Genomic DNA, 60,948 nt, shown 5'->3' with positions numbered 1-60,948 from the left:
TACAATTCGCATTGAGTAATTCTCTCTCTGCTATAACTGAACCTTAGAGATAAGGCTGCTAACGCAGTTCCATATTCAGTCCATGATACATGCAGGTATTTCCATTTGTTTTTTCCATTCATACAAGAGCAGAATTTGAGTGCAGTTGGGCAAACACGGAGCCCCAATTTTGCAGCCATAGATCTTAATTGGGAGCTCTTTCGGGACCATTGGGCCCATAGTTTATTTCAGAATCTAAATCCTAATCTCCCTTTGTATTTGCCTTTATGGGTTATGCATCCATAAAGTTCAGAAATATGTAAGTCTCCTTGGGAGACTGCTGTTGAGGGAAGCTCTTGAGTCCCTCAATGAATGACACTTGTACAGTAATTTGAAACAAATGCTCAGTTTCTGAAGGACAAAATAGTACAGATCAGTGATTTCCAAGCTTTTCAGGCAACAGAATCCATTATATTACAGCTCTCACTGTGCCAGTGCATTGTTATCTGACAGGTTTAGAGAGACATTAATTGTCTAACAGTTTTTGTTTGAAGTGTAATCTTATAACCAGGTTCTCCCAACCATACTACAAACAACACCGTCCCCGTGCCAATTAGAGTTGGAGTCCAATCCTGCCCCCATTGGAGCTGGTGAAAATCTGGTGTTGATTTTAATGGGAGCAGGAACAGGCTTGGCTTATTAAGTTGTGCATGCTCTTACTTAGCCCGCTCCAAACCTCTATCCTATCAGCTCCAGAATTTGGAGGGCCCCAAGCTCCACTGTGGGTTAGAGTGCGTACAGCTGAATGGGAAACAAGCACTAACAGTGCAGTACGGCCCAGCATTCAAACAGGAAAAGGAGAGCCTAGAGAACCAGAGACAAAAGCCTGAAGCACCCATGTTTGTATGTTTATAAGTGACTGGGATAGACCAAGTGAAGCGGGTCTGTATGTAAAGCCTTGTGTAGTCTGAGGCTTTCTGGATCCAGTCTGTAGTGATTATTGCAGGTTCCCTACTGATTTTTGTACACCCCTACCCCGATACAACGCGACCCGATATAACACGAATTCGGATATAACATGGTAAAACAGTGCTCCAGGGGAGTTGCACACTCCGGCAGATCAAAGCAAGTTCTATATAATGCAATTTCACTATAACACGGTAAGATTTTTTGGCTCCCAAGGACAGCATAATATTGGGGTAGAGGTGTATTTGTGAGCTGCCTCAGATAATAAAAACCCCCTTAGTGGTGGAGAAATGGTGATTTAATTTTCATCAAACAACTCCTATCAACTTTATATATATTTTTTTCTGATATTGAAAAAACATTTCTGGCTTGTTCACATTCCACCAAAGCCCATGAGGTTCTTTGCAAACATCATGAATTCCTGAGCTTTGGTTTTCCTTGACAGTGAACCGATGCTTGTTAGCAACCCAAGCATCCCCTCGTCATGGGCTGCAGGAGGAGGAGGAGTGTTTATTTTGCTTTACAGAGAAGTCACTTAAATGTCCACTGTTGCAATCAAAACTGGGAGTTGCACTGTTGCATTACCCATAGGAAGAATTCCCAGATGTAAGTCCCAGCTCACATTTGTGTGTCAAATGTCTTTCACTTTGGAAAACTGATGCACTCCTCAAGACAGGCAGATCAATGGAATTCATGTAACTGGTGGGATGCGAGTTTCGTATTTTCATATATTCTGCTCCAAGATTCCAGTGCTTCATTATGAGCTTTTTGTTGTTTTTTCTCATTTGAAAGAACATGTTTCAGATACTTTGACAGCATGCGCTATATATCTCTTATGTCTATACAGGTAATATAGGTATAGTACATGTTCATAATATATAAAAGGAGGACTTTCATATTGGTTCACACAAGTCCGTATATCATCTTGCATTGAATCCAGTGCGTAAGACACATGCTATTTGCATCACCTGTTGCCTGTTTAGATGGCATATTAAACACATATGGCCAAGAGATGAATGAGGTAGACAAAAAGGCTGTGTCTACACTTGCATGCTTCCCTGGGTATTGTCCATGTACTCCAGTGCATGAACTCTGTACCCATACTAAATATCCTCATATGCTGAGTTGGGCACAGGCACATACTGTCCACGCAACCCCTTTTTAGTATGTGACAATAGTTCTACCTTTTCAGGGGCAGTATCCCAGAGTCCTATGTGTTACAGGAGACACAATGGGAACCACCTTGTTGCATGTTGCTGGTACTGTACATCGCCTTCATACATTTGGTGTTAGCAGGTTCTGGTCATCTCTCCCTTCTACCAAACAGCGCTGGAGATGTGGAGCAAGTGTATGATGATGTGGTTCTGCTACTGCTCACTGGACAAATGTTCATGCGATATAGTATCGGATCCAGGATGGAACTGGTCCAGAAAAATTTGAGATAGCGAAGATGGTTGATCCAGAGGGGGAATGAAAATCCATGGTGGTCCCAAGGAACGGGTGTGTTGAGTTATGTCCATAGATGGACTGCCTAGTTCTGGTCCCAGAGAACCAACTTGGTGTGGTGGAACTACAACTTGGAAACATGGGCTGATGACTAGTGGCTGCGGAACTTCAAAATGAGGAAGCAGACCTTCATCGAGTTGTGTGAGGAGTTTGCACCAACCCTCCAGCACAGGCAACTCGATATCTGAAATCCATACCAGTGGCTATTGTTCTTTGGAAGCTGGCAATACTTAACAGCTATTGGTCACTTGCAAAGCTGTTTGGAGTTGTGAAGTCAACTGTTGGAGCAGTGGCTGCACAGGTTTGCCAGGCTATTAATACTGTGATCTATCCATGCATGCTTGCCATAACCAAAATCCCTGAAATTATTGTGGGGTTTCAGAGGATGGGTTTCTGCATTTTGTGGGGCCATTTACAGAACACACATCCCTATACTTTGCCCACAGAAAGGGGCCAGGGAATACGTGAACTGAAAGTTACTATTCACAGGTTCTCCAAGGCATAGGAAACAACAGGAGTTGGTTGATGAACATGAATGTTGGGGACACCGGAAAGGTCCATGATGCCATGGTGTTCAGGAGGTTGGAGTTGTACTGCTGGGGAGAACAAGGACTTTATTCCCCCAAAGGGGTGTGGTTATGTACAATGTTTCTGTGCTGACATATATTTTTGGGGACCTCACATACCTGCTCTTACTGTAGCTCATGAAGCTGTACCCTGACATCGCTGACTCAAGAAAAGGGGAAGTTAACGACAGATTTAGCTGCTCCAGAAAGGTGGCTAAGTGTGTGCCTTTGGGTGGCTGAAATGGTAATGCCTCTGGACTAGTCTGGATGCCAATGTAGCCAATAAGGTTTGGATTATTTTGACATGCTGTGCCTTGCAGAATATATGTGAAGCTAAAGAAGAATACTCCCACTCTGAGTAGTCACAGGACAGATCTGTTTCTCAAAACATGTACAGGCAGCCAGATCCGACCCATGTGCATGCAGTGCAGGGAAATATGTGATGCTGTGTGTTAGTACATCATCGAACAGGAGAGATCTGGAAGAAGATTGGGGGCTGTGCTGAAGGACGCTACTGTGATGTGATGGTGCCCTTGGAAAAGTTCAATAGAGCATTGCCACATACTTTTGTTGTGAGACACCTTGGTGGGTTTCAATCTCCTGTAGCTAACATTAACATACTGATTGAAAAGCAGACAACTGGGGAGGGCCCTCAAGGTTAACACCTTTGGCTGGGGTGTTGTGCTGAGGAAAGTTTTAATGCACTTTGAGGGCATCCTTGTGCAATGTTTTTTGTTTATATGTTAACTACTGTATTTCGAGTTGTTTTATGGAGTGCTGTGATGGGGCAGCTGCCTATCACTGGCAGAAAAGGGGTTAAAAGCAGCCCTATGGGAGCTGTGACAGAGGCAGTCAATTAGAAAGTAGCGGAGAGGCGCAGCCAATCGTAGTCTAACAGGCTCATATAAGAAGGGCTGAAGGGCAGAGCAGAGTTCAGTAGCTGACTGGAGATCCGAGTGAGAAGACCAGGCTCCTAGCAGGAGGAAGGAGTGCCAGCACCTAAGACAGAGCAGTGTTGCAAGCAGGGACCGGGGGAGCTAGAGAGAGCTCCTGGATGACTGCTAGGCCCTGCAGGCTGAGGCAAGGGCAGAAGAGGGTGCTGGAGCTGCATATGGTGACCAGACACAAATGTGAAAAATCGGGACGGGGTAGGGGGTAATAGGAGCTCATATAAGAAAAAGACCCAAAAATCAGGACTGTCCCTATAAAACTGGGACATCTGGTAACCCTCGAGCCACATGGGAAGCAGCCCCAGGACAATGGACTGCAGTTGTCACTGAGGGAGTGGCTGGACAGAGATTGCAGGTCCCCCGGAAGGGGGAACACAGAGTGTGGCACTGCCGGAGGGCAGTATCAGTGAAGAGTCCTGGAAGTGGGGCAGGTCCTGGAACAAATGTGATGGCAGCAGGGCATCACCAGAGGAGGGTGCCCTGGTGAGCAGTGTTAATTCCCATGACAGCTGGCAGGAGGTGCCAGAGTGGTAAGTGAGCCCCGTTACAGGTTTTAACATTGTTTGAAGTAATTTTGTAAAAGTTCTGTAAAGTTTGGGGAAGAATTCCTTCCTCAATGTTTCTGACTCTCTTGCTGTCAGCATTTATAAGGTGCTATGCATCATTTCTCTGGAGGAATGAATACTCTCGTGTTTTCCAGTGGTGGCTGTTTGCTGGGGATAGGGGAGGAGGGGTAGTGAAAGCACTGCACTAATCTTCAGTGTCAATTTAGTTTTGTTTCCCTTGTCTGTAGTGACACTTAAATTGTTAAAGCCATAAAGAAGTTTCAGTTAACTTATCTTCCATTTTTCATTCTGGCGCTTTGGACAGTGACAGTTATTTCACAGCTTACTTCATTGTCAGGAATGCTTGCTTTATTTATTTTTAAGACATATTAGGAAATGCATTGACTGTGGGTGGAGAAAGGGGTTGTGGGAGAGAGGAAATTGATTACATTTCCTTGGCTCCAGCCTTTTAAGAAGTCAGCCATGCACTGAGAATTCTGATACCCCCATCCCAAGCCTATGGGATGTATCATGTTGATCATATTCAGAAAACAGGGCACACACACAAGTGAAGTGAACAGTAACTTTTATTTACATACCTACATCAAACATAGAGCTAAAATGGTTTGTAACAGGAACAAGTGAACAAACAAAAGTCAATTTCCTGGGAAATAGGCAAATATTAATGTCTTGACCCAATTTCTCTTGTCTATGCCAGAGCCCTCCATCCTTTCCATTTACTCTGTACATGACCCACCTCCAGCCTGTTGCAGGTTCTCAACCTGTCCCTGAGACAAGGAACATTAAAAGTCAGGCCAGGGTAAAACTAGCAACCAGGCTGCGACAGAGGCAGCCAATTAGAAAGGGGCTGAGAGGAGCAGCCAGTTGTAGCCTGGCAGTCTCATATAAGAAAAACTGCAGGACAGAGCAGGACTGTTAGGTTGCTGTGATACCACAGAGTGGATGTGGAAGGTTAAAGGCTTGTTCTTTTAGGGGGTGGGTACAACTAGGAGTGAGAAAGGCAGGTACTAAGGAGATGGAAGTTTTGTGAAGTAGACCCACCAGTTCCCTAGTAAGTTGACACCAGCAGACTGATTTTGTGTAGGCCATTGAACAGCCATTGGATGATAACTCTGTCACTACCAACCTGGGCTGGATTTGAATCCATAATTTAGAGGCAAAAGGTCGGTTAGCTCATTATCTAATCCCCTGAGCCATCATTCCCTCCCTTGCTTGATGGTCCACCTCTTATTGTTACTTGAGGATTCTGGCTGTAGGAAGCTTCAACTTTTTTATTTGTTCTCTTTGAAATTGGGCTGTGAGAAGCTATTTTATGTTGGACTCTTACCACACAAGGAGTTATTTTAGAAAGCAGCTGGATTGTAACCATTGGCCAATCTGTTTCTACCCTGGGCAGAAAGTAGACTAGCCATGTTGTAAACATTGCTATAGCTAGACCAGCAAAACTCACAGCTATAGTCTCTAATCCTCCAAAGCCCTTCCTGTTGATTCATAGAATTAAATATGTTGAGAATCAAAATAGTCAGAGAAAGTAGGTGGATGCATATGAGGATTCATCTTAAAGTGTTCTGTAGAATGCAGGAGCAGAAGAATCCCTGAACTGGACAGTTATAATTTTGCCCATGTAAAGGGGACACTGCCGGTTCAAGTTTGACCCAAAGTTTGGTTTAAAGAAAAATGCTTTTAAAACATCTAAAATCAGTGAACATATTTTCAGGATTTAAAAAAAAATCCACTGGAAACTATTGTTTATAAAAAAAAAAAAAAAAAAAAAATTTCATTACTCCCATTCTCCCACCAGCTGGAGCTGGCCAATTTTTTTTCAAACACAAAATGTTTTCATTTGAAAAATGGCCTTTTTTTTTCCTCAATCAGAAATGTTCATGAACATTTTTTATTTTCTTGGGTTGGTATTCACCCCCCACCCATCCACTTTTTTTCCAATCAAATTTGAAAACAAAAAATTGCAGTGGGTTGGTTTTTTTGGTTTGTTCTGTTTTTTCTCCTTTCCCTTTTTAAAGGGAGGAAAGAAAAAAAGGAGGATGGATGTGGTTGGAAAATAAAATGAAAAATGTAAAAATTGAAAATTTTAGAATAAATTATTCCTTTTTGAAAACTGCAGAAATTACTTGAAAATTTCACCCTATTTCCTTCCCCCATATTTCATTCAGTTCTATTTGCAATCCTATGTTCAACTCTAAGTTCTATTAGCTGCTAGTGCAAGAGAATCCAGAAATGAAACTAACTAGAGTTTTGTCCTTGTTGTTTGCCCTGTTGTTATAGCCCTGTTGGTCCCAGGATATTACAGAGCCAAGGGTGGTGGGTGAGGTAATATCCTTTATTGGACCAACTTCTGTTAATGAGAGAAACAAACTTTCAAGCTTCACAGAGCTCTTCTTCAGGTCTCCTTTTCACTGTCCAAGCTGAGAAAAAGGCAAAGAGTAAACAAATGTGTAAAAATAAATCAGATCAATTGTTTAAAAGCTAATTTTAAATAGTCTAAAGTGTCTAATGCAGCTGACAAATTTCTTTTCAAAAAGTGATTGTTAGAGAGGATGTGTCCCTTTAAAATTGTTTGTCACCGTTTGAGAGCCCGTAGCAGCACTGAGGTTTCATTGGTCACAGTACACTGCAAATAAAAATCTGGATTCGGTAGCATAATAATAGCGAGGCAGAGCAACAAAGCAGTCATTTAAATGGAATCCTTGTTTCTGGAGCCTTCATTAGTTATTCATACAACAGCCGTTGGAAAGAGGCTATTATTTTCAGTCTGCCTAGAAATTACATATGAAAAATTAAAGGTGGCTGCTGGTAAAGAGCACTATTTCTCATTTCTTTTGAACATACTTTTGTATGAAGCAATAAGATTAACACTTAATCCTGAGGCCTTCCAGCAATTCGCTTTAACGTCATTCTCTTTTTATGAGGCTGGAGGGAGAGGGATGGATGGATTTATTAGGACAGATTAAAAAAAGTTATACATGTATCATTTGATTTGGAGGGAACATAACCATATAAAATATTTGAAGTATTTTAAATATTTGTTTTAAACGGAAGAAGAGGAATTAGTTACTGAAATAAAAGTGGCCTATCTAAACCCAGGAGCCATGGGATGAAATAGAAGGTGCGAAAATTAAGTCTACCAAGAAAAGTTACCAGATGCTAGATTTATTTAGCTGTGGAATACTCTCCCAAGAGCAGTTCTCTGTTCTCCCAACTTCATAATGTAAGTAGAAGGCCACGTTCAATTAAATTAAAAAGTGGCAAATTCAAAACCGATACAAGGAAAGTATCCCACAGCATGTAACTAAATGGTGGAACTCTTTGTACCAATATCTCATCTAGGCCAAAACCTTAGCAAGATTCAAAAAGAACCTGGACCCCTAGGTAGAGAATAGCCAAAGTTATGCTAATTAATACTAAAACATTTTGAAAGAGATACTAACCCTTATGCTTCAGTCATTAAACCATTCTCAAATTATTAGGATTTCTGAGTTGTAATGTGGAGGATAGATTATCCCAGTTCTGCCTAATGGGAGGTTACCTGCATCTTCCTCTGAAGCATTTAGTACTGGCCACTGTCAGAGACAGGAAACTGGACTAGATGGACCTCAGGTTGGGAAATTCCTGTGTGTCATAAGTGATTTGACTGGCACATTGAAAACTAGACTGGAGAAAATTTGCATAAACTATCCAATAGGAACAATCCTGTATTGTGCATTTGGATTATGTGACTCAGTAGGTCATTTGCACATCTTTTTTGTTTTGTTGTTGTTTGTTTTGAAATAATTGTGCAGGGGTCATGGGGTTTGTGAAAATAAATCACTGCAAATGAAAATCTGGATTAAGTGACATAATAAAATGAACTGAGCAGAGCAGCAAAGCACTCTCTTGAACTGAAACCTCATTTCTAGAGCTGTCAAGTGATTTGTACAACAGGCAAGTGTGCTGCTGTTATTGATGGAAGCATTGCAATGAAGCAGTGGTCTCTTCTGCTACAGGGTTGTGTTCAAGATGAACATAATTTGAATCAGAACCAGCAAAAAAGGGAAACCTGGCATCTTGGAAACTTACATTAGAGTGTCTGAACTCAAACCCAGCCAAATGCTTCACAGAACTGTTCCTGCTGCTACTGCCAAAGGCGCCGGTTGTCTGTACATTTTTGCCCCTGGGACACGAGCTGTTTGCCAGTTTGTGTGGGAAAGGCAAGGGTACAGGGAAGACTGAAAAATTATTTTTTTAAAACCAAACTGCCCAAATGAGTGAAGAACTAAACATATGGCTCCAGCACTGCACATGCAGGAAGCAGTCATAAGATGGGAGATACATGACTTTTGGGAGATTTTAAATGCACGGTAGGATAAGGTGATAGGCACTGTAGCTGGGATTTCCAGAGGGGCCCAAGAGCATTAGGCATTCAGCTCCACAATAATGATTTGGGATCCCAACTCCTTTATGCCTCTTTAAAAATCCCAGCCTTAGTGTTCATTTTAATTCCACCTTTGTCCCTGAGATGACAGGCACCTAGTCAGACACATTGCTCACAGTGACTAAAAAATCCAGCATGAGCGAGTACTTTAACAAACACCAACAACAGGACAGTGTCCCCTGTCACAGCTACACTCCTCTACCTCTGGGGCTGTTGGCTTCTAAGGAGCACCTGATACTGCTAACTTGGGGGGAAGGGGGAGTGAATGGTTAATAAAAAGTATAAACATTGCAACTGCTGCATCAGCCTTCTGCCTTTCACTCTCCCTGTCTGATCCAGGAACATTTCAACAAGCTTTAAAATCACTAACCTTAGGACATTGCATCAGGCTTCATGTCAACGTTCAGCAAGGCTGAATCTGAAAACAGCCAAGTCAGGACTTTTGTCTCTTAAAAACTCCAGCTTAAACTTGACCCCAGGCTTAAAAGGAAAGATGCCTCGTTCATCTCATTCAAGTTCCACATTTGCCAAAATTGCCATGTTATAATTCAGCACAAGTTGCCATTTGTGCAGAATCTTCTGCCTGGCACATTAGCCCAACATTTGAATTGGCTTTTCTCTCAAGTGTGCCTGGCCTACGTGATGGCAGTGCACGAGTTTGCACAACAGCTGGCAGCAGTGTTCCTTCTTTGCAGAAATAAACTAAAGTGGCTGTCAGCTGGTGTGTGCCAGTTCTTTCAGAACAGTTGGTCTGCCAGTGTTTACCGGGATCCATCACAAATGATGTACAGTGCCAGCATTCCTATTGTCAAAAGCTTGCAGCTTCTAGAATGAACTAATTACCTCTCTGCCCTTTATTCTTACTGAGACAGAGTCTTCAATGAATCACTCGCAAGAGGAGGAAATCACTCTCTTGAGTAGAGCTGGCTCTTTGCCTGTGTGCCTCCCTCCTCTACCCATCCAGCTTATGGAAAGTGGTGCTGGCTTGATTAGGAGTCCGACTGGGAGTTAAAGCTTAAGTCTTTGAAGGAGCAGGAGCTTTATTGGGACAAATAAAGGTCTGCACCCATTCCACATGTAACACGCATTGGGGCTGCTCAGTAATGGAGTACACTAAACCCTGTGGTGCCAGTAGTGTGCCATGTGTACTGCAACTGACACAAGCAGTGTAGGTGCTTCAGGAGCTAGACCTTGTAGGCACTTGCCCTGGTGGGTCCCAAGAACCACTCAGACACATGGCTATGTGAAAGAGTATTTTATTTGGGCTGGCAGCAAAGGGAAAGTTTGCAGACGGCCTACATGTAGAGACTTATACTGTTACAGTTCATGTGAGCGCTGAGGTAAATGTTTGGGCCCTGGGACAGTCCAAACAAGAGTCAGGGCTCTTCAGGCCTAGTGCCCGGGGTGCCGTCTGTAGGCCAGTTTCCAGTCGAGCAAACAGAAAGAAGCTTGCAAGTTTCATAAGTTTCATTTCAGTGGCCAATGTCAGATGCCCCAGAGGGAATTAACAGAACAGGTAATCATCAAGTGATCCATCCCCTGTCACCTATTCCCAGTTTCTGGCAAACAAAGGCTAGGGACACCATCCCTGCCCATCCTGGCTAACAGCCATTGATGGACCTAGCCTCCATAAATTTATCTAGTTCTTTTTTTAACCCTGTTATAGTCTTGGCCTTCACAATATCCTATGGCAAAGAGTTCCACAGGTTGCCTATGAAGAAATACTTGGGTGACCTCTAGTTCTTGTGTTATGAGGAGCAAATAACACTTCCTTATTTACTTTCTCCACACCAGTCATGATTTTATAGACCTCTATCATATCTCCACTTAGTTGTCTCTTTTCCAAGCTGAAAAGTCCCAGTCTTATTAATATCTTTCATACCGAAGCCATTCCATTGTTGCCCTTTTCTGAACCTTTTCCAATTCCAATATATCTTTTTTGAGATGAAGTGACCACATCTGCACACAGTATTCAAGATGTGGGCATACCATGGAGTTATATAGAGGCAATATGATATTTTCTATCTTATTAGCTAACCCTTTCCTAATGATTCCCAACATTCTGTTCGCTTTTTTGACTGCCGCTGCACATTGAGTGGATGTTTTCAGAGAACTATCCACAAGGACTCCAAGATCTCTTACCTGAGTGATAACAACTAATTTAGACCCCATCATTTTATATGTATAGTTGGGATTATGTGTTCTAATGTGCATTACTTTGCATTTATCAACATTGAATTTCATCTTCCATTTTGTTGCCCCGTCACCCAGTTTTGAGAGATCCCTTCGTAATTCTTTGCAGTCTGCCTGGGACTTAACTACCGTGAGTAGTTTTGTATTAACTGGGAATTGTGACACCTCACTGTTTACCCCTTTTCCCAGATCATTTATGAATATGTTGAACAGGACTGGTCTCAGTAGAGACCCCTGGGGGACACCACTATTTACCTCTCTCCAGTCTGAAAAATGACATTTATTCCTACCCTTTGTTTACTATCTTTTAACCAGTTGCCAATCCATCAATTCCAAGCCAGGTTAAGTTAGTATTTCTCCTTGTGGCCGCTCTGCACTAGTTCACGGCATAGGTGGCAGGTATAACAGGCCTGGGGAGGCTAAGCCTCCCCAAACAGGCTCTGGCGCACCTCCCTGCTGCCTTTGAAGTACTACCAAAAGGGTGCCAGGGCCGTGGCCCCACCCACCCACCACCCCGAGGCCCCACTCCAGTGTCATGCTCTTCTCCCATATCCCCTTGGGGGAGGGGGCAGAGAGACCCATGGGCCAGTCAGGTGAGAACAAAATATTCCTTTGCTTACTGTTACCCGAGGTCTACCATGTGTGGCCCCCCTTCCTGGCTCTTGCCTTTGGGGGCTCATGCTGCACTTATTCCCCCAAGCCCTGCCCCACCTGCTGCACGTGCTTCTCTGTCCTTTTCCCCTGCCCACCTATTACACCACTTCACCCCCTTCTCCGCACCCTGCCCCACCTGTTGCTCATGCCTCTTCACCCTCTGAGAGGTAGAGAGGCACGCGTGGTGGTGGGGGCCCTCGGGGGAGGGAGGTGGACAGAGCGGCAGAGGGCTCCTTGTGGGAGAGATGTGGGTGGCACGTGAGGGGTCCTCAATGGAGGGGGAGAAGAGGCACAAGTAGTGGGCACAAGGGCCTCAGGGGAGGGGGCGAAGAGGTGTGGGTGGGGATGGTGGCGGGCGTGGGGCTGGGGGCAGAGCGTGGCCAGGGCCTTGTGGGGAGGGGGAGGAGGCTGAGTGGGGTGGGTCTCAGGATGAAGCAGGGGGCGGGACCATGGTCTGGGCACTGGCAGCCCCCCTGGTGCTCAGGCCTCGCCTCCCCAAATGCGGGAGTCGTGCCAGCCATGGCTCCCAGCTAAGCCACTGCTGCTCCCCCAATAGTCCCACTGAGACCTGCACCAGCTGGCATTCACTCCCTGTTCCACATGCAGCTGTGCATACAGTTCCCAGGGACAGGGCCGCCCAGAGGATTCAGGGCGTGGGTCCTTCTGCTCCGGGTCTTTCGGGCACTTCAGCAGCGGGTCCTTCACTTACTCCAGGTGTGTTTGGCGGCACTGAAAGACCTGCTGAAAACTCTTGTGGTGGCCCCTGAAAACACTTGTGTGGGCCCCTGCGGGATCCGGGGCCTGGGGCAAATTGACCCACTTGCCTCCTCACTCCCCCCCCCCGGGCAGCCCTGCCCAGGGAATCTTTTCTGTCTTCAGCTTCCCTGCAGTGCCTGACTTACTCTGCAGCCTCTGCATCCAGCGTCACTGTTGCTCCTTGCTAGCTCTGCAGCTGCTGCTTTCAAAACAGCACCCAGCCAGGAGGGGGCAGGGAAGGCTGACGGGAGTTATAGTCCCTGCTTAGCAGACCCAGCACACTCATAAGGCTGGAAGAGCAGCGTATCTGGGCCCATGGAGGCAGGCTCGTGGGGGGCACTGCGATTCTCAACTTGGTGATGTGTGTGGTGTGGCCTTCCTTTATTTAAAAAAAAAAGAGGCAGAAAAGCAGGTGACAGGAAAGGGAATCAGGGTGCCAGGCTAACAGCAGAACTATGGATGGAGAGGGAGCCAGCCCTGAGGGCACAAAGGAAGACAGGAACGGGCTTGACTGGAGGCCTGGAGCAGAGAGCCTTGTACAAGCCCATTTCGTAAAGAAGTGAGGATTTACATTTCTGCTCCAGTCTCATCTTTGGTTTTGTTTAAAAGAAGTTTCTTACAAAAACCACCTTTCTGTCTCTGAGGCTCAGACTTCCAAACACCCTCTTTAAAGTGCAATATAAATAAATAAATAGTTGTAATAAATAGCAGCGCTATTATTAACCCATTTCCTCCCCCTCATCCCTGTAGCAGACATATGATATAGCAGAAACCGCTGATCCCATCACTATGGTTAGCATTAAGGTGCTCTCACACGGAGAGCCCATAAGGACATGGCACTTAGTATATGTGATGAAATATAACTCCATGGACTGTGGGTCAGGTAAGGTGGCTTAATGGCCAGCTAACATGCTGCTGTGGTGAGTGCTGAGATCTACAAGGAAGGGAGCAATTCACATGCTTTTCAGCCAACCAAACAGCTGACGGGTACAATGTACAATCTTCTGGGGTGGGGGCGGGGGGGCGCATGTGGAGGAATAAAGAGAAACATTTGGGGAGTTGCCAGGGAAACAACGTCAAATGTAGGATATATACCTTGGAAGCTTGTGCCTGAGCCCTGGGTATTTGCACTCGGGGCTTCACGTTGTAGTTAACTTCTCCAGCCAACCTGGTTGCGGTTCCTATGGGAGCCTTGCAACACTGCTCCTTAACTGAGCACAATGGGTGCTGCTGACCCCTGCAAAAATGGCATACGCATCCACAATTGACTGAAGCCACTGCTTCTTCAGAACTCCCATGCTGCCAACTGTCCACATGTTGTGAGCCACTCAAGTGAAAAAACCAAGCCTCAGATTTAGTAATGCAGAAAGCTACTTCTAGGCCACCGCTGCAGTATCAAGATTGGGCCCTGATTCAGCGAAGTACTTTAAGCGCGTGAGTAGTCTCATTGACTTCAGTTGGACTCTCCACAGGCTTAATTATTTTGCTGAATTGGGACCTCTAGCAGGAAGGCACTTTTCCCTTTTAAGGTTTGAAAAGACATCATCTGGTGCTCTGTCCAGAGTCTTATCCGTGATCAGAGCTACTGCTGGGTATTATTTCAATTTCATTTACAGAAAATATATCTTAGTGTTGGAAGAAAGTGTCCTTCGTTGAAGTGCCTGTGAGGGGCATGGGTAATGGCTCTGGCTGAAGGATAATCTTTAGTAAAGAATCTTTAGCTTGAATATTAATTACCCATGGCTGAAGATTATATTGGTCTATCGGCAATGCAGCAATGTCTGCACTTGAAGCTACAACGTGAGTACAGTAGTTGTACAACTCTAATGAAACCCTTCTTGAAAGGTAGCTCCTAAGATTCATTTCCTTAGATGACAGATTTCCTCTTAATTTAGAATCATAGAATATCAGGGTTGGAAGGGACCTCAGGAGGTCATCTAGTTCAACCCCCTGTTCAAAGCAGGATCAATTCCCAACTACATCATCCCAGCCAGGGCTTTGTCAAGCCTGACCTTAAAAACCTCTAAGGAAGGAGATTCCACCACCTCCCTAGGTAACTCATTCCAGTATTTCATCACTTTCTGAGTGAAAAAGTTTTTCCTAATATCCTACCTAAACCTTCCCTACTGCAACTTGAGACCATTACTCCTTGTTCTGTCATCGGGTATCACTGAGAACAGTCTAGATCCATCTTCTTTGGAACCCCCTTTCAGGTAGTTGAAAGCAGCTATCAAATCCCCCCTCGTTCTTCTCTTCTGCAGACTAAACAATCCCAGTTCCCTCAGCCTCTCCTCATAGGTCATGTGCTCCAGTCCCCTAATCATTTTGTTAGCCTCCGCTGGACTCTTTCCAAGTTTTCCACATCCTTCTTGTAGTATGGGGCCCAAAACTGGACACAGTACTCCATATGAGGCCTCACTAATATTGAATAGAGCGAAATGATCACATCCCTCGATCTGCTGGCAATGCCTCTACTTATACAGCCCAAAATGCCATTAGCCTTCTTGGCAACAAGGGCACACTGTTGACTCATATCCAGCTTCTCGTCCACTGTAACCCCTAGGTCCTTTTCTGCAGAACTGCTGCCTAGCCATTCGGTCCCTAGTCTGTAACAGTGAATGGGATTCTTCCGTCCCAAGTGCAGGACTCTGCACTTGTTCTTGTTGAACCTCATCAGGTTTCTTTTGGCCCAGTCCACTAATTTGTCTAGGTCCCTCTGTATCCTATCCCTACCCTCCAGCGTATCTACCACTCCTCCAAGTTTAGTGTCATCTGCAAACTTGCTGAGAGTGCAGTCCATGCCATCCTTCTGATCATTAATGAAGATATTGAACAAAACTGGCCCCAGGACTGACCCTTGGGGCACTCCACTTGAAACCGGCTGCCAACTAGACATGGAGGCGTTGATCACTACCCATTGAGCCCGACGATCTAGCCAGCTTTCTATCCACCTTATAATCCAATCATCCAGTCCATACTTCTTTAACTTGCTGGCAAGAATACTGTGGGAGACCGTATCAAAAGCTTTGCTAAAGTCAAGGAATAACACATCCACTGCTTTCTCCTCATCCACAGACCCAGTTATCTCCTCGTAGAAGGCAATGAGGTTAGTCAGGTATGATTTGCCCTTGGTGAATCCATGCTGACTGTTCCTGATCACTTTCCTCTCCTCTAAGTGCTTCAGAATTGATTCCTTGAGAACCTGCACCATGATTTTTTCAGGGACCGAGGTGAGGCTGACTGGCCTGTAGTTCCCCGGATCCTCCGTCTTTCCTTTTTTAAAGATGGGCACTACAGTAGCCTTTTTCCAGTCACCCGGGACCTCCCCCGTTTGCCAATGGCCAATGGCTCTGCAATCACATCCGCCAACTCCTTTAGCACCTTTGGATGCAGCACATCCGGTCCTATGGACTTGTGCTTGTCCAGTTTTTCTATATAGTCCTGAACCACTTCTTTCTCCACAGAGGGCTGGTCACCTTCTCCCCATACTGTGCTGTCCAGTGCAGCAGTCTGGGGTCTGACCTTGTTTGTGAAGACAGAGGCAAAAAAATCATTGAGTACATTAGCTTTTTCCACATCCTTTGTCACTAGGATGCCTCCCTCATTTAGTAAGGGGCCCACACTTTCCTTGACTTTCTTCTTGTTGACAACATACCTGAAGAAACCCTTCTTGTTACTCTTAACATCTCTTGCTAGCTGCAACTCTAAGTGTGATCTATCCTTCCTGATTTCAGTCCTGTATGCCTGAGCAATATTTTTTTACTCCTCCCTGGTCATTTGTCCAATCTTCCACTTCTTGTAAGCTTCTTTTTTGCCTTTAAGATCAGCAAGGATTTCATTGTTAAGCCAAGCTGGTCGCCTGCCATATTTACTATTCTTTCTACACATCGGGATGTTTTTTTCCTGCAACCTCAATAAGGATTCTTTAAAATACAGCCAGCTCTCCTGGACTCCTTTTCCCCTCATGTTATTTTCCCAGGGGATCCTGCCCATCAGCTCCCTGAACAGGGGCGGCTCTAGACATTTCACCGCCCCAAGCAGGGCGGCATGCCGTGGAAGGCGCTTTGCCGGTCACCGGTCCCGCGGCTCCGGTGGATCTCTCACAGGCATGCCTGTGGAGGGTCCGCTGGTCCCGCGGCTCCACTGAAGCCTGTAGGAGGTCCACTGGAGCCACCTGCTGCCCTCCCGGCGACCGGCAGAGCGCCCCCCGCGGCATGCCGCCCCATGCACGTGCTTGGCGTGCTGGGGTCTGGAGCCGCCCCTGTCCCTAAGGGAGTCAAAGTCTGCTTTTCTGAAGTCCTGGGTCTGTATTCTGCTGCTCTCCTTTCTTCCTTGTGTCAGAATCCTGAACTCGACCATCTCACGGTCACTGTCTCCCAGGTTCCCATCCACTTTTACTTCCCCTACTACCTCTTCTCTGTTTGTGAGCAGCAGGTCAAGAAGAACTCTGCCCCTAGTTGGTTCCTTCAGCACTTGGACCAGGAAATTGTCCCCTACACTTTCCAAAAACTTCCTGGATTGTCTGTGCACCACAGTATTGCTCTCCCAGCGATATCAGGGTGATTAGAGTCTCCCATGAGAACCAGGGCCTGCGATCTAGTAATTCTGCTAGTTGCCAGAAGAAAGCCTCATCCACCTCATCTCCCTGGTCTGGTGTTCTAGAGCAGACTCCCACCACAACATCACCCTTGTTGTTCACACTTCTAAACTTAATCCAGAGACTCTCAGGTTTTTCTGCAGTTTCATACTGGAGCTCTGAGCAGTCATACTGCTCTCTTACATACAGTGCAACTCCCCCACCTTTTCTGCCCTGCCTGTCCTTCCTGAACAGTTTATATCCATCCATGACAATATTCCAGTCATGTGAATTATCCCACCAAGTCTCTGTTATTCCAATCACATCATACTTCCTTGACTGTGCCAGGACTTCCAGTTCTCCCTGCTTGTTTCCCATGCTTCTTGCATTTGTGTGTGGGCACTTAAGATAACTTCCTATCAGCTTTTCCAATCCTAAAGCTAGTTCCTTTCTATGGGTGAACGATGATCCATTTAACAACAGCTGTAGCTGGCTCTTTGCATTTCAGAGGAATTTTGTTCTGTTCAGAAATTTTAAATCGTTATTGTTTTTTAACGGTTGTTATGGAGCCTGCAATATTGTGAGATACAATGGATAAAGGGAAGTTTGCATTATTATCTGGCTTATTAATTTGTCACTTATTTTGAAAACATTTTGGGGAAACGGAATATTAACTGTGATTTGAGAGTGCAAAATTAATTTAACGCTCAGGATATCTTTTTCGAAGGCACCAGCTGAGTACACATTCTCCGAGGTCTTCCAATTCAATAAGGAGCCTTCAGAAATCCTAGATAAAAGAAAATGCAATAACCTCTCACCCCATACACATATATGGAAATAACTGGAGATTACTTTTTAATAAAATTTCAAAGAGATTCTTGCACTCACCGTCTGTACATTTCTTGACATAAACAGGATTGTCCCCAACAGCAACAATACATCTGTCTTGAAGATTTAGTGAAATTACAGTAATCTCAATACTTATTTTCTTGTATAAACTATATGTATCACCACTTCTAGACACATGTAGGTCGAACATAAACCACAACTCACTGTTACAGTACAATAACTCCTCATTTAACGTTGTAGTTATGTTCCTGAAAAATATGACTTTAAGCGAAACGATGTTAAGCGAGTCCAATTTCCCCATAAGCATTAATGTAAATAGGGGGGGCTAGGTTCCAGGGAAATTTTTTTTCACCAGACAAATGGTTATATTATATTGAAACTTGGTTGAGGTGGAGGAGTCAGAGGGTGGGATATTTCCTGTACTGTTAAATGATGAACTAGCAATTGGCTGAGCCCTCAAAGGTTAATTCTCTCACTCTACAAGGCAGCAGGAATGGAGGGAGAGGTATGTGTGTGAGAGAGAGATGCACATTTCCCCTTTAAGTACAGCTGCTGCAAGCTCCCTCTGTCCTGAGCCCTGGTGTGCCCCCCCCCGCTCTATGGAAGATGGGGTTAGTGGGGTGCAGGAGCAGGGGAGAAAGGGACACTCTGACATTAGCCCCCCTCTTCCTTCTCTCCCCCCCCCCCCAGCAAGCAGGAGTCTCCGGGAGCAGCTCCAAGGCTGAGGGCAGGAGCAGCACATGGCAGAGAGAGGGAGGGACAGCTGCAATTGCTAGCCTGCTGGGTGGGTGCAGCACAGGGATCTTAGGGGAGCGGGGGTCTGATTGATGGGGGGGCTGCTGGTCCACCCTGGTTCCAAGCCCCCACCAGTTAGCTGCAATGGGCTGCTCTTTCTGCAAGCAGTAGACAAAGCAGGCAGCTGCCAAATAACGTTATAAGGGAGCATTGCACAACTTTAAACGAGCATGTTCCCTAATTGATCAGCAACGTAACAATGAAACGTTAACTGGGACAACTTCAAGTGAGGAGTTACTGTATCAACTCCAGCTGCCTATATTGATAGGCATATTAGAAATGCCTATGACAGAGAGGGCAAAAGGATTTTAAAAAAACAACACATATTAATGTAAATTTAAATTCAGATCCACCAACTCAAGCAAACTCCTGCTAGAATAGGATTTGAAACATGCCCTTAAGTATAACCACCACAGACTGGATCAAGCCACTAGAGAAAGTGAACTGCAGAGTAAGTGTGAGGCATGATGTCTCAAATAAGTTTTACATTCGTTTCTATCTTGTTTTTAGAAGATAGGGAGGGTCTAGAAGATAATTGTTTTTCAAAAGAATGTTTATGGGGGGGAATGTGTTCTTGTTTTCAATGAAATTATTTTTAAACATTTTGTTTAAATACCTGTTGGGATAGTTTATTTGTTGCCTATTAATGCAATAATACTTTGCACTCCTTTAGTGTGTCACAACCATTAATAAGCCTAACTAAACCCATGTGATAGGGTATTAGCCCATTTAGGTTAAACTGAAGCAGAAAAAAATTGTTACTTATCCAAAGTGACACAGTGAATCAGTGACAGCCCTGGGAATGGATTCTGGGAGTTCTGATCAGTCCCATGCTTTAAGCCTGTGGACAGCAGTGCCTTTTGTTTTTCACATGGGCTGCAGTTCTAGGTGACGAGTTACCAGTATTTGACAAATAACTTTGAATTTTTTAGTGTAATAGCTGCAGCAGTTATTGCTATAGCTATATTTATTTCAGGTACTATTTGTATACAGTACATTGGCAGCTGTGCTGTGTAAAAGCTGAAACAATTTATAAAAGATGTCAAAGAAGGAACAAGACAATGTCCTTTTTGAAATTGTCATTGTTGATATTTAAGGTCTCATGACTGAACTCCTAATTGATAAAGTTTAAGTTTCAGTCGTTTGGACCTTTGTTACATTCAAGCTTAGCTGAGAGGAGGATTACGGATTTATATGATTTCCTGCATTCAGGACAATTAATCACCAATCCTATAAATCCAAGGATTTAATACTTTTGAGATTTCCAGTGAATTTATTCCAAATCTCTGTATACATATATAGAGCTATTCATTATTTTTTTTGCCATAATGCTCTGATTGCATTGTTAATAGCTGTAAAATGGCTGAATTGTATTGATTGTGTCTGATTTAAGTTGTTGCTCCTGCAATATGTTGCATACAGATAGATCCCAGTGCCTGTGCAGAGCCCCATTGACTTTAGGGATCTGTCCATGCAGTGCCTAGCAGGGTGGAGGTAGTTAGATTGTAAACTCCTAAAGTGGAGGAAACGATAACTTCTTCTATGTCTGAAAGCACCAAGCACACTGCTGTTACACAGAAACAACTACTATGTGAATGTGACATTATTCAATGAAGTATATTGTTGATTAGTATTTCAGGTACAGATATATGTTTACCCACAGGATCAACTCCCATCGGTTATGTAAGACATGTAAATGATCTGAAACTTCCTCCCTTAGTGAGGAAGATATTTCTGGCATCACTCAACCCTTCCTTATAACATCTCCAAGCTACTGTGATATTTGGATGTGGCTCAGAACCTCATGGCTTAGGACCTCTGTACCACTGACAACTTTTATAAGACTGTACCTGACTGCAGCACACTTCTAACATGCAACCAGTGTTGAGGTTATGAGTTGCTTACATCTGTTATAGATTAGATGAATAATTCATCTGACTTTTTGGTTAAACAACTCTGGAGGTGTCCAAGGAATCAGTGCTCACTAGCGCATTTTGATTCCTTTTTGCACACAGCGGGTGATATTCTGAAAGAGCAGTATGCTTTCTACCAAAGTATTTAATTTTATAGGTAGAAATCCTGGAACCTTGTTTACAGAGAAGCTTGCAATCCTCTAATCTAGCTGGGTTGACACATAAGATCTCTGCCTGCACACGGTTTTTATATGCAACAATAGATCAGAGCCTACAGGAACACGCTCTTACATATTTTCTTTATAGTCACTTTTTAAACTGAAAATAGCATAGTAATAGGATTGTGTTTAGACTTTAACAATATATATGCCTTGCTGTGAACACTAAAACTGATTGGTTAATGACAATGTATTTTAAATTGCTGTGTTGTTTGCAAGAGAACAAAGAATCAGTCCATATTTGAAGGAGAAAGTCTAGTAAGTTTCCTGACATTGAGCAACAAACGTGACTAATTCTAAATCCTCATTAATTTAACGTAACCATATAAAGGTGATGGCCGTTGCTGTACCCCAACAAACCTTCCAAGGCTTATACAAAAGAGTAAAGACAGGGTAGAAGGCAAAGGGCAAATTGAGAGTGGGGAAGGTGGTAATACTCTTGTAGTATATGTTCCAAATCTTGATCATACATGATCATTGAGTTCCTTGGGTTCAGTAGGATCTGACTATATTGTGGGCTTTGCTAAGATTCTCAGGTGTGGCTTCCCCACAGAGCTGCTTGGATGGCCTGTTGGACTTCTAGGGCTTGGCTCCCCCTTGAAATGACTCAGATGACTTGCTGGGCTCAGTTCCTTTTTGGTCCAGGAGGAAAAAAAACCTGGTATCTTCCAGGTCCACCTACTCATGATATCAAAATTTGAGGCTGCTATTAGTAAGTGGTACAGATCTTCATAATATGATGTGCTTTGAGGAGCAGGGAAACAGTTAATAATGTTGACATTTAAAGAATCCTCACTGCACACCTAAATTAATCCCTCATTGAGATGAACATGGTAGTCCATATCTCTTAAAGGTACAATATGGTCTTAGGTTCCCTGCTAGTTCAGGCAGATATAGCTGCATGGGTCACATTTTCAAGGTCACGTCAGCAGGCACAAGGGCTAAGAGAACAAGATGACAAATTTTTGTGCTCCCTTCTAATTTGAAAACTAGAAAAAGTTTCCAAATTTGCATGTGAATATTTGCTATGTTTAGGAGTAATAAAACAGCCAAACCACAAAACCCTACCATAAGTGACTGAAAAATTACTTCTCAACATAAGTCCCCCGATTTATGCAATCGTTCCATTTTGCAAAGCCTTGCATAATTCGAAAATCCTATTTCTGGCTTATGGAACTTTATAAGTATAAATTTGCATAAGTTGGGTCTTGCGTAAGCCGGGGAGCATCTGTACTTAGTTACCATCTGCTAACATTGCTGTGGCATCGCAATACCATGTCACATATGGTTCAAAGGGCTCATTTGGGGATAGGAGTGAAATAGTACATATCTCAGACTCACTGTTTACAAGCCAACCCTAGAAACATTTGTACCTGCTTTTCAGAAACAGTATAACTATACGAGTGCTAGTACAGATGCAAGTGCTAGCATGAAAAGGGCTCAAATTTTCATGACATGATAAATATGCCCAAACCCTGTTATGCTGGTGCTTATACCATTATCAGCACTGTTGGAAAAGAGGTATAAAATTTTCTTGTGTACCTAAGGCAACTTGTCTTCAGAGTTTCTGAATAAAAAAAGTGTGAGGACTTCAGGATCTGACCACCAGTTTGGGTTTTTTTTTGTCTCCCATAAAGAAAAGAAAAGGCAGAACTGTCTACTTATTTTTTATTCTGTGAGTTCTCCTGTAATTTAAAACCATAAACAAATCAGAGGCAGGATAATAAGGAAGCCCTTTTTCTGAACCTTGCAGAAAGCCAGATGTCCAGCCACAGACACAAAGGCCCGGTCTATGATTTCTAGCAAACAAAAAAAAATGTTTAAAAAACACACATTGCTCAGTAAAAGAGTGCTAGTTTCCAAACTTGGTGTAAAGAGGGCCAAATAAATAAGAGACAAGATTTATCGAGTGATGAACCCAACAAGATCTAGTTACAAGAAAAACTCAACAGATGTATCAATTATAATATACAGACAGTTATGTAAAGGAGCCCGTCCTGTGTGACAATGATTTAAAAACTGTCCAACTGTAACAGCTAATACCATCTTAATTCAAAGTTACGTTTTACTGGTTGACTGTTCTGAAGAGCTGCTGGTGTCTAGACTTTTAGAAGAATGTTCTCTCAAGACTTCCAAAGAACTTGTGATATCCAGACTTTCGGAAGAAATGGGTCTATACCCTTCTGTAGAACTGATGATATCCAAAGTTTTGGAAGAATGGGTGCTATAGCCTTTTGAACTGGCATCTCTTATGGATATCTCCTGCATGGATCCGAATGTTAATGGAACAAAGCCTTCACTATCAGTTGTGAGAACAATCCAGGTTGAACCTATGAGGACATTAAAATATCTATTTATTAACAATACTTTTTTTTGCAACTCAGTATATTTTAGGCATAAATAATATTACCAAATACTGACCCTTTGATGCAACACAATCTGAAAATTGAATTTAACAAGAAATGAATGTTTAGTGTTTTTTCTAGCTAAGTCTAGAGGTGAGATAAATTGGATTTTCTCTGAAAGAAAAACCATGTATTGTTGTGTAATATGCTACTGACTGACAATCTGACAACAGTTGTGCAAAAGCCAGTTCTCTCAGACCAACTTTCCCACCAGAAGCCACAGCTACAACACATATATCTTGACACAACTTCAGATTAGGAATGGGAATGAAATTCTGAACAATGAGATCCAGACGTGCCTTTTTCTTTTCTGGTCTCCTGTTCAAATGAAATATTCAGAGGTCAAGCCAATATTTAGTGCCAACAGAGCTAAATAAGATGAACAGCATACTATAGTTTTGACATTTGAGTTAATATTTTAAGTAAAACTCAACTCAACCCCCAATTTGGCATCAAAGCCCCACCCTGGATAAAGGGCTAGCCTTCTGGTCACTCTGAGTGCAGCCTCTCTGTTGTCAGGCCTTTTGCATTTATCTGTCCCTGGGCGGAATTCTACAATTCTCCCACTCTTACACCAAGACATGAGCCATAGTACTCTCGGTATCAACTGTGGTTACCAGCAGGTCTGACTGGGTTTGGCACCTATAATTCCTCCCTTGGGGCTGTCTGTGCAGAGAAGTGCAACAAAAACTGATTAAGGGTATGGAACAGCTTCCACTTAAACAGAGGTTAACCAGACTGGGGCTGTTGAGTTTAGAAAGGAGACAACTAAGAGGGGATACGATAAAGGTCTATGAATATCATAAATGGTGTGGAGAGAGTGCATTAAGGAAGTGTAACACAAGAATCAGGGGTCGCCCAACAAAATTACTGGGCAGAAGGTTTAAAACAAATATAAGGAAGTACTTCTTCACACAACACATAGTCAACCTGTGGAACTCATTTATTCCTGAGTGAATTCTGTGCCAACAAATTAAAAATTCTCCACCAAAAAAATTAAAAATCTGCAAAATTCTGCATATTTTATTTGTCTGAATAACACTATATAAATCAAACTAGTTTCAATTATTTTGATAATTTATTTCAAAATACCTGTCAGCAACTATGTCTGTAACAATTCAGACAACAAAAATTGCCCCTGGAGTAAAGAGTGAAAAAAAACCCTATGACAACCCAGTTCCTGTTTCTCTGTCCCCTCCTCCAAGAGCCTACCTGTGGGATGTGCCTCCCCCACCCCGCAAGCCCAGCTGCAGGGCATCCCCCAGCCCAGATACTCTCAACCCCTCCCACATAGAGCCCAGCTGCGGGGCATCCTCAGCCAGACATCCACACCCCAAACTCCCCAGAGCCCAACTGCAGGGCACCACCTCAGCCAAGACACTAGCACTTCCTACCACCCAGAAATCCAGAGAGAGAGAGAAACAGACTGATGCTGGGTCCTGGGCTTGTACTGCATTTCCTGCATGCTACCTCCTTCCTCCAGGGCATGCTAGGAACTGCAGCTGCCAGGAACTCTCCAGCTCCCCCTTCCCCTCCCTCCCTCCAGCAGTGTCTTCTATTTGCGAGCCAGGCTCTACTCTGTCCAGCAGCCCCAGTGGCAGCCAGCACATTTCTATAAGGAGAAAAGGAAATTCTGCACAGAACATCTAATTCTGTGCAAATTGCGCAGTGATGCAGAATTCCCTCAGGAGTAACTCATTCCAGGGGATGTTGTGAAAGCCAAAAGTATAACTGGGTTCAAAAAAACAATGAAGTCCATGAAGGATAGATCCAACAATGGCTATTAGCCAGGACAGTCATGGATGCAACTCCATGCTCTGGGTGTCCCTAATGCTCTGACTGCCAGATGCTGGGATTAGACTACAGGGGATGGTTCACTCAATAATTGCCTTGTTCTGTTCATTCACTCTGAAGCATCTGGCGCTGTCCACTGTTGAAAGACAGGATAATAAGCTATACGAACCATTGGTCTGACCCAATATGGCCATTCTTATGTTCTTAAACAACCTAACAATCAGGTCAACAAACAGAATTAATAAATCTTTACAGAGCAATTTCATCACCCACCCCATCCAATTCAAATTGGATATGGCAATACTAGTGAAACAATCATTTACTGTATGTAGCTAGTGATTTGGAAAGCAATGTTACTATTTAAACATGACTAAAGATTTCCCTATATACACTGGCAGTGACAAATGCGACCAGTAGCTAAAAGATTTTTATTAGATACTGTGATATGCTTAGACATTTCCATAAAGATTTATTTTATAAGGTGTTACACAGACACCCGTAACAAAGATATGCACATAATGTACTATGCTGAAAAAAATCAGCCACTTTCATTTCAGTTCTTAGGTTTAAAAGCAGCAAAGAATCCTATGGCACCTTATAGACTAACAAACGTTTTGGAGCATGAGCTTTCGTGGGTGAATACCCACTTATCTGACGAAGTGGGTATTCACCCACGAAAGCTCATGCTCCAAAACGTCTGTTAGTCTATAAGGTGCCACAGGATTCTTTGCTGCTTTTACAGATCCAGACTAACACGGCTACCCCTCTGATACTAGGTTTAAAAGAAAATTTCAAATTAATGTAATAAAAACCAACAGATAGATTGTTTATGCGCACACACACACAGGCACACACACACACGCACACTTGTGCTGCTTCTAGCCATATGGTTTCAATATAATGAATTTAAATAATTTCAGAAGGGAAAAATTCTTCAAGTTCCAAATCTCTGGACCTGTTGCTATTTCATGTAGTATTCTTATTAGTGTTATACTACCTACATGCTTTCAAACTCTAAAAATGTTATTGGATCAGAGGTGTATACTTTTGCTAATTTTCACATCCAATAAGCAAGTCTTCTCATATTTTATCTCATCACTTTTGCAATCACAAAATAAAACTGATTTGAAAAAAAAAAAAGTTAGTTCAGTAAGCACATTTCCCAGCAGCTCCACTTAGTTCTATTATGTAATACATTGCAAGAAATGGCACAAGAAGATTATAGTTTAAAATCACATGAACTTTAATCTTATGCTTAATACCTCATTTGAACCTCACTTTACAATTTAGGAATTTGAAGATATTACTACTCGTATGAGTAATATAGCCAATAATATTACTGATGTTCATATAAAAAATGACAAAAACCATGATTTTTTTCTACTGAAAAAAAAGGAACTTTAGACAATATAACTAATCATGCCTTTTTGAAAAGACATAAAATAGAGGCCCTAGCCACTGGTGGTTATTAAAGATTCCATGGGCCTTCTTGTAAAAGAAATTATGTTAATCTCACTGTCCTGGACAAATTTCAGTTCAGGTAATTAGATGCTGCATTTCCAAAATTAGTCTGCTTTTCCCTAATGGACTTGGGATAAACGCCTGTGTGCTGTTCAATAATCACCATGTTTCACCAGAGAGGTGGCTGCATTTCAGTGGTGGCTGAAGAAATAACTTTTTCTACAGTATAAAGTTGTTTTTTTTAATCTCTCAGTATTAAAGGTGCTATATAATAACAAAATTGTATTAATAATCTTTCCTAGAACGTAGGCACTGGTGAATGATGCATAATGATTTTATCTAGTCATAGGAATATAAAACACATCTGAACTCTAACCACCATGTACTGAAAAATCAGTACTTCTGAAAGTATGAAGCAGTAGCCTCCGTCTTTAACATGCCAATGGACTTTTCTTGCAGGTGTTAAACTCTACTTGTTGGAAAATACTGTACAGAACATTTCCAGCAGATAAACATTTCATATTTCAAAGATGTATGTGTCATAAACAGATGAGTTAATGAAACAGGAGTACTTCATATCTCTTTTGCCTGTAAAGGGTTAACAAGATCAGTGAGCCTGCCTGTAACCTGACCAGAGGACCAATCAGGGGGCAGGATACTTTCAAATCTTGAGGGAGGGAAGTTTGTGTGTGTGCTGTTAGTTTTTGGTTGTTGTTCACTCGGGGGGCTCAGAGGGACCAGACGTGCAACGAGGTTTCTCTCCAATCTCTCCGATACAGGCTCTTATAAGTTCAGAATAGTGAGTACTAGGTAGATAAGGCAAGTTAGGCTTATGTTTGTTTTCTTTATTTGCAAATGTGTATTTGGCTGGAAGAAGTTCAAATTTGTATTTTGCTGAAAGGATTTTAATTTGTATTTGTATACTTAGGCTGGGAGGGTATTCCCAGTGTCTATAGCTGAAAGACCCTGTAACATATTCCATCTTAAATTTACAAAGATAATTTTTACTGTTTTTTCTTTCTTTAATTAAAAGCTTTTCTTGTTTAAGAACCTGATTGTTTTTTTTATTCTGGTGAGACCCCAGGGGACTGGGTCTGGATCCACCAGGGAATTGGTGGGGAGAAAGGAGGGAAGGAGGACAGAGAGGTTAATTTTCTCTCTGTGTTAGGATTACTTTGTCTATCAGGGAGAGTCTGGGAGGGGGAGAGAGAAGGAGGGGGGAAGGTGAATTTTCCTCTCTGTTTTAAGATTCAAGGAGTTTGAATCACAGTGATCTTCCAGGGTAACCCAGGGAGGGGAAGCCTGGGAGAGGCAACGGTGAGGGAAAGGGTTTACTTTCCTTGTGTTCAGATCCAGAGGGACTGGGTCTTGGGGGTCCCCGGGCAAGGTTTTGGGGGGACCAGAGTGTACCAGGCACTGGAATTCCTGGTTGGTGGCAGTGCTACAAGTACTAAGCTGGTAATTGAGCTTAGAGGAATTCATGCTGGTACCCCATCTTCTGGACGCTAAGGTTCAGAGTGGGGAATTATACCATGACAGTATGTTTTATATCTTTGCCACAAACAAAACATCAGGTTGGATGTGGGGTATGTGTAGGGTGAGTGGATAACGGCAGAGAAGGAAAAAAACAATAATGTAAGATTGATTTCTCCAGCCATTGTCAAACAGAAAAATAAGCATAACAAAATCCCCAAATCTGCCTTTGCTGTGTTAAAAAAGAATTACAAAATTTGGTTATACAAGAGTAGATAATGAACTTGACAGGTTAAAATTTTTGATAAGACATAAAACAGGGATTCTTAGAAATGATTAATTCAGACAACCAGACCTGTCAGTCAGAATTCTCTTTGTAAATGCCACAAAGTCTGAATTAAAAAAAATGGGATAAATATGATTTTCCTGCACCTCCACCTGTTAGCTAAACAAAAGCAAATGAACACAACAAAGCTTTGGACAGAAAATCTAGATTTTAGGTAAAAAAGAACTAATTTTAATACAAGAACATAAATTGGGTATGTTTTAAATATCTTTTAATTGTTTTACACCTTGTCTTTTTTCTAAATAAGACTATATTTGTTGCTAATGCAAATTGAGAATGTCACATATCTGTACTTAATTGTATTGGATGAACAGAACTTACCATGTTGCATTTCAACAAGAGAGAGACTGAAAATCTGCTGAACTATACTAAGACGGAGTTTACCATCACACAGAATAACAGCTCGCCTTTCATCTACCCCACTTCCAGAAAGCTGCTTCTGTAGATACAAGGAAGAAACCATTAGATATAGCTGAGTGTGTTTTAGTTACAGAGCTATTAAAATATGACAGTTTCATCAAAACACCATCACACGGATTTGTTTTCAACAATAATACCATTTGCAAAAATCAACTACTACATTTGTCTGTACCAACCAGTTTGCAAGGGTTATGGTCTGAAATCCCTTTACTTATGATGAAAACATCAGTGAGCAATGGCAGCAAAGTAACTACAATATAAGGTTAGTGTGCATGTGGGTGGAGGATGAGAGATCATGCCACATGCCTGACATGGAACCAGTGGTAAGAGTTCATCCTCACTTAGCCCAATTTTTTGTTGCTGTTTTTGTTAATATTTGTTTATTGGCAACTTTCAATGTATGCCTTTTTGTAACTAAACTGACTTTATTTACAGTCAGTTTCCCTTTCTTCTTCAAATGCCGCAAGGTTTGTGTAGCACATACCATAGGGGAAAAATGTTTAAACCCAAACAATTGTTTTCACTGACTTTTTAAAAACCTCATGAATTTATTTGTTTGTAAACCCCCCTCGCTGTGCACTCTCTAAGGCCACGTCCACACTACAGAGTAAAATCGAAATTAATAAAATCGATTTTATAAAACAGATTTTATAAAATCGATTTTACGCGTCCACACTAGGGCACATTACTTCGGTGCTGTGCGTCCATGGTCCCAGGCTACCATCGATTTCCAGAGCGGTGCACTCTGGGTAGCTCAGTAAAAGAATGGGACCAATAACTTCGATTTCCATCCACACTAATCCTAAATCGATGTAGTAATATCTCTTTTAGGGTTACTCCTCTCGTTGAGCAGGAGTACAGAAATCCGATTTTAAGTGCCCTGTAGTGTGGACGGGTACAGCGTTAAATCGATTTAACGCTGTAGTGTGGACCAGGCCTCAGACTGAATGTAGTCTAGTCTACCTGTAAGTACCACTGCCCAAATACAGTCTTCAGAACATGTCTCCCACATGGCAGGTGAACGGGTTTTTAAATCTACCCAGAAGATAAGTCATTATCAAGGCTATGTACTGTGAGTGAATGTAATTTTATCCTACATAAAATAGCCAGAGCACTTATAAGAATTCCCCGAGAACCCTTAACGTCTCTGGCAGGGCAAACATTATGAGGCGAATCCTGTCCTCTCTTCTGTGCTGTCGAAGAACTCATACTGAAAAAACAGTTCAGTTACATTTCACGGGGGAGCTTGGAGGTGTACAAGAGTTGTTTATCTAGCTGCCACTGCCCCACAAAGCCATTTCATTGCCTGGGGTCGGGGAACAGGGAAGAAGAAAACCATCATTCCTTCATTGTTGGCGTTCCTTAAATCTGCAATCTGGCAGTGCTCAGATAGTTTAGGTTTGGATGAATCTGAGTAGCAATTGACTGTAAACATGATAGTGTGGTGATTCATGTTTATTGTGTCAATGATTTCTATAGTAAATATTCTCATTTTACTGGTAAAACGTTATACTTTCTAACTGATAGGTTTCACACTAAACCTGTGATCTGAAGGGCAAACTAAGTTCTTTCCTTCTCATAAATTATATGTGAAGAAGGATCGACAGGACACATTGTATACTTAGTTAAAGTTGTGCAACCCCTTTGCATAGGTACAACTCAACTGGTTAGATTTCAATTTCAATTTCAGATAGATAAAGTAAATCTCTGGTTCTGGATCCCAACAATTGTTTAAACTCTTAAAAATTTAATGAGGGTAGCAACTAAAAGTTGCCATCCATGTGAGTAGACTTAATTGCCTAGAATTTTTAGATACGAAAAGCATTTCTTTTTAAATATGGAAAGTGCACTAGAACTTAATATAACTTCATCAGAAGGCCCTGATCCTGTAACTGAATGGGTATATGTGGACCCATGCACTGAAGTAAATGGGAATCCACAAAGGTACAGGGGCCTGGATCTGGCTGTAGGATATGAGCATAAGTAAGAAGGTGTGGGTAGTGAGTAGCAGACAGTCATTAATAGAGAAATCATACAATTTATATTGTTTAAAATCTGTAGAATAATGGAACCATTGAATCCTATTAATAGTTAAACTATAACATTATCTTCACTTTTTTTTTTAAAATATGGCCCTATGTGCACTGCATGCACCAGTGATGAAAATAAAGTTTGGATGAAAAACACTGAAGCAATATACTTGTGAAATGGCAATATTTTTAGTTTAAAATCTCATGATATCAAATATTTTAATCTTTTTTTATTTCATATCAGCGAAATCTGACAACAGACAATTCCGTTAGCATCATGACCATAGATAGGGACTGGTATACAAGCTGATAAAACATCTTTTCTGCATAGGAATTAAAGCCCCAATCCTTATTACACCACATAGAAATTAAGGCCCTAATTAAACCCAACTGAACATAATGGGATTTTTCACGTGTAAAGTTCAGCACATGAACAACTGTTTGCAGGACTGGGGCCTTACTGGGCATAATCTGGAACAAGACTCTTGCAGAGCTATACATTTTAAAGGTATCTATAATCTTAAAATATATGGCCACAGATTTTACACTGAGCTTTCAGCATTAATCTTACCTGATAAGTGATGTTAATAAAAGAGGGCTCCTGAGAAGATGGGTATGCTGGAAGAAATTTCTTTCTGGAATTTAGAAGTTCTGTTAGCTCAGAAAGGTGATGCTGTACTTCTGTAAAATTGCTACATAATTTTTCTATGTTCTTAGATAAATAACTTGCTTCTTTTTCATCTAGCAGAATGTCACTTTTAGGAGAATTTGAAATTTCTGGAACTACGTCCGTCTGCCCTTTTGGAGATGCTGGTCTGTTAGAAAATGCAGTAGGTGTTCTAAGCCCATGCAGGGCCAATGATCGATTAATTGGTTCAACGTCCAAAGTTTCCAGAGCTGGAGGAATAGCCATGGAAATCTTTCTTTCTTCAACATCTCTCACACTTGACAACAGGCGTTGCTCATAAGTAGGGCTTTTAATTTCTTCAATAAGTTTTCTTCTGCTACTAGGAGACTGAATAATAGCATGACCTGGTATCAGGAGTCCACTGCTTAGAGGATGAACTTCTGTACAGAGAATTTCTGGTGGCTCTCTTTTCACAGGCATGTTCAAAAAGGCATTCAAACTGGAGTTACCACTAGTTCCTGCAGATGCTGAAGAACCCTCTTCAAATATTATTTCTTTGATCATCAAACGGATGACATACTTGTCTGATCTTGAAGATGGCAGAAATGCAGGGTCTGTGAATTTCTGCTTTCCAACTAAAATCAATAACAATTTATCGGTCAGGAAGCATAAGCCCTTTGGTCTTTCACTTTTCTCAAGCTGAATTTGTTGAATATTGGGTAAATGGGATGAAGTCAAAGAATAGACCAAAATAATGTTACAAGTATTGGAGGCTACTGACACAGTATGAGTTTTATGATCAAAAGCCATTATGTCGGGGACCAGAATGCCTGGGATGCTCACTTTTCTGGTAGTAGTAACCTTTCTTTCAAAAGTCACCAAGATCAGGTGTGAAGAGTCCTGGCCGCTTCCTGTTAGGTAGTCCTTGTGCTTAAGATGGATAAGAGGACTGGAACTAAGTCTTTGTTTGCTGGAAAGGATATGGGTTAGATCCACAGGAGCTGATGAAGGAGATGGTACTGAAACAATGGGCATAGATTTTTCTGAGTCTAGTGATTTCCCCCCCACATCTATGGAGAATTCTTCATCACCACATAATATGGTAGACGGTGAAGGAAAATAATTTGTTTCACCACCAGCTGGGACTTCAAATGCAATACCTGAATTTAAGCCACAGATCTTATCTAACGGAAGCTCAGTAGCAACAGCAACTTGGGAATCCAAAGTAGCTTCTACAGCACAGATGTAGCCTCCCACATCAAATACGGGGCAAAACACACAAGCATTTAAAGTTTTCTGAGCATCATCCCATATATAGGAATGAAGGGCACTGCCTATAGCAACTACTAAGCGATTGCCTTCCTTAGTCCAACAAGCGCAGTGGATGAGACCACTACCTTTTATATCAGCTTTAATTCTGGAGTTGTTGCGACGAACCGAGTGTAAAACTGAGGCATCCCGTGTAGTAAGCACAGCCAAGATCTCTTTCTTTGGATGCCACACACAGCCCTGGGGAAGCACTGGAAATGGCTCACCAGTTTCACAGATCTGAGAAACCAAGAGTTTATTCTTTTGTGAGATGTTATAGTTCAGCTGCCAAATAGTGATGTGCTTTTTATGCTGAACAGCAAGCAGAGTCGTGATGTCTGTAGCATATGGGCCCCAGTAAAGTCCATGAACATGTTCAAACTGACCAATAACACTCGAGTCACCAAACTTTGGTTCTCCATTGTGAAGGTGTAAAGCAGTCAGTATCACCTGCTTCCCATCCGTCCAGGCAATACCATGCACAGGGTGGATTGCCTGATACAAAGCATTAAGGCCAGTTCTCAGAAGTTTTCCTTTTCCCAGCTCCATTTTTTCTAATGAGAGGCATCTGTAATTATTAAAAACAAGTGATACATTAGTCTAGAGACTCTGATCACAACTCTGCAGTTAACTGCATTATACTGAATCAGGTAAGTCAGAGATGGGGAAAAAAACACTAAGTCATCTAACGTATATAATCAGGCCAATGCAGCATTGGTTCCTTGCAGTACATTTTATAGTATATGTATCTGTCCTGGGGGCAGTGTTGATATTCTCACTAAACTCCATGTGTCACAGTTCAGGACAACTGCACCTGTATTATCCTTCTGTGGTCCAGCAAGGCCACTCGCTCTCAGCCTTCAAGTCCCCAGTTTTCACCTCTCCTGGATGGAGATCCGCATTTCCCTCCTGACCAGGGTTTTTCCAGCCTGTACAATTCTCTTCCTACCCTGCAAGTCAGACAGCCAAAGGAGGCCTGCTTTGCTTCTTCCTCAGAGGGTATAATTGCCCATGAATTAACTAGAGCGGGGTCAGTCAGGAAAATAATGTATTTTATTTATAATTTGATGGTATATTTATTAGGTAGAAATAAGAAGAGTTAAAACCACATTATTAGCAAACTCTCAAAGACTACCAGAAAGATCTACCAGAGTGTAGCTTTAGGACAGCATGCCATGAAGCTGGTGCTCCCCACTTTTGCACCACTCTTCTACTTAGGGCCACCCAATAAAGAGGGAACACTGGGACCTTAATGATTTGTTACACAGTATTCCTAGGGCTTGTCCACATTTAAAACGCTACAGCGGCACAGCTGTGCCACTGTAGCGCTTCAATGTAGATGCTACCTATGCTGATACGAAGGATTCTCCCATTGGCATAGGTAATCCAGCTCCCTGAAAGGTAGTAGCTAAGTCAACAGAAGAATTCTTCTGTCATCCTAGCACTGTCTACACAAGGACTTAGCTTGGTTTAAGTACTCTGCTCAGGGGTGTGCATTTGTCACACAACTGACCAAAGTAGTTAAACCAACATAATTTTTTAGTGAAGACCAGGCTTTAGACCAGTGGTGGGCAACTTGCGGCCCACACACAGCCCATCAGTCTTGCTAAGTGACCATCATTAACCAGTAACACCAAAACTGCTAGCTACTCATTCTTAAATACTCTGAATTACATGGAAACTCTGACAGGTGATATTGATAGATACCTCTTGCAAGAGAGATGCTAACACCCAGTCAGATATAACAAGCCACCTATACCATATGGACATTTCACATTGTTGCAGAAGGTAAAGAAGAAATTTTCACCTATTATCAATATACCTGAAAAAATATAGCACAAAAAATGGCCAATTTGTTTTATCTCCTTCCCTTTCTTTTCTGTACTGTCATCCTTCATAATAAATGGTACTGTATAATTGTAAGATACAGACAGATTATGTGAGATTTTATTTTGCCTCTTTCAAAAATGAGCATGATCCAACAGATTAAGACATAGGATTAGGAACTTCTGTACTCTATCCCCAGCTCTGACTCTGTAGCCCTGAGTAAGTAACTTAGATCAGCATTTTTAAATGTGGAAGCCCAAAATCAGGAATCTAAATACTCCTGGGGGAATTCTGCGCCACTGTGCATGCGCAGAATTTATGTCCCCTGCAGATTTCTTTGCTCCCCCGCAGAAAAATGACTTTCTGACAGGGAAGCCACAAGAGCGGTCATGCAATCCTCCCAGCAGTATGTTTCAGGGGCCCAGGGCAGCCAGCAGAGAGGTAAATCACTGTTGATGAGGAGGCAGGACTGTGGAAGACTTGGCCGGTGGCTCCTTTCCTGTGCCAGGCTCAGCTGCTAGTCCTGGCTGGGTTGGGGAAAATGGGACTCTCTCTTCCCTTGCATGGCATCCAGGGCCAGGTGAAACCCACCCCCAGATTTCTCCCCCAGCTGAAGGAAGCTCTGCAAACTCCCTTCCCCCACCCTGCTTCCTATACCCATCGCTCCTCAGCTGCAGGGGGAGAGATTCCTGTACAGGGAGCTGCTCCTACATTAGCCCAACCCCCGTGCATCCAGATCCCCTCAGTCCAAGACTCTCCCGCAGACCCTCACCCCCTGCTGAACCCAAACCACCTTGAGCTGGACCCCTTGCAGAGTCCCATTACCATTGCACCCAGAACTACCCAACAAGCCCCTGTGACTCCAGATTCCCCCACACTCAGATACCCCCACTGAGCTGCCTGCACCCACATTGCCACACACAGAACCATTTCAACCTACATCTGGATCCCCCCACACAAAGCCCCTCCGCACTTGGATCCTGCCTTGCTGAGTCTGTCTACCCACACCTGATGCATCTAGCACAGAGGGGAAGGGCCCTGGGGTGTTTCTGAGGCAGGCCTGGTCCTTACGGTGTATCAGGGTTGGGTGTGGCCTCAGTGCTGAGTCTCAGAATGGTAGCCATGTTAGTCTGTATCAGCAAAAAGAATGAGGCGTACTTGTGGCACCTGAGAAACTAACAAATTTATTTAAGCATCAGCTTTTGTGGGTTAAAATCCACTTCATCGGATGCATGTAGTCTGCTGAGTCTGTCTCCTGAGGGGAGCTGCACAGTGATCTTCCACCTAATATACATTTAGGCCTCAATAAAGACTAGGAGTGGTTAAGTCATTACAAAACCTAAACTTAATTTCCCCAATACTAATTTCTCCCCACTGTTACTCACACCTTCTTGTCAACTGTCTAATGAGTCACTCTTACCACTTCAAAAGTTATTTTCCCTCCCTTGGTATCCTGCTGTTAATTGATTTATCTCGGTAGACTGACCTCCCGCTTGGTAAAGCCACCCCCATCCTTCCATGTATTTATACTTGCTCCTGTGTTTTTCACTTCATGCATCTGATGAAGTGGGTTCTAGCCCACGAAAGCTTATGCCCAAATAAATGTGCCACAAGGACTCCTTGTTATGTTTGATAGTATCAGTCTTTACATTTCTCTGCCTCCATTTCCCCATGAATCTGTGAACAGCAGACAATAACACCTTTCCTGTCCTACTGCAAGGATCCTGGCCCATGTGCCTACAATGAGGTACTGTTACTATCTTGGGAACGAGCTGTCTGCTAGCAAGGAAGGGTCTTTCCCACAAGCGCTTTCTTAGACTGTAGGCGCTGGGGCGGTGGTGACGGAGCCCACGTGCTGAGCGAGATACACCCCTTGCCCTGGCACTGCGCGGCTGTACCCTGAAGTAGGCCACCCCCACTCCGCCCAGTTACATCCCTTGCCGCATCAGGGGGAGCTGGCACGGACAGACAGGTTCGTAGCCCCCTGGCCCCCCCACCGCAGGGGATGGGCAGGCAGTAGGAGGAGCTTCCTCTCTCTTGGCCCCTCCCACCCAGAACTACACGCCCACACGGTCCAGCCCGCCCACACTTCTTTCTCCGCCCGCCCAGCTCCTGTTCCCCACCCCTTCGCAGGCCCGCCCGCACTGCTTTCCCTCTCACGCGGGCCCATTATCCCGCTTTCCTCCTCGCTTCTTCCTTCCCCCGCGCTCACGCCGCATCCCGGGACCGGTCGGACATCGGGGCACCTGCCCGCCAGCGGCTCCTCTTACCCGAGCGGCTGCTGGGCCCGGCTCCCAGCGGGTGAAATGGCGGCGCAGGCTCGCGCTGGCCCCCGGAGACCGAGGTCCCAGCGCCGGCCGGAGTGAGACTGAACCGTAGAACCAGGTCTCTCGCCTCGGGGCTCGTAGACGCTCTACCCCACCCCTCGTCGTTTCTATGCCCCCTAGCGGCACTCTAGCCTCCTGCCTGAAGCTCTGTGATCTAGTAACGGACTCCTCATAGTGGAAAACTACCGCGCCCAGAATGCAATGGGGGCGGGCGCGTGCCTTCCGGCAACCCCGTAGACTCATAGGGGCGGAGCCGGAGTCAGTAACCCGCCCTCTGGCTCTTGGAGGGGGCGGGGTGGAGCTATGTTCTGTCACACAAACAAGAGTCTAGTGGCTGCTGGGCCTGGCCAGGCCTCCTCTCCTGAAGCTCTCGCCCTAGGGACCTGCCTGCCCCTGGGGGATGGTGCCAGAGCCCAGGGCAGTGCCTGGCCATGGGGTAGCAGCCTTCCATGTGCTGACCAGCCCTAACCCGGAATCCCTCTTCCCCTGCCAAGGCGCCTGCCCTCGCCACTGCCTGCCCTGCACCTCACACTTCCCTGTGTTTCCTATGGGCGCTTCGCGGGCTGCGTGGAGAGGAGGACACTGAGGGTCCCTGCACGAAAGCCTTGGTGGTGCAGTATTGGGGGTTGAACACAACCTCAGCACTTCGTTATTGCAGCTCACATACGATAAAAGTGCAAAAAAGGACACACATCTGATTTATTTCTCACTTTTTGGATCACCTTTAACTCAAAGTGGGGAATATAAGGAATGCAGCATCTTTGGTTCTGAATCCTCAGTCATAATATTACTTAATACACCTCTACCTTGATATAACACTGTCCTCGGGAGCCAAAAAATCTTACCATGTTATAGGTGAAACCATATGATATCGAACTTGCTTTGATCCGCCGGTGTGCGAAACCCCCTTCCCGCCCCGCCCCCGAGCACTGCTTTACCACGTTATGTCAGAATTTGTGTTATATTGGGTCGCATTATGTCAGAGTAGAGGTGTACTTGTATAGAGCCATCTAAGGTCTCTATAAAGACATTTAAGTCTTACCCACACTTCCTGCAGTTGTAAACCTTGCAACTTTGTCATCTCTTGACTGGACTGCTTCAATGCAGTCTAGAGCAGTGGTTCTCAAACTAGGTCCGTTGCTTGTTCAGGGAAAGCCCCTGGTGGGCTGGGTCAGTTTGTTTACCTGCCAAGTCCACAGGTTCAGCTGATTGCGGCTCCTACTGGCTGCGGTTCGCTGCTCCAGGCCAATGGGGGTTGCAGGAAGGGCGGCCAGCACGTCCCTCAGCCCATGCCACTTCCCGCAGCCCCCATTGGCCTGGAGTGGTGAACCGCGGTCAGTGGGAGCCACGATCAGCCAAACCTGTGGACGCAGCAGGTAAACAAACCGGCCTGGCCCACCAGAGGCTTTCCCTGAACAAGCGGCGGCCCTAGTTTAAGAACCACCGGTCTAGAGAATACACTTTACAGCCTTTTGAAACCTGAACAAATCCAAAATGTGGCAACTTGATTGCTAAGTGAGTTGCCAGAAGCATGTTACACCTTTGCTTTGGGATCTGTGCTGGCAGACACAAAAAGGTCTTAAATTGGCAACAGAAAAGGAGGATGCTAAGAAGGCAAATGTATTACAAACTCAGCATATCGAGAACAAAGTGAAACCACATGGAAAATAATGTGAAGAGAATAAATGCTATACCAGTGCTAGGAGTCTGAGTAACAAGGAAAACGAATTGGAAATTCTCATTGATGAGAAGAAATTTGGTACAACTGGCATTATTGAAACCTGATGGGATGAGTTGCATGATTGCGATGTTAACATCACTGGTTATACCATGTTTAGGAAACAGAAAGTAGGTAAAGGGTGAAAGAGTGGCACTCTACATTAAAGACAATATTACTTGTTTTAGAGTTACTGATAACTCAGAACCCCAGGATCTGGAATGCGTATGGATCAATGTGGTAACAGCCAAGGAGAGTGTTCTGGTGAGGGTCTGTTACCACCAAATCAAACTAGATAACAGAATGAGTTACTCCTTACGCACCTGTCCGTAATGTGTGGAAAGAAAAATAGTGTTAATATGTGGCTCTTCAGCTTGAGAGGAAGGCATATGCCAGAGGTCTCATTCAGCCAGTAGTAGAACATTATTAGCGCTTCTAAAAGTTATAGATGATAATTTTCTAAAACAAAAGGTATTGTGCTTACCATGAGGTAACTATTTTGGACCTCATTATGATGGATGAAAATGAATTAATCATTGGACTAAAAGTTGGTAGTTTCCCAAAGGCTAGTGACTGTGACCTGGTTACATTCAATATGATAAAACAAAGGACAGGCCAAACAAGTATTCATTTAGTGCTTCAAAAGAGCTACTTTCCCCAAGATGAGGAAAATTATGAGCAAAATTGACTAGGATGAAGATTTTAGACCAAAAAATATGAATGAATATTGAGAATATTTAAACAAAGGTTTACATAGCCAAAAAGCCATGTTCCACAACCAAGAAATAGGACAACTTTGACTAAAAGTCTATCCTGGTTCACTGGCAAAGTGAAGGCAACAGTTAGGAAAAAAAGCAATATATAACAAATGGAAAATTTCAAAAATATCAATTAATACAAATTAGAAGTTACAAAATGTAGACAATTGGTAAGGGATGCTAGAGATATTAGCGAATAATCCATGGCTGGCAAAGCTTAGGACAATAAGGAGGATTTTTTAAAGTATATAAAGAACAAAAGAAATCCTAGCAATGGTATGGGCTCATTACTAGGTGGAGATGGTAAAATTATTAATAATGATGCTGAAAGAGCAGACATGTTCAATAACTACTTTTGTTCCATATTTGGAAAGAGGCAGGATGATATTCTTGTATCACAAGACAAAGTATTTTCCAGTCTATTAGCAAGTGAGGAAGATGTTAAACCAGATTGACTATGGATAAACATTTTTAAATTAGCAGGCCTGGATAACTTGCACCCAAGTGTCCTAAAAAAGCTAGCTGAGGAGATCAGGCCCACAGATGTTAATTTTTAATAAATCTTGGAATACCAAGGATATACCTGGGTATTCCAAGATTGGTATGCTAATGTTGTGCCAATATTTAAAAGCAGCAAGCAGTATCATCTAGGTAACTATAGGGCGTTTAGCCTAACATCCAACTCAGGGAAGGTAATGGAAAGTTTGAAACAGGATTCAATTAATAGTGAATTAAAGGTTAGGAATATAATTAAAGCCAGTCAGCACTGTTTATGGAAACTAGGTCTTGTCAAATGAATGCGCTTTCATTTTTTCAAGAGATTACAAGTTTGGTTGATAAAAGTAACTATGTAGGTGTAATATCCTTGGACTTTGTAAGGTGTTTGACTTAGAATTGCAGAACATTCTGATTAAAAATGTAACACTATACATTATCTAGAAAGCACATGTTAAATGGATTAAAACTGGCTGACAGATTACAGATCATTATTGAATGGTAATGTTTCTAGTGGGGCTCTACAGTGATCACCATATTCATCAATGATCTGGAAGTACATATAAAATCACTGCTGATAAATATAGGGAGATACAGAGTTTGGTGGAGGGGTAAATAATGAGGACAGGGAAATCATACAAAGCAATCTGGATCACTTGGTAAGATGGGCTCATTCTAACAAAAGGCATCTAACAAAAGGCAAAATTATACATCTAGGCAGGACCATCCCTTGGGTGAGTGCGGGGCCCAGGACATAGGTGCCGCGTTTCTAATCTGCCAGGGGGTGCTCCCCTTGGCTACGCCCAGGCCCCACCCTCGCTCTACCCCTTCCCACAAGGCCCACCCCCCCTCTGCTTCTTCCAACCCCTGCTCCGTCACTGCCCTGCCTCTTCCCTGCCTCTTCCTGCCCCACCTCTTCCCCACCCACTTCCACCCCCTCCCCTGAGCACGCTGAGCCCTCGCTCCTCTCCCTTCCCCCCAGCACCTCCTGACACTGCAGGCGAAACATCTGATCTGCAGTTGGCACTGAGAGGGAGGGGGAGGTGCTGGGGGGAAGGGATGTTCTGGTAGTGGGGCTCCTCCTCTTCCCCCCTGTCCACCTGCCATTTGCCTCCTCATCCTGCTCATCCACTTGCCTTACTTCTCCACCCTCTCCTGTGGGGCCCCCCAAAGAGCAGGGCCCAGGGCGGTCACCCCGATTCGTTATAACCAAGGGATGGCTCTGCATCTAGGAACAAGGAATGCATGTGATACCTACAGAATGCAGGACTGTATGCTGGAAAGCAGCAATTCTGAAAGGATTTAGGACAAGCAACACCATCATTTGCCAGCCAGTGTGATGCTGTGGCAAAAAGGGCTCATGTGAGCCTTGGATGTATAAATGGCAATAGTGAGTAGGGAGGTGATTTTACCTGTGGGACCAAAACTGGAATACTGTGGACACTTCTAGAGTCCACAACTTAAAAACTATGTTGAAAAATTGGAGAGGGTACAGAAAAGAGCCACAAAACGACTTGAGGACTGGAGAAAATGCCTTTCAATGAGAGACTTAAAGAGCTCAATCTGTTTGGTTAATCAAAAAGAAGATCAAGAAGTGACTTCATTACAGCGTGTAAATACAAGGAGAAAATACTGGATACTAAAGGGCACTTTAACCTTGTGGAGTACGGCATGACAAGAACCAATGGCTGAAAGCTGAAGCCAGACAAATTCAAATTGGAAATAAAGCACAAATTTCTAAAAGAGACCGTGATTAACCATTAGAACAAATTACCATGAGAAGTGATGGATTCTCCATCTCTGGATGTCTTCCAGTCAAGACTCGATGCCTTTTTTTTTGGAAGATATGCTTTAGCCAAACACGAGTTATTGTGCTCACTACAGAGGTAACTGTGTGAAATTTAATGGTTGTCAAACTAAATGATCTAATGGTCCTTTCTGGCCTTAAACTTTATCTATGACAATCTGTTGGCAACTGGATGGAGCAGAAGGTGTTATTTCTGTCTTAGAAAGCTCAAAATAGCATGGGTGCTTCCTACCTGACATATCACCTGTTTCCTTCTGACATATTGCTTAGCTAAGATCAGCTAGAGTGCTCAAGATGAATGCAGGCAAGAGGGTTTCCTCCTACCCTTAATATGGCTATGGTGGAAAAGATTTCTCAAACAGCAAGGTCTTGCGGTGCAACTTGAAACTGGTCATACTCCAGTCTGATCTCCTCTGCAAGCTCATTCCATAGCTGAGAACTGCAATGGAAGTAGACTGGGAGCCGTGGAAGGATTGGAGCAAAGGAGTGAGTTGGGCTACTGTATTTTGCACAAAATAGAGATTCTTCATTGCTGCAGCTTTCAGACCTAGATACTGTTAGTTACAATAAACCAGTCTTGAGGTGAGTAAATACATTTCTAATGTTAAAAAAAAATCTGAAACCTCAAATATCCTCTATATCCTGCCTCTCCATAAACACACATAGACCCCCACAACTTTTCAGGTTATCATAAACCATCAAAAAGGGCACAAACTCCATTTTGTTTTCCCCTTTCCAGGTCACCTTTAAAAGTAGAGAGGCCAAGCATTTGTAGATGAACAATTGAGAACAATCCTGGCACAGAAATGAACAGGAAATTAAGTAGATGCATTAATTTCTTCCATCTCTCCTCAGGATGGGAGGAATGGAGAAAAAACTCATTTGAGACATGCTAGTCCCTTTGTTTATGTTTTAGCTCTGAAAGGTGCCGAGATACCACAGTGTCGTAAGAACCTGAATAGAATAGAGTAGAATGTATAGAATTTATGGTTTTTGTGAGATTGATACTGATGCAGTTGGAGGACTAATGGGTGTTTTCAAGCCATTGATTAATAAGAAAACTTTTGCTAATTTGTTTAAACAGGAAGTGTAGCTAGCCTAGCAAGTTTCTTAGCACTAGGCATTTAAGAGATTTCTACTGTACTGTTTTTTCCCGTATAGTTAACATAGTGTTTAGCCAGTAGGGGGCTTTATTTGTCAATATCAGTTTGTTGAGAGAAAAACTAATTCATGAGTACAATCATATTTCTGTAATCTTACAGTGAATTGTGCTTAGATAATTTGCATACCTGTATTCTCCAAAACAAATGTTTGATGTCTCATTAGATTGAATGTTAATGGTAATATTCAGAAATTAAGGTTTTAAAACATTTTGTTTCTTCAGGCTGGGAGACCTCATTTTAACTGTGTGCCCGTAGTTGTCTTCATATTAGGTATTTCTTTTTTCTTCTTCTTATATCTACAATTATATGAGTATTCAGTTTAAAAGTTAAAAATATTTTTATTTTTATAAGATGTACAATATCTTATATGCAGAACTGCAAAACAAAGTTATACATAGATGAATCAAAGACTCCACAAAACAAACATTATAAAATATTTAACATAAACATTATAAAATATTTAAACTGGTATACACATTATCATATGCCATAACAAACATTATAATATATTTACAATTGAAATTAAATCAGATGTAAGATCAATACACTGAAATGGAATTGTCTTAGCCTACCGTAGTGCTGAGATGCTATATAGTTAATAACAACATTATTTCTCAGTTATGCAATTCCCTGGATTCGGTTATGAGTATATTATTTGCATAACCACTGAATGGTTATTTCACAATTACAGTACAGTATGTGAATCCCTGTACTCTGATTGGCTGGCAGCCATTGTTAGCTAGTCAGAGAGCAGTGATTTGCATAATCACTATGGTTATTTCTTAACAATTGTACTGCAAATAAGCAAATCTCTCTGCTCCCCTTGGTTCGTCTCTTCAGAATTTTTAATCTGTTTGCCAACAACATAGATGATGCTTCAGTTTCTTCTGACCTTCAGCTGATGCTGAAAATCCCTAAGATTTATATGAAAGAGAAGAAAAAAATGGGGCAATTAAAATACTGTTTGAAAAACAAAAACAGTGTAATTCATTTTCCATGTTCAGGCTCAGTCCTAGCACACATTTTGTCTTTGATAAATAATAATAATCTCTCTCACAGTCAGTCAATGGGAATTTTGACATTGGCTCTAACCTTCCACTCATCTCTCAATACCTGTAATTTAACAAAGTTGTGGTTCCCACAATAATGATCATAAATTTGTTGACCTGTAGGGAAGAAAAAAGGTTGGGGAAAGGAGAAGTTATAGATGAGATCCCAGGGGAGGGCCAGGAGAGAGGTAATCAAGGAAGGAATAGAGGGAAAGGAGAGAATAAAAAGCTTATTTAACATTTTTTAAAGTACCACACTGCAGATACCTACTCCAGTTTTATGATTTGTACATATTTTTTCTTCACTTTTGTTGTAAAATTGGATGTTTAAAATTTCAGCATAATAATAACTTGAGTGATTCCTGTTAACGTCATCATAATTATTTTCTTTGAGCTTATTATCCAGGATATGGTTATTACCTCATAAATCAGGTGCATTTTCAAGTTATCATTATAGTCTACCGGTGTCATGATTCAGGCTCCCAGCCTCCCTGTAACAGGCTCCACTAAAGAGAATGAACCAACCCAGATCCACCTGTGGATGGTTAATTGGATAAGTAGCTGGGTGGTAGTTAATTAGTTAAAGCCAGGGTCTTATAAAGGATTATGAGGGCTCAGGCAGGAGCCCAGAATAGAGAGAGGAAGCTCTTGGGGAGAGAACTCCTTGGGGAAGCTGGGTAGGAAGCTATTTCCAGTGGTGTCTTCTGGGGAGACGACCTGTGCCCAGAACACAAAGAGAGAAAGCACCAGAGGAGAGAGACTATAAAACTCTCCAGGCAGGAAGGCTTGGGAGTTTCCCTGAATTAACAGCGGAGAGACTGCAAAGCTGCAGGCCGTGGAGAAGCCTGAGGACTTACAGCAGAAGAAGGCTTGTTTACTTACCATACCACAGGAAAAGACTTGTTTACATACCATACCATACCATAAACTACCCCTCCTCCTTGAAGGCTGTATACGAACTGCATTGAACTGGGGAAACAGAGGCAGAAATTTAACTGTGGTTCCACACTAGGGCTCCCGAGGGGAGTGGCTGCCATTACATCTGAGGGGAGAGTTTACAGGGGCACTGTCAGGCAGTTTAGGCCCCAAATACAGGCTGTTTGGAAAAAATGTTAAAACTTAGTATCATTAGGCTTGTTTTTATTTGTTTATATTATTAATTCAGTGAAAATAATTTTGGACATGAAGCTGGGCTGGAAGTGCCACATAGGGAACATAACAGTGATGGGTACATTAGATATAGTGTTATCCCTTCTTGACTCCTGTGACTAGTCAAAGTTTGGGTCCCTGGGCATGTCCCAGTTGGGAGTAGAAATTGCTGATGGAGTCTGGTGTTTTCTGCAATCTTGTTTACTTACAAGGAATGTACAAAGTCCTCTTCCAAACACAGGAGGGACCAAAACCAAAAAGAACAGTTTCTTAGCTTACAGGCTGATGCTTTGTTCAGCCATCACGTCTGACCTCGATCTCTCGCTAGAGTTCTCCAGGGTCTTACCATACTTACAGGCTGCTTGCTTGGCTTTCTTGCTCAGGCCCTAAGTCTCTCTTGTTCTGCTGTCCCTCACACTTGTGCGCACACTTGCCCAAACGATACTCAACAAAACTTCTCCACTCCAGCCATTGTGTTCAAAACCACCTGATGGGTTCACATTTTTCATAACCCCTTTTTTCTCGGCTGTGGGGCTTGTGATTCTCTTCATAGTTATGTTAATTGAAGGGTGTGCTCACACCCAATCTCAAAGAGGTTGATGTAGTCACCAGTACCTCACAGCACAACAATACTTGTATGTAATTTAAGAACACCTGCTGATTGGTTAGCAGCCAAGACTTGAACTCTTGTGTTTCAGAGAGAGGATCATAGAATTCTAAAAGGGTTCTTTTATGTTTCAGAGCAACTGAACACAGAGTTACAAGCCACTTTCCCAAAACTCAGAAATATATGAAACAAAGAGCAAACAGGTTTCAGAGGGGTGGCCGTGTTAGTCTGTATAAGCAAAAACAACGAGGAGTCCTTGTGGCACTTTAGAGACAAATTATTTCGGCATAAGCTTTCATGAGCTAAAACCCACTTCATCAGATGCATGGAGTGAAAAATACAGTAGGCAGGTGCATATATTACAGCACATAAAAAGATGGGAGTTGCCTTACCAGGTGGGGTGGGGAGGTTAATGATTGAATTGGCCCCGTTAGCACTGACTCCATGCATCAGATGAAGTGGATTTTAACCCATGAAAATTTATGCCCGAATAAATTTGTTAGTCTCCAAAGAGTGAACAGTTTGTAACAAAAGGATTTTCCTATTGTGAAAAGTAATCATGTCCAATTTTTCATTCTTTTTCTTCTGAAAGTTAACAAAATTATCACAAATATCTCCATAGGATGTTACATTCTTTTAGTATGTCGCTTTCTTACAAACCATTAATGTTTTTCCTGTTTGTAAATGTTTAAGTACTAGTTTGATTTAAAGCAGGGGTAGCCAACCTATGGCACATGTGCTGAAGGCGGCACATGAGCTGATTTTCAGTGGCACTCACACTGCCTGGGTCCTGGCCGCTGGTCCGGGGGGCTTTGCATTTTAATTTAATTTTAAATGAAGCTTCTTAAACATTTAAAAAACCTTATTTACTTTACATAAAACAATAGTTTAGTTATATATTATAGACTTATAGAAAGACCTTCTAAAAACGTTAAAATGTATTACTGGCACACAAAACCTTAAATTAGAGTGAATAAATGAAGACTCGGCACACCACTTCTGAAAGGTTGCTGACCCCTGATTTAAAGGAAATGATTGGGGTCTCTAATGTGAAATTCTGGTTTGCCTTTTTTTCTGGAGCTATGAATCAGTTTTCTGTCTAGTATTACACAGAGATATATTCCTTTCTTGGCTGCATACACTCTCGTCTGTTAAGATAGCATGGTGTCTGCTGACAAGTTGGATGGATCCTTGCCAAAGGACATAGGTTGTCAGGCACTGATGGTTTTCAGTGGCAAGTTTTCATAACATTGCAAATGTCATCTCCTCTGCAGGAAGTCTTTCTGTGCCAGTACTGAAGTATTGGCACCGCATGCCACCAAACATTTGATCACACCTGGCTGCTGATACGTATGTGTCAAATAATAGTGGAGGCATAAAGTTCAAGGACAATTTTGGCTACCTGCAAAAAGAGGTTGTATTGCAGTAAGCGCATATAAATGTCAATAACAGCAAGATACTGGCAATTCTCTAATAGATGGTAACACCAGGGGAAAAGTAAATCTCAGCAAAGTGAATCTGGATTTAACACAGACATTGTGGAATGACCTCAGGTTGGTAAAAAATCCAAGGCACAAAATCACTAATCCACAACCCTGCATGTGTGCAGTGCTCTGTTGTGTGAGGTAGTGGAAAAGCAGCTCATATGTTCAACTTGAGTAACATCTGTTATGGTCTACTTACACTAGAGAACTGCACTGTGTCAATGCTACATTTTAGGTTTACTAAGGGTTACTCAGCCCCTCCTCCGTGCAGATACAGACACTGACAGGGAGGCCTATTTGTGTGATGTTCTGCCTTTGGGGTTGAATAAACTAGATCCTGCTGTTCAAGATATAAGCTTTATTGGATTTATTAAAACCTTCCTTCAGGGGAAACTGAGTCAGGGATGCAATGCTGGCACTGCACTGAGCCACCAGGGGGAACTCCAGGGATGAGGGCTCCATTACAGCCAACCTCCAATCTTTTTTTGTTAGCCACTGTCATTGGCCGTGTCTTTGCTCCGTACAGCATGCTCAGTACAATTGCATGGTATAATCTGACCTTTAGTTTGGTGTGGAGACCTCTGTTTAACCAGATGTTGTTAATCCTTTCAAAAGCAGTGTTTGCTTTTCCTAATCTCATATGAATATCTTTATTTTAGCCACCTTCAAATGTCATCACAATTCCTGGTTACAGAACTCTTCTACCTCTTCGATTTCTTATCCATTCACATACATCTTTGCATCTGTTGTCCAGTTTCCTATCTTCAGAATCTTGGTTTTATCTGCATTTACTTTCAATCCAATTTTGGCTGCTTGCTCTTCTCTCTCTGACATAAGGGCAATAATTCCATTCCCTGTCATACTTAGTAAAGCAATGTTGTCAGCAAAGCCAAGATCATGTAACTCATCTCCACTACCCCATTTTACACCTTTTGTTGCTCATCACACAGTCTATTGCTAATGCAAAAAGGATTGGTGATAACACACACCCTTGTCTAACTCCAGTTATAATATTGAACCACTCACCCAGCCCACTTATCTGATCTTACTGCACATCTGCTTCCATCATATCAACTCCTTATTATGTTGATCAGCTTGTCTGGTATCCCATAACTGCTAGCAATATTCCACAGTGTCTCTCTGTGGACACTATCTCGTGCTTTCTTAAAGTTGATTAAGATGGGGTTTTGCCCAAGGCTGCCCAGAGGATTCAGGGGGCCTGGGGAAAAGCAATTTCGGGGGCCCCTTCCATAAAAAAAAGTTGCAATACTATAGAATACTATATTCTTATGGGAGCCTCTGTGGGGCCCAGGGCCTGGAGCAAATTGCCCCACTTGCCTACCCCTCTGGGAAGCCCTGGTTTTGCCAAACAGTAGCTTTGCTGATAATCTGTTGAAGAGCGAGTATCTGTTTGCAACATGAGCTACATGGATGGAACCTAGCCTGTTCTTCTCGTAACATTTCATCCACTGTCTTGTTCATTCTGTTCAGCATAACAGTAGTCAGTACTTTGCCCAGGATCGATAATAGCACAGTACCTCTCCAGTGCATGCATGGGGTAAGATCACCCTTTTCTGGCAGTGCTACGATGATACTGCTATTCTGAGAGGTGCAGCACATAGGGAATGGGTGCTGCAAAGGTGGCTTTAAACCATCTTTGTGCCCTTTTGACTCTTGGTTATTCTAGGGGGTGGAGTGGCTCCTGGTATGAATTAGGGAGCCTGTCTCAGTTACAGCTGCCTCCCTGGGCTGCCCTGTGGACTGCACTGCTGCCTGGAATTTCCACAGTGCAGCATGCTACAGCCCTGCTGTTGACACACACTTCCTGCTTCCAGCTAGGGTGACCAGATGTCCCAATTTTATAGGGACAGTCCTGATTTTTGGGTCTTTTTCTTATGTAGGCTCCTATTACACCCCACCCCATCCTGATTTTTCACACTTGCTGTCTGGTCACCCTACTTCCAGCCCCACACCCATCACATCTCCTACACCAGGGCTTGTAAAGAGTCCTCAGCCTCTCAAGGAATTGGCCCCACAGCTCAATTTGAGATTTTTAGAGCCCTATATGCTGCTCTGGCCCTTTTACCTAGTGTTAAGGGGCAGAGGCTACCTTAGTATAAGAGTCCAATGGTATTGGTCTTGGAGAGGCCACATTTTAAAAACCTCTAAAATTTACCTAAAATTATTTTTACATACTTTTTTCCCCTAGCAATGCTGGGATTTTAAGGTCCAAGATCTTGTGACCTACCAGTACTAGCCATATGCCATTGGGAAAGAGATAGAGAAATTCTTGCTTTAAACTGATGGTTTAAAGCTTCCATTGCTGGCCCTGATATGTGATATTGAACCTTAAACCTTTCATTAGTAGAAGACTGATTATTACCCATCTTGAGCAATGGGCCTATGTAATTTTGAAAGAGAAATCTCACACTTTGGGGGAATAGAAAGAAACATGTCTTTTATTGCTCAGTACTGTGGAATGTTATATTAAGGAGATTCATTTATGGGGAGAGTGCAAGTGAAATGAGTTGTATGATAAATGCGGTTTATCACATAGATTTTACCATATGTCTGCTATATAAACAATGTTACCAAGATTCTCAAGGTACAGGGAAAACACTTCGCAGAGATATTCACAGAGACAAAAATTCAGACTGTGACGATAAATGTTTATAACAAACTTAAGGACTAAAATGTGTTGGAAAAAGATTACCTAAAAATTCATCCTTCATTCCTTTAGTGCAAAGGATGAAACAGATATGCCTCTCCATACTTTCTGTCAGTGTATACCAAGTAGGAGAAGCAGGAGCCATACACAGGATGGACTGTAACACTTCGCCCTTCCCTCCCTACTTCCTGGAGAAACAGTGAGAGTTTATTCAATTCCTTTGTTGTTCCTTCTCTCATCCTCATGATCATTATAGTTTGAGCTCCCACAAATCTGTCCATCTGCTCCCAGGATGTGCCTGTATTATGTAGTATCTTCGAATGTCTTTGATCCTTGCTTCACTATTTTTTTCCCCTTTATTGCATGCTAAATAGTTGTTTTCCTAGGTTCCGCTATACAAATCCTCATGGCAGATGAGACACTGACATAGCTCTTTTAACAGTCATGCGTCTTCACATAAAAATCATGTATTTCTCCAAAATGCTGCAAGTTTCCCTAGGAGCCACTGGAGCAGCAAACTCTTGCCAAGTTAAAAAAAGTGATTGCTTTCTGTGTATGTTAATAAACAGAAATGAACTTTAAAAAACTTCCTTCAGTAACATCAGCTTTTAGTGGAAAAAGTGTACCTGTTGCTGCTGAGTTGCCCCACCCACCCTTGATATTTAGCCATTATTTTCATCACATGATTTTAACTTGCCACTCCAAGAATATCTTGAACAGAATTAAACTACCAGCTACAGAAAAACTGTCTTTCCTCACCCACTGCTCAAAACCCGCCACAAGCCTTATAAGCGTCAGATGAAACAGACATGAATCTAGAGCTGATCGTGCAGAAGGGACCATGGAAGCCCAGATAGGATCTAACTATTGTGGAACTGTGCCACATGTATTACAGTTTCAATGCATTGAATATATGGGAGACAGTTTTCTAGTCACGCAGTTTGATACTGCAGAATGTCTTTTTTTATTGTCTCATAACAGAAGGGCATTCACATTCTTTATCCTGAAATTATGTCACACTGCTTGGTGGTTGTATAGACATGCTGTTTTTGCAGGAGTGACTTCCACAGACTTCTGAACTGTCACTTCCATCCCTTATGATTATCTCTTGCTTTGCTTTGAACATTAATGGAACAAAGCCTTCGCTGTCTGCAGTGAGAACAATCCAGGAAGAACCTATAAAGAAATTGAGCATTAAAGAAAATGAATGTACTGATGTGATTACATACAATATACAATCACACTTTAAAATATGTAGTCCAGCACATTAGCCGTCCTTTTGCTCGGCATTAAAACCTTGTCTATACTAGCAAAATTCATATCTGGCAATCCACTGTAAGTGAAGCTTCCCCAATGGTAACATTAATGGAAGTCCTAGTGTACAAAGGGCTGTGGCATTTTTACTAACCCTGCTCAGTGACAGTGAAAAACAAATTCAGTTTTTGCTAATGTGGATGTCCCGTAAGCACCCCCACTTTCCTCCTCAAAAATTTTTTGTCTAGCCTTCCACAACTAACCTATGCTCTAATGTCATCTACTTCTGCTCATCATCTGCTCATTCCCTCCTCCCAGATGATGAAGGAATGACAAAAATTAAATAAATTATTAAGAAACTACCTGTGCTATATTTGTTTTGGGGATAAATAGAAACTTCCATCTCCAGGGCTTTCAACCCAGCACTCCTTCAGCAGCTCTAAATTCAGGTGACATAGAGAAGAGAAAAATGACTTTGTACTTTTCCTCACTGCTAATTATGATTAGGGCTGTCGATTAATCACAGTTAACTCACATGATTAACTCAAAAAAAGTAATCGTGATTTAAAAAATTAATCATGATTAATCACAGTTTTAATCACACTATTAAACAATAGTATACCAATTGAAATGTATTAAATATTTTGAACATTTTCTACATTTTCATACATATTATATTCTGTGTTGTAATTGGAAATCAAAGTGCATATTATTTTTATTACAATATTTGCACTGTAAAAATGATAAACAAAAGCAATAGTATTTTTCAATTCACCTCATATAAGTACTGTAGTACAATCTTTGTCGTGAAAGTGCAACTTACAAATGTAGATTTTTTGTTATATAACTGCACTCAAAAACAAAACAATGTAAAACTTCAGAGCCTACAAGTCCACTCAGTCCTACTTTCTTGTTCAGCCAATCGCTAAAACAAACAAGTTTGTTTACATTTACAGGAGATAATACTGCCCTCTTCTTATTTACAATGTCACCTAAAAGTGAGAAGAGGCATTTGCATGGCACTTTTGTAGCTGGGATTGCAAGGTATTTATGTGCCAGATATACTAAATATTTGCACGCCCCTTCATGCTTTAGCCACCATTCCAGAGGATGTGCTTCCATGCTGATAACGCTCATTAAAAAATAATGCATTAATTAAATTTGTGACTGAACTCCTTTGGGGGTGGGGGTGGAAATTGCATGTCCCCTGCTCTGTTTGACCCGCATTCTGCCATATATTTCATGTTATAGCAGTCTCAGATGATGACCCAGCACATGTTCATTTTAAGGACACTCTCACTGCAGATTTGACAAAACGCAAAGAAGGTACCAGTGTGAGATTTTTAAAGATAGCTACAGCACTCAACCCAAGATTTAAAAATCTGAAGTGCCTTTCAAAATCTGAGAGGAATGAGGTATGGAGCATGCTTTCAGAAGTCTTAAAAGAGCAACACTCCGATGCGGAAACTACAGAACTCGAACCACCAAGAAAGAAAATCTGCTGGTGGCATCTAACTCAGATAATGAAAATGAATATGCGTCTGTCTGCATTGCTCGGATTGTTATTGAGCAGAACCATCATCAGCATGGATGCATGTCCCCTGGAATGGTGGTTGAACCATGAAGGGACATATGAATTTTTAACACATCTGGCAGGTAAATATCCTGCGATGCTGGCTACAACGGTCCCATGAGAATGCCTGTTCTCACTTTCAGGTGACATTGTAAATAAGCAGTGGACATTATCTCCTGCAAATGTAAACAAACAGGTTTGTCTGAGCTACTGGCTGAACAAGAAGTAGGACTGAATGGACTTTGTTTTATTTTTGAATGCAGTTTTTTTTGTAAATAACTGTACATTTGTAAGTTTCAACTTTCATGATGATGAGATTGCACTACAGTACTTGTATTAGGTGAATTGAAAAATGCTATTTCTTTTATTTTTTTACAGTGCATATACTTGTAATAAAAATAAATATAAAGTGAGCACTGTACACTTTGTATTCTGTGTTGTAATTGAAATCAATATATTTGAAAATGTAGAAAACATCCAAAAATATTCAAATAAATGGTATTCTATTATTGTTAACAGTGCGATTAATTGCACGATTAATCACGATTAATTTTTTCAATTGCTTGACAGCCCTAATTATGATATAAAGAGATCTTGAAAGGATCCCATTTTCATATGTCTGGTTTTTATTATTGCTTGGTTTTTACCTTAGAAATATCAGGAATATCAAGTCTTGTTCTTAGTGGGTTTGTGGGATGACTTGTTAGAGGTCTCAGAAATGTGGATTTTGAGCTTTCTTACTCCTCAGTTGAAGATGTGGGTTGTTGAATTTCTGACAAAGATGTCTTTTCTCCCAAGTGGTTCTCGGGCATTTGTATTAAATAGGTGCTAACAATAACAACAACAGGATTTTTAAACAGACTGAAGAAAAATCACTTTTCCTCTCAAGTAATTAGGTTTCACTTGTATAGTATTTCTGATATCATAAACCTACTACTTCTCCAGTTGTCCACAGATTCTCAGGAAAATATAGGGTAGACAGATCTGAATTTCTAATGTTTAAAAAAAAAAAAAGCAGAAAAAAAGAAGAAATAAAGAAAATCAAAACCATTCAGATTTGCTTCATACATCCTATAGACGCAGAAAGTAATACAAACCCATTTTCTTTCCTTTGTAAGTCACCTTTTAAAATAAAGCAAAATCTACTGTGGATGTTTACTGCTAGTGGGTCTTTTCCCTAACGGGCTACCTATTATGTTATCCTAGGACATAACATACACATATATAACAATATGTCGGTATATCCTTTGTTTTATTCAGTTGGACATTTCAGAAGAAAGAGCACTGACAGCACTGACTCTGGGAACCTGTGTGTGCCGGATTACTGATAAGGCCTACTTGTCCTGTAATTATGGAATAGAGGACCTTGAATAGCATCATTTGATATATAGGAAAGTAGGTTATGTTTCATTGTGTATATTTTGATAGTTATAAATTTTACTTTTCTACACAAAATGTTAAAGATTATGGAAAAAGGAAGTATAAAACCCCTAATACGCTCTGTGTGTGTGTGTGTGTGTTTTTTTCAGTTGCAACATTGTTTATTTGGCAAAGCGAAATCTCCTCTTTTTATGTTATTAACTAAGCACTTTCACAAGCTGCTTCACTATTTCATGTTGTCATGTCACCTATAACGTCATAAGGAGATTGTCATTCCCAATCATGAACCTTTAATCTTTTTCTGTTAATACCTTCTTTCTAACTCTGGACAGACTTTGGAGTCCGTAAACTAGAGGGCTGTAATTGGAAATGTTGCCACACAAACCAACAGAACTGCATTATCAGCCAAACTGATGAAACCTGCTTTTTTATTATTCGCTTGTGTTTTTATCCCTATTCATCTGAAAGGTTGAAAAATCACAATTGCAGTGAGTTAACACTTGTGTTATATTAATCTCACAAAATGTTTTGTTACTTAGAGATAGGGTGGTGCCAAAAGTAATATTAAAAATACCCTTTTACCTTGCATAATTATTACAGATGACCTGCAGAAGACTGAGACCTCCAAATATGTGCTGTTACCAATGCTGTATGTGACAGGCTATATTTAGCGAGAGTAATGGCATTATGCTACTGGACTTAAAGCATTCAGGGCAAGGCTAAGTTCATTCCTGATGCAATTCCATTCATTTTAGTGAGTTTGCATCAGTATGAATTTGGCCCACTGTTGCAGATTAGCATTTCAAAATGTTAATTAAAAAAAAAATTGGAAACCATCGCTGCAAACTAAGGACATTTGTCAAAGTGTCCCATCTAATTATGTGGCATTAGAGGATGAGATGGAGCTGAGTAACATTTTTGTTAACCCTTCAGTATACTTTGTGTTTTGTTGCAAACTGGAAAGTCACCCCACATTTGTTGTACAGTCTGCTAATGTTCACAAACATGTCGCTTGTGCCCAGGCCATCTCATGGTTTTGTGTCAAAACTATGCAAAACTTGTGGTTTTACAGGGTTTCAATGCAAAACAAGGTGAAACTAAGCAATTTTGATGGATTACACTTTGAACTTTGCAGCTCACCCAAATCCCAAACTCAAAGAAAAACTCAAGGAGTGCAAGCTCCCCTGACCCCCAGTCAATTCTTCAATTGATTGAAGAATCACATAAATCCCTGTGCTCTGAATCTGGTAAATTTTGCATGGTTTGAGAGGGATTCTTGGTTCAACAATTCTCTTTGCTCTTTACAAACAGACTCCTTTTTTGAAGAGTGTAACAGCACACTGGACAGAAGAGACATCTGGAGGTGCTTCTGTGTTGTGGCATTTGTCTTCTGTAAAACCTGGGGCATCAAAATGAAGAGTGCCAATGTTAACTAAACTATCAGCCTTTCTATAGGCTGAAAAGAGGCTTTCTTGTTCATTTTCATAATAATCTCACCATGTTTTTTTTTAATTAAACAGGTGAATTTGGTGCTCTTAAAAATCAAGAGCTGGCCAAAGATGGGAATTCTTCCCCTCCTCCCCATGTTAAAGCCACTTTGTGTTGCTGCAAAGGGATCTCTCTGAAAATACCAGTTCCATAGAGGGCCTCCTCAGCAGGTGAACAGTTGGCATGGTTGGCTCTATTCCACACCTGAAACCACCTCCAGTGTAAAAGGTATGCTGATAGAGGGAGAGATGTCTCATGTCCCACCCATGCTTGACTGCTAGAGCTACCCAGAGAGACCACTGCAGCCAGGGTAGAAGTTAAGGCAGCCCAAGACCAAACCAGTTTCAGGGATCCCCCGTGTCAGGGAGACACCATTCTCAGTGTTTGCACTGGTCTCAGCATCAGCACCAGGATGAATCAGGCCTGGTGTAAGCAGGTGCTATGCAGATTTTCCTACGTAAGTCTGTCCTCACTGACAGCACTTGTGCCATCCCTCTGCTGGTCTCTGTTTAGCTGTAAACTGCCAATCATAGCATATTACATAGTCAGGAAGGTTTCTTGGGTACAGAATGGAGGTTTTGGTCAAAATGAAGGAGAATCCTATCCCAGAATAGTCAATAGCCTGGTAGATATGGGAGAGCCAAGATCAAGTATCTGATTCAGAGCAGGGATTTAAACCTAGGTTTCCCTCATCCCAGGTGAGTGCCCTAACCACTAGGCTATTGGGGCCAGGATTGCTTTTGCTCTCTGAACATTTTTGAAATGTTGATAGTTTTCATGGGACAGGAAAATCATCTCCCACCCAGCTCTTATTATGAGGAATATTTTTATTTGTTGGTGGCAACTGGGCTGGGAGGTAGGAATTTATTGTTGGGTGTCCCTTAGGGAGGGAAGCCACTTAAAGAGTGGAAGAGAAAGAGAAGTTTGGCAGTTTAGAACACTGGGCTCCTGTGCTAATTTTAGATTACACTAATCCCAAGAATTTCCAGACATAAAAAGTGTAAATCCTAGGAATGATCCCCACTTCCCCAACCCCTCGTATCATCAGGTATGTGGCATGTTTGTGGAAAGGGGTAAAGATGCCAAAAGGCTTTAAAAGGAAGCATCCCTGTTTACAAAGAACTTTGTGTCCTGATTATTTTCTCTGTCTCCCTCCACAGAGGAATCTAACTGATTGCTCTGGTTTGGGGGCAGCATGGCAGGGCACACTTGCTCTTCATAGAATCATAGACTATCAGGGTTGGAAGGGACCTCAAGATGTCATCTAGTCCAACCCCCTGCTCAGATCAGGACCAATCCCCAACTAAATCATCCCAGCCAGGGTTTTGTCAAGCCTGACCTTAAAAACCTGTAAGGAAGCAGATTCCAGTGTTTTACCACCCTCCTAGTGAAAAAGTTTTTCCTAATATCCAACCTAAACCTCCCCCACTGCAACTTGAGACCATTACTCCTAGTTCTGTCATTGCCTTCTTACTCTGTCTTGCCTCTGCTCAAGTTCACAAACAGCTCAAAGACATTTTTGCTGGTAAAACCCTCCATGCAATTTACAATATTAATAATTTACAATATTGCTTTCCACCACCCTTATACTCTGTACAGCCCTACTTACACCTACTGTCCTAGGGAGTCTTCAGCTCCTGAGGTAAGCAGGGAAGAGCTAGCAATCTCTCTCTCTCTCTCTCTCTCTCTCTCTCTCTCTCTCTCTCTCTCTCTCTCTCTCTCTCTCTCTCTCTCTCTCTCTCTCTCTCTCTCTCTCTCCCCCTTCCCCCCCCCCACTTCTTTCCATCTCAATTCCTTCCTGTGCCTTTTGTACTATTTGCCTAATGGCCTAATTAGCCTCTTAGTTCTCCCCAGCCAATAAGTTAGGCACAGCTCTTCTTAATGAGGTCTTCTCTGGGGTAATTAATTAGATCTTCAGTGACCAGAGTGCTGGCTTAGGTGCTGTTGCCCAGCACTCTGTCACAGGCAGCTATGCAATTATCCCTAACATTTAAGTAATTTTGGGAGATGTTCTGACAGAGGTAGTAGAACAATTTTTATAGTGGTGTGCTGATGATGGAAACCAGGTGTTTGGTGTTTGTTATTACTACTTCAAGCCAGGACTACTACATTCTGCCATGTTTCAGACAAGAAAAACAAGGGCTTATTGGGAAAAATATCAAAATATCTATATATGTTTCCAAGTACAACTTTGATATTGAAAATGTCATCTATAACCCAGCCACTAGAAATATATAAAACGTACCATGTTTCATTTCAATAATGGGTAGATCAAAAAGCTGCTGGACTAAATTCAGATGGATCTTGCCGTCACAAAGGAGAACAGTTCTTGTTTCCTCAGCAACAGCTCCATTTGAGAAATACTTCTGCGGACATATACAGGTAAAAGAAAAGGTCATGTTAGAATACTAGCCACTTTTTACTTCAGGAATCAGGCCCTACAGCTCCTTTATCATTTTGGGTTTTCATCTTCTCTTTACTCCCAACAATATATCTATATATTTATGGGAATAAGGCACCCATATTTAACTGCAGTTTTACAGGTTCTGTCTCATCAGGCCCAAGAAAAGAGAAACTCATTTGGCTCCTGGCTCCTTAGAGTCATGTCTGCAGGTTGTAGCCTTTTATTTGATTTAAAGTGAATTTTATAACATGGTATTAAATCACCGTGGGTTCAGCTCTGACAGCTACAGTTTCAAGCTTGACAGAATGAAAGCCATCTCTGCTGTTTGTTTCAGAGTTAGATTCTCTAGGAACACATAAAGACCAAGAGTAGTGACCACACGTACATCCACCACTACAAAGTCTAGTCTGTTTTAAAAGTTTTAAGTTATGATTACCCAAGCATACAGAAATTCTATAGAGACCTATGCGCAAGTTACAAATATAGTTATACTCACATTCTTAACAACAGTGCTAGGGTCTGATGGATCTCTCATGGCTTGGTCATCAGTAGAGGGATGGTTCCTGCTGGAGTTTTCCCATTCTGGGCATCCTCTATTTATAATATGATTCTGTCTACACCTAGATTCTGCGTGTGTCCATAAAAGTGTCCACCCTCTTTTCTCTTATTGGTCAGTGTCCCCTGGAAACTTAAGGGACCCCAATTTTCAATAGGCTGTGTAAGTTCCCTTTGTTCTCATTAGCACTGACGTACAACCTGTATCCTGTGGTTTAACACGTGTCTGAGACAGATGCACCTTTACAGTATTTTTATGATCTAATATTAATCTTCTGAGTAATTTTGTGCAGTTTTAACAGTTGGACCCTCTTTCCCCATAATCTTAGGGCATCGGGTTATTTCTTGATCACTTATGTCACTGTGTCTTGTCTCCAACGCCTAAAATAGCTAAGCTAAAGTCTTGCAGGCCTCAACCTACAGGTCTTGTGTTTCAGCTTGTCTTACTCATGTCTACTTGGTTCCTTCCTTACTTACTGAGTTCCTCTAAATACTGATCAATCTTATACTTTTATAATCCTACAAATTGACTCTAATTAACATACAATGAATATATGTAACATAACAAATTGATTAATCATAACATCACACAATAAATTAATACAAAACTAAAATCATTGGCTACAACATGCAGCTCAAAACTGCACCAGCTTCTCTGATGCCATAATGCCTTGCAAATTTAACTACTCCTGGGGGAATTCAGCGCTACTACACATGCACAGAATTTATGTCCCACGCAGATTTCTTTGCTTCCTCACAGAAAAATGACTTTCTGACAGGGAAGCAAAGGGAAGCCACGAGAGTAGTCATGCAACCCTTCCCAGCAGTATGTTTCAGGTGCCCAGAGCAGCCAGCAGAGAGGTAAATCACTGTGGGACAGGGGGCAGAACTGGGGAAGATGCAGCTGGTGGATCCTATCCTATGCTGGGCTCAGAGCTGGGGAGGATGGGACTTCCTCTTCCAATGCACGGCATCTGGGGCCAGGTCAGACCCACTCCCAGATTTCTCCACTAGCTTCAGGAAGTTCTGCAAACTCTCTCACCCTTCCCCTTCCTGCATCCATCGCTCCTGAGATGCACGGGAAGGCATCTCTATACAGGGAGCTGCTCCCTCATCTACCCAACCCCTGTGCATCCAGACCCATTCATACCCAGACCTTCCCGCCGAGCCCCACACTCCCCTCACTCAGAACTCCCTCAATAAGCCCCACTCCCCCTGCACCTGGACCACCCCAATAAGCCACCCGGCTCCCCACCCCACCGAGCCCCAACCAGCTGAACCTGGATCCCCACCCCACTGAATCCCACTCTCCCAGCATCTGGACCCCTCACTGAGCTCCCCACACCCAGACCCCTGCAAAGTTCTATCCCCACACACCCAGACCCCACCCCCCGCACTGAGCCCCAATCACTTTCATTTGGACCTTCCTGCAGAGTCCCATTATCCTTGCACCCAGAACCTCCCAACAAACCCCTGTGCATCCAGATCCCCCCTTCACTTGGTTCCCTACACACTAAACCCCTCAACACTTGGATCCTGCCTTGATGAGCCTGCCTCATACCTGGTGCACCTGGGCGGTAGGCACAGTCCTTGTGCTGTGTCAGGGTTGGGTGTAGCCTCACCACTGAATACTTGTCCTGGTGGAGGAGCTGCACAGCGATCTCCCACCTCTGTGCAGCCAGTGGCCTGTGCTCCCCAATGCCATGCTGGAGCCTCCACATTTATTTGACAAATAAAATTTGCAGAATTTTGCAGAATTTTAAAATATTGTGTGCACAGAATTTTTATTTTTTGGTGCAGAATTTTTAAATTTTTGGCACTGGGGAATCTGTCTTGGCATGTCTGGTGTAGCTTTCTAAGGAGGGGTGGAACTTATACTGGGAGCCAAACAAGCCAAACCAGCGAATGGGGGAGTATAAAGATGGTATCCAGCCAGCCTTGTCCTCCTCTTTGGTGCTGTGTTGGGTGGACTTTAGCTGGGCTAAGGATTGAGGCCTCTGAATTCTGTTGCTACTGATGCCACCCATTTTGGTCCAGATCCACAGAGATATTTAGGCTCCCAACTTTCATCAAAGTCAATAGAAATTAGGAGGCTAAATACTTCTGTGGATCCAAGCCCAAGCCCACAAGACCACAGCATGAGGAACACCTGATGATTGTAAAGTCTAAGCAGCTATGTAATTGATAGATATGTTTATATATAATTTGCTGTCCACTATTATCCAGAGACAAATTTCAGCATTACTCTTTTTCAAATTGCATCTGATGAAGTGGGTATTCACCCATGAAAGCTCATGTTCCAATACCTTGTTAGTCTATTAGGTGCCACAGGACTCTTTGCTGCTTTTCAAGTCACTCTCTGCCATTATTAAATAGCTATGATTTGGATTATTTCCCCCTAAAACATACTACTGTATTTTTCTACTTTGAAGCTCACTTTATTTCCTGCCTTTATTTTCCAT

The 60,948-nt window shown here is 42.3% G+C and overlaps 2 protein-coding genes across 2 annotated transcripts in view; both read right to left on the bottom strand.

The window, feature by feature from the left end:
• Positions 1-22,567: 22,567 nt before the first annotated feature.
• Positions 22,568-37,147, bottom strand: LOC115648145 (WD repeat and coiled-coil-containing protein-like). The gene is made up of 4 exons (XM_030555329.1): positions 36,879-37,147; positions 31,417-33,349; positions 28,717-28,834; positions 22,568-23,246 (listed from the first exon to the last, which is right to left on the bottom strand). The coding sequence occupies exons 2-4, from the start codon at positions 33,328-33,330 to the stop codon at positions 22,975-22,977; spliced, it is 2,304 nt and encodes a 767-aa protein (XP_030411189.1). The 5' UTR covers positions 33,331-33,349; positions 36,879-37,147; the 3' UTR covers positions 22,568-22,974.
• Positions 37,148-50,841: 13,694 nt separating this feature from the next.
• Positions 50,842-60,948, bottom strand: part of WDCP (WD repeat and coiled coil containing) — a 24,279-nt gene continuing 14,172 nt past the window's right edge. Inside the window, exons 2-3 of the mRNA XM_030554371.1 lie at positions 57,773-57,893; positions 50,842-51,008 (exon numbers count right to left, since the gene is read on the bottom strand). Coding sequence (XP_030410231.1) covers positions 50,842-51,008; positions 57,773-57,893 — 288 coding nt within the window. The remainder of the gene's footprint in view (positions 51,009-57,772; positions 57,894-60,948) is intronic.

Source organism: Gopherus evgoodei, chromosome 3 (genome assembly GCF_007399415.2).
Source record: "Gopherus evgoodei ecotype Sinaloan lineage chromosome 3, rGopEvg1_v1.p, whole genome shotgun sequence".
Taxonomy (NCBI): domain Eukaryota; kingdom Metazoa; phylum Chordata; order Testudines; family Testudinidae; genus Gopherus; species Gopherus evgoodei.
The sequence above is the reverse complement of the archived record's forward strand: the minus strand, read 5'-3'. Positions and strand labels throughout refer to the sequence as shown.

Excerpts from the sequence above, each read along its gene's own strand:
- LOC115648145 (XM_030555329.1), bottom strand. The coding sequence starts at position 33,330 with ATGGAGCTGGGAAAAGGAAAACTTCTGAGAACTGGCCTTAATGCTTTG. Across the intron at positions 28,835-31,416 it reads TTATTAACATCACTTATCAG|AAGCAGCTTTCTGGAAGTGG; the intron begins GTAAGATTAATG and ends TTGTATCTACAG. Across the intron at positions 23,247-28,716 it reads TCTTGTTGAAATGCAACATG|GTTCAACCTGGATTGTTCTC; the intron begins GTAAGTTCTGTT and ends ATGTCCTCATAG.